The sequence below is a fragment of the Malania oleifera genome, chromosome 1 (assembly GCF_029873635.1).
Source record: "Malania oleifera isolate guangnan ecotype guangnan chromosome 1, ASM2987363v1, whole genome shotgun sequence".
Lineage (NCBI taxonomy): Eukaryota > Viridiplantae > Streptophyta > Magnoliopsida > Santalales > Ximeniaceae > Malania > Malania oleifera.
In genome coordinates this window covers 125797208-125869296 of record NC_080417.1, presented here as the reverse complement: position 1 = coordinate 125869296, position 72089 = coordinate 125797208, and the positions used below count along the sequence as shown (strand labels likewise).

General features: G+C 35.3%; 2 protein-coding genes across 3 annotated transcripts; both read right to left on the bottom strand.

Annotated features, from left to right (window-relative positions):
- Positions 1–38860: 38860 nt before the first annotated feature.
- On the bottom strand, positions 38861–39859 carry LOC131165583 (uncharacterized). The gene is made up of 3 exons (XM_058123514.1): positions 39605–39859; positions 39449–39498; positions 38861–39265 (listed from the first exon to the last, which is right to left on the bottom strand). The coding sequence occupies exons 1-3, from the start codon at positions 39801–39803 to the stop codon at positions 39188–39190; spliced, it is 327 nt and encodes a 108-aa protein (XP_057979497.1). The 5' UTR covers positions 39804–39859; the 3' UTR covers positions 38861–39187.
- A 1748-nt stretch (positions 39860–41607) lies between these two features.
- LOC131165568 (ribokinase) lies at positions 41608–69778 on the bottom strand. 2 transcript variants are annotated; one of them, XM_058123495.1, is made up of 4 exons: positions 68869–69778; positions 46241–46426; positions 42062–42257; positions 41608–41973 (listed from the first exon to the last, which is right to left on the bottom strand). In XM_058123495.1, the coding sequence occupies exons 1-4, from the start codon at positions 69529–69531 to the stop codon at positions 41870–41872; spliced, it is 1149 nt and encodes a 382-aa protein (XP_057979478.1). In that variant the 5' UTR covers positions 69532–69778; the 3' UTR covers positions 41608–41869. The 2 variants fall into 2 exon arrangements, with proteins under 2 accessions (XP_057979478.1, XP_057979485.1); XM_058123502.1 differs by lacking the exon at positions 46241–46426 and having other exon boundaries at positions 68869–69772.
- Positions 69779–72089: the final 2311 nt, after the last annotated feature.

The window sequence follows — 72089 nt, the reverse complement described above, 5'->3', positions numbered from 1 at the left end:
AGAGAGAGGGGGAGAGAGACATTTTAGAGAGAGAGAGAGAGAGAGAGAGAGAGTTTCCTGCGCCAAGTTCTGCAAAAAATATGGGTTTTCAACTATTTATAGATTTGGATTTGTCGACGAGACACGTCATCTCGTTGACGAGTCCTTGAAGAAGTTCGCTGCCAAGCCTGAACCCTTCGTCGACGAATTTCAGACTGTCAAAAACCCCCTCTCGGTATCTTCTCGTCGATGAGACGTGTCCTTGTCAACAAGGCCCTTATATGTTCTCGTCGACGAATTCCTTGTGTTCGTCGACGAGACCCTGTTTAATTCTCTGGGTTATTACAAGATGTGTGCCTTCGTCGAGGAGCCAAGACAAAACTCTCGTCGATGAGACCAGTTGGTTCGTCGACGATTGCTTGATGTCACCTTTTAAAAATTTATTTTTTCCTCCCCTTTCATCCTTCTTATTATTTTAAATAGTTTAAATTTTTTTAGGTCGTTACACTTTAGTTGTTGGCTTGTGGATTGAACAAGTAAATGAACTTTTTCTAAATAAGTAAATAAGCTTTTGTTGTGTATTGGATAAATCAACAAGAAGTCAAGAATTCATTAAAAGAATTAAGAGGTTAAGGATTCTTCAAAAGTATTAAAATAAATTTTTAAACCCAATTCACCCCACTCTTAGAACTACACCTTAGTTTTCAATTGGTATTAGAGAGGGGTTGTAGCAAATCCTAACTAGTAGCTACATAAAGATCTAGATGGCACACTTAGGCATAACTCCCTTTAGAGATGGTCATTAATCCTCAACTAGGACTCCTATATTTTGTGGTTTAAACTATACATTTTGGAAACAACGCATGAGAATCTATCTACAAACCAAGGATTGGAAAGTTTGGAAGGTTGTCACACATGGTGACTTAATTCCTACTAAAATCGTAGATGGTAAAGAAATACCCAAAGAAGAAAAATAATGGATCGATCATGACCATAAGATGCTACAAATAAATTCTACTGCTATGAATGCTTTGTATTGTGTTCTAGATATGAATGAATTTAATAGGGTTATGGCTTGCAAATTAGCCAAGGAAATTTGGGAAAAATTATAAGTTACCTATGAAGGTACTATTGATGTAAGGGACAATTGAATCGATATGCTCACTAGAGAGTATGAAGCTTTTATGATGAAAACGGATGAATCAATCACTAGTATGTACACTAGGTTCACCTATATAATAAACTCCCTAAATGCATTAGGAAAAACCTACACCACTTATGAAATGATTAGAAAAATTCTTAGAGGGCTGCCACCTATATGGAAACCAAAAGTCATTGCAATAACCGAATGAAGAAATTTAAAAAATACCTCCTTAGATGAACTTATAGGTTCTCTCCTTACATATGAAATGACAATGAATGAAATAAGTGGAAAAACTAAAGCCCAAGAATCTATAGCCTTCAAAGTTTCAAAAGAAAACTCTAGTAGTGAAGATGAAGAGGACAAACTAGCCTTCATATCTAAGAAACTAGTAAGAATACTATGAAGGAAAAATAAATTCAAAAGAAGAATCCAAAACTTGGAATCAAATGAAAAAGAAACCAATACAAAGAAGTCAATGAATAAAATTCCCACATGTCATAATTGTGAGAAGGAGGAAACATAAAGCCAGAATACGCACTACTTAAGAAAGATTCTAAAAATAAAAATAAAAAGGTAATGAAAGCCACTACTTGGGATAATGTAAGTACAAGTAGTTCCGATAATGAATCAAGTGACCAGGAGGTTGCTTGCTATATGGCTTGGGATGATGAGAAAAACTCGTCATCCAAATCAGAAAATGGTTATAGTAGTGATTCATCAAATGAATTCAATGATGAAAGCATGCCATCTTATGAAAAGTTACAAAATGATTTATTCAAAGTGCATAAGATGTTAGTCAAAGTAACTAAGCAATACACATCATTGAAAAACAAGAATGAAAGAGTAACGAAAGAGTTAGAATCCCTTAAACTTGCAAAAGGAGAAAAAGATTCAAAAAATAAGAAAATAGAAAATTAGAATGAAGTTGTGATAAAAAAGTTAGAATGTAAAAATCTTACTAAAAAAGAAAAAGATTTGAAAATCAAGAAATTAGAAAGCAAGAATGAACAGTTGATGAAAGAATTAGAAGACTTAAGATCCCAATCCTCTATTGAAAATGAGAAAGACTTATATATTTTAGAATTAGAGAATAAAATCAACAAAATATTTCAAAATCAAGAAAAAGGCAAAAGTATAAAAAATTCATAAATTTATGATCTTAAGAAAGAAATTGAGAATCAAGTCAAAATCATTTACAATTTCACTAAAGGAAAAGAAAATTTTGACAAAATGATTGGCTCACAAAGAATGTCTTTAAATAAAGAAGACATAGGATTCAAAAGAATTGAAAATAAAAGGGAAAAGAATCTTTACATAGGATACTTTACAAAAGAATCTAAAGATTATGCGAGCTCCTCCTCAAATGCCTACACACATATCACATGTTTTCTATGTCAGAAAAAGGGGCATGTTAAGTTCGAATGTCCATTAAAGAGGAAATGTGTGAAAACAAAACAAGTTTGGAGAATTAAAGGAGTATCACTTGTTAAACCATCCGGACCCAAGAAAGTATGGGTACCAAGATGAAATACTATGACTAAATCCTTTAATTTCAATTGATATCAAATCTATGGAAAATCATTCAAAGATATTGAACAAATTGAAATAGAGAATAAGGATAAAATTATTCAAGCTTATTAATGCTTATTGAAGCTAATAAAAATTGTTGGCCTCAAATCAATGAATGAATCATACAAGGCTTAAATTAGAAAGTATTAAGATATATAAAGTTTGGATGTTCATATGAAATCAAAAGAAAAGAATATCTTAAGCAAATTGAGATTATTACATGAGTATTTTAAAGAAGAGAGCTTGGCATAGAAATGGTGAAACTTTAAAAGAAAAAAAAGGTCAGCCGACTGACTATAAGCTCGGCCGACTGATTGAACAACACCTTAAAGAGAAAGGATGGGTCAGCCGATTGACCATAAGCTCAGCCGACTAACTGAAGGTAAACCTTTTAAACAAATTTAATATGAAATATATTTGAGAATAAGAGATACTTGAGCAACATAAGAACAATTTAAGCAAAAGTGTTGTACAATGCATATGATAATAATATACTCCATGCTTATATGATATGCAATATGCTACACGTGTATATCTTGAAATTAGTATTTTAAAAACTCTAAAGATAATGAAAATATTGATGATTTATTTTGAAAACCCGAGCATAAAGTTATTAAGCATGATTTAAGAAGCATAAATTTTTATATGATATTGATATATGAATATGATTTGATTAATTCTTGATCATACATGCTAATGATGGATCACATGGAAGAATTGAAAAATTTGCATCTAAATAATTTAGTATCCATGAGCAGTGCATAATGTGACATTAACATTAGTATCTATGAAGTATATTGGTATCCATGAATATATCAATTAATATTTGAGCATGACAAGCATAATTATATCCATGAGCATGTTATGACATTGACATGATATTGGTATTTGATATCCATGAGCACATACATGATATGAATCAATATTTGTAGCATGGGATGATAAACTTAAAAACATAATTGATAACAAATCTGAATGTATTAAATTCAGGGGGAGTTATATGACTTATTGCTTGTACTATGTTTTGTTTCTCCCTAATTTTTCAATTGATATCATGAATTAATGAAATTTCCAATTAGTATTATTCTTTAATGTTTTAATTGGTATCACAAATTCAAAAGTTCAATTGGTATCATGAATTAATAAAATTTTCAATTAGTATCATGACTATTTGACTATTGAAGCACATTACATATGGCATATTGAAAAATAATGAATTGAGTGTGTACATATGCCCGATATGCATGTTTGATATTCATATGCTCAAAATATGATTTTATTTGAACCTAATCATTTTTTATATCTTACTCTTTTTGATTGATATCAAAAGAGGGAGAAGTTTTGAGTAAAAATTGAGCTTGGTATTGAAAAATTTTGAAATTTTGAAAATTTGAACATGATAAATGTATCAAAAAGGGAAGAAGTATTTGACATTGGATGATCTTGAACTTAAATGATGTAATGAACATGATAGTAAAAGAGTTTTTTGAATGATGTGATGAGCATGATAGTAAAAGAGTTTTTGATATTGATCTTGAAATTACAAATATTGTTAAGATGATGCTTATTGTAAGGGGGAGTCTTTTTAAGGCTTACTCAAATTTTTACTCCTTATTTGTTATATTAAAAAAGGGGGAGATTGTTGGCCTTACAAGGCTAAATATCCTATTTCGATGCTAACAAACAAGTAGAACTTAACATATTTGGTTGAGTAATGATATTTCAGGACTCACAAGGATCAAGCATGTAAGTGCAAGGTCAAGGATCCATTGTAAGCTTATACTTCAAAGAAGGATGATCATATGAAACTTAAAGTATGAATTTCAAGATGATATTTTAAAACTTGAAGAATATGAGAGAAAACTTAAAAGTATATCAAAGCTTGAAGAAAAGCAAGAGAGGCAAGAGAAAGCAAAGGTGAGGACGTAGGCTAGGGATAAACCGAACCTCGTAAAAAATCCGGTGTCTCTCTTTTTCCCTTACTCTTTTTAATTTCCACCAAACATATAAATTGCGTGGATGTTTTTAATTCCTTAATCATATACACTACTTGGATTAGATATTAAATAAACTTAAACTTAATTTGTTTTTGGGATTGCAGAAACCGAAAGGGAGTACATTGGTTGATCAATAAGTTTTGGAAACCATAAGGGAGTACGTTAATTGATTTAACACCCAAGACTTATTAACTGAGAGTTTGTTTAAAGTCTAAATTCTTGGAAAGAGGGTTGTGTTTCATAATGCCAAATCAATTAACCACAGGGCTTGTAACGACCTACTTATCTTATCATATAATAAAACATATATAATAATATGGTTAACCCGAACCCGAGGATAGCAGGGACTCATCTGACATTCACAGCGGAAGCCTAAGCAGCAGCAAATGTAAATCACATTCTCATAACCACAAATACATAATACCAGAGTTAACTATAATCCAAAACACTGTGTTTATATACAATCTCTTAAAAATACAAAAATAACTCTAGGATCCCACATCAAAATCTCCTGATCCTAGTTCAAACTTACCCTCCTAACGAGGTAGCAACACACTATCTCAATGGCGGCCTCGATCCGCCGGTCTTTTTGGGTTTCATGAAAATAATTTAAGTTCGGAGGTGAGACATTTCTCAGTAAGGGAAAATAAACTAAATATAGTTGTGTGGTAACATGAACATTTGATGCTATAATACATATACAGTACATTTCATATCCTAGAAAACATTCATGATAACATATCTGAATAATCATAATTTTCATAATTTCTAATAATTTATACTAATCATGAAATGTCTGATATAATTGATAATACTGAAATCTACCTAAGATGTATAGCTAGTTGATGTCATGTATTACCCCCCATGATGAGTTGTGCAACCCAAAGGCAAGACTTAGCAGTGAAAGTCACATCGACTATCCAACCACTACTGAGTAAAAAATGTCTATAAGTACGATGGGCTCGCCACACCCTGGTTCGAACTTCCAGGTGATGTCAACAACTCTACACTGAAAGTCACATCGACTATCCATCTCCCACCCCCTTGTAGGGTGGTTAGCATAAGTCTGAACATAGATATCCGATCTGTATAGCAAAAGTACCGTGCTCCTGTAACTAAACTGAACTATCATCCGGGTTTTAATAACATATAATACATGATAGTATACTTGTTTAACATAAAAATATTGATAGCATTTTCTGTAATAACATACATACATATGGCCTTGCGCTAATTTCTTTCATATTTGCGGCCTTGCACCGAATATTCATAAATACGGCCTTATGCAGAAATCATAGGCAAAACACAGCCTTGCGCTGGCTATCAATCACGGCCTTGCGCCGAATATTTCATACATATCATTCTGAATAAATAATTCATTTATCATGTATTTCAAAAATCATAATGTACTGCATTATTTCATAATCTCTAAAAACATGCTTTATTCATAAAATTGCCATAACATAATATTTTTCGTATAAAATAATATTCACGCCACACAATGCTGAATAAACCATACATTCCATTCTAAAATCATACTTTTTGACATTTCATACTAATATACATACATTTCAACATAATAACAGTATTTTTCCAAATATACATTTTTACCAATCTCCTCGTATATATTATACATGCTTCCTGAAAATAAATTTACTGATAAATAATAATATAATTTGCATGGAAAATAACTGCTTTAGTTTATTCTCTTACCTGACATTGAAAAGAAACCTCCTAAAATGCGCTCGTCCTCCACCCGCCGGGTTCCCCGTTCAACACCCTGAAAACAACAACTCTCAGAACTAAACTTCAGTATTTTTCCGTGAGTAACATTTCCTATAACTACAGTAAGACCAAATTTTGCATAAAAATTTTACCTTAAACCAGGAATAAATTTCAACTCAATCCCACCAACAATCCGCTTCGGCAAATTTGGAGAGAGTTTTCTCAGGAGCGTCGTAGTGGCCTCAGATCGTCAATCCGGTGAACGTCAGAGCCAAAATCGAAGAGAGAGGAGAGAGAAATCGTAGGGAGGAGAGAGAGTGAGGATTTTCTGATTTTTCTGTGTAAAAATCCAAGGTTTGGACTATTTATACTATGGTATTTGTCGACGAGCCATGTCACCTCTTTGATGAGGTCAAGAGGCAATTCGTCGATGAACTCTCACCTTCGTCGACGAAATTCAGAGTTGCCCAAAACCCCCTCTCATTATCTTCTCGTCAACGAAGCGCACCCTCGTTGACGAGCCCAAAGTGCAACGTCGTCAACGAAGCCTGCTGCCTCCTCCTATTACCGTTTCCTATTTACCATTTTTTTTTATTTAAATACCATTATTTTTCGAGTCATTACAAGGCTGCAAACAAGAAAATATCTCGAATTCTTGCGAAGCTAAAAATTGCCAAAAGGTTAGCTTGATTGGGTATTTGTGGATTGAACACTTTGATTGTTGAATGGTTTGTTGATTGTTTAAGTTTATTTACTTGTGTTGTGTTGAATACTTTAGTTGTTGGTTTATGGATTGAACAAGTAAATAAGCTTTTTTCTAAACAAGTAAATAAGCTTTTGTTGTGTATTGGATAAATCAACAAGAAGTCAAGAATTCATTAAAAGAATTAAGAGGTTAAGGATTCTTGAGAAGTATTAAAAGAAATTTTTAAACCCAATTCACCCCCCCTCTTGGGACTACACCTTAGTTTTTAGTAATGATTTTGATAACTCAATTTGAAGTCATGATGATTTTTAAATGAAATAATTAATGATGTTAAGAACAATATTGGTGGAATTTAAGGGGATTTGTTAGATTTTGGTGAAATCCCTTAGTTGTAATCTTTTTTGGCTTTGGTCACTGTTGTCTAGGTATACTCTTCTTTCTTCTCCCTTTAGTGCTTAATAATATCACTTACTTTTTTAGAAAATAAATAAAGAAACAAAACTTTAAAAAATAATGAGGATATATAAAACCAACTAATCCTAGAGTTTTTTTCTATTATAATGATGTTTATAGATGATGTTTTGGTCCATTTGGAAGAAAATGGATATAGTACTAATTTATATTTTATGATTTATGTGATTGATTATATATACGTTCAACAACAAACTAACTCACTCTTCTTCACTAGTGCACTATGTGACCTACGTTGTAAATGTCCATACCATCTAAGTCGTCCCTCTTTTATCTTATCCTCTATAGGATCCAACCCTAACTTACTGCAAATATGTTCATTCCTTAATTTATCTTTCAATGTTATACCACTTATCCTGTCACACCCCAAACCCGCAGATGGGTCTCAGGTGTGAATATAGTAACCTAACATATCTCTGTATCAATTAAACATACATGATACAATACTAAATGAGGGTCCAACCCCGTGGGGTACACGTAAACCCTAAACACATTCACATACATATCCATACTCATCGAATACGCAGCGAAAAATATTCTTTCTATACATACATCATACCATACCAGAGTTTATACAGAACTAGAACATACGTTCCCAAAATTACAATACACACTCCGGGTGTCTACAAAACCCAATAATGACAACCCGGTTACAAAACTCGTACTTACATAGGTACTAAATACAGCTAACTGACACCCCCACTTCCGGACGCTAGGATGCTAGTTTAGGCTACCCAAAGGACCTGAAAAACATTTGTATATTTGGGGTGGGACACCTCTCAGTAAGGAAGAAAGCAAGTTATATCAATGTGGGGCATACGAGTGTTATTTCGGCGTAAAACATAACACAATACAATACAGTACAATACAGTTCCAATATTTTTCACAAATCTGTTCCAATACATACGATACCAAACATACGATCAATGTTGTTAAACTCAAGCACCCAATACCCTAAAATAACTAAAGCCTTATACCAATATCGTTGCCTATATGGTATAGCTCACACCCATTGGTGACCAGTTAGAAAGAACAAACGATATTTCACGCCCTCGGATATAGAGCTGGACACTCTCGCCCATGGTAATTAGCCAAGACATGGCGTCGGCGTATGGTAATTAGTCGTCCCTAGCCGATTTACAAAACCTGGAACAATTTTGGAACTCATGTCCCTATACTCATCAATATACGGTAATTAGCCGCCCCTAACTATTTTTACAAAACACTGGAACATTTTACATACAACAGTTCATTCCACACTTATTTGGTGTACAACAAATCATATTATTTTCAGTTCAAGAATACAGTTTAATACAAATATGGGTACAGTTACCTCAATACTACAGTTTTAATACAAAGTACAGTTTCTCCAACAAAATAAAATGAGACCTGAAACTCCCAAATTTTCCCAAAAACTATAACCCAAAAATCCCTCATTTTCACCCGATAGATTTTTCCAAATAAGTAATCAAAACATACATACGATCGTAAACTACAGGTATACCGATCTCGATTTCAAAAATAAACTAATATAAACTGAATCCCCTTACCTTTTCCCAAATACCAAAATACAAACTCTACGGCTCCAAAGCTAAGAACCGAGACACCAAAACCTAAACATCCAAGAACTATACTTCATTATAATTCTTACTACTATATATAAATCGAAATGAAATTGAAATTGGACCCTTACCTCGGTTTTGGGGTCAAAACCTAAAAATCCCTGAAACGAAGATCTGGTCCACTATTCTCAAAGAGATTCCTCCCCTGATCCACGCAGTAATGTCAGATCGTCGAATCAGGGGACGAACAGTGAACAACCGAAGAAAGAGAGAGATCCCGCTAGTTCTAGAGAGAGAGAATTTTAGCTTACTTAGCCATGAAGCAATGAAATAGGATATTTATAACCCCTTTGACCTGGCCAACCTCGTCGATGAGATGGCGCCTTCGTCTACGAATAATTCATACATTTCGTCGACGAATTGGCTCCTTCAACTACAAACCCTATTCCGATATTTTACAACACGTTCGGTATCTCTTCGTTGACGAGGCTTTGAATTTCACCGATGAAGAGTGTGAAGGCCTTCGTCGACAAGAACAATGGTTTCGTCTACAAAACCTGCAAAATTTACCTTTTTACCCTTTTGCTATTTAGTCAATCTACATATTTTGGGTCGGGTTCTTATACATCCATTTAAGCATTCTCATCTCGACAACTTTTACTTTTTGGATATTATGTTTCTTCGTCACCCAACATTTTGATCCATAACACGTAGCTGGTCTTATAACTCTCCTATAAAATCTCCCTTTCAGTTTTAAGGGTATTCTACGATCACAGAGCACACTTGAAGCACTTCTCTATTTTACCCAACCTACTTTAACTCTATGCATTACATCATCTTCAATTTCTCCTTCAGCTTGCATAATAGATCTAAGGTATCGAAATCTACAAGTGTTATTTATTTCTTTATCATTAAGTTTAACTTTGTCTCTAATATTCCTCTTATCATTACTAAAATTACATTTCATATATTTTGTCTTATTTCTACTTATCCTAAAGCCTCTAGATTCCAAAAATTCTCTCTATAATTCTAGCTCAGCCTCTACTTCGTCCCTAGTTTCATTAATTAATACAATATCATCTGCAAATAACACACACCATGGAACCTCCTTTTGAATATTCTTAGTCAATTGGTTCATCACTAAAAGCAAAAAGATAAGGACTCAAAGCAAATCCTTAATGTACACCTATGGAGATTGAAAATTTTCTATTTTCTCCATCTATAGTCATTACACTAGTCATTACTCCGTTGTACATATCCGTAATGACACCAGTATACCTACTACATACACCTTTTTTTCCTAAAGCCCATCATAGAACTTCCCTAGGTATCCTATCATATGTTTTCTCAATGTCAATAAATATCATATGCAAGTCCCTCTTCTTTTCCCTAAACTTTTCCATTAATTTTCTTAAAAGATATATAGTTTCTAAGGTAGATCTCCCAGGCATAAAACCAAATTGATTTTCTGAGACCTTCGTTTCTAACCTTAATCTTTGTTCAGCTACCATTTCCTTCGTTTCATCGTATGACTCATAAGTTTAATTCCACAATAATTATTACAATTTTGAATATCTCCTTTATTTTTGTATATAGGTATTAAAGTGTTTTTCCTCCATTTATCTAACATTTTCTTAGTTTTATAATTGTATTAAATAAATTAGTTAACCATATAATTTCATTATCACCTAAGCATTTCCAAACTTCAATTGGGATGTTATCTGGTCCAATAACTTTCCCATTTTTCATCTTTTTAAGTACAAACTTAAATTCATTAACTCTAATTTTGCGAATAAATCTCATATTTTTAGTCTTTTTCTCATTTGACAATTATAAGTTTAAGCCTTCTATTTGGTTTTCATCAAACAACTTATTAAAATAATTTCGCCATCTTTCTTTACTATCTTCGTCCTTAACCAAGACAATATCATCCTCACCTTTTATACATTTTACATTTTGCCTAGACACACAACTCGTCAATAATTTACTATGGCTTTCCTGAAATCGTCATCCCAAGACAGAAACCACCACTAAAATCCTGTAGCCAAACCACATAACCAAACCTCAAATCCTTTTCCTATATTTTGGTATTGTTTTTGTTGCACTCTAGAGTCTCCAGAACCTAACAACTTAGGCTTTGATACTAAATTGTAACAACTTGCTTTTTCATGCCATTTTTTTTTCACTTAATATATAAAAAATATATAGCAAATCTCTTTAAATTATCTGCTAAAAACATCTCAAGCCCGAAGGAAGCACTAAGGAAACTCTGTTCACAATACATTCCTAAGCAGCGATAAACATAAAACTGTAAACTATATTTACAATACCAGAAATCTAAAAGTCCCAAAATATACATTACAAAACTCCCAGTGACATCCATAAAAAATCATGGGATCTACCCAAACAACCAACATCCAGAAAACACTCACCCTTTAAAAAGGGTAGTGCAAGAACCTCTCTACTTGCAAGTTTGATTTGTTCGCCCAGTTGGATCACCTGAAAAATGTTAAATCACTAGGATGAGACAACGCTCAGTAAGAGAAAATATGCTATCGCTAGTGTATGTGGCAATTGAGTTACACATTTAATATACTAATATAATACTGGAACTATAAAACTGATGGTCTAGTATAACATACAGATTACATTTATTATAGTTGAAAATAAAATTGTATATCTGAGTTTTCTAGTTACACATAATTCTAATAGTATAATAAATCTGTTGTTGTATTGTAAATCTGTATATATATCTATAGAAGCAATTGTGATAATACCCTGGGAACTGAATGTCATGATTTAACTCCTCATGGCAGGGTTATGCGGCCCGTAGGCGGGACTTAACGCTAGTTGGCCCACCAGGTAAGTCAATCTCATGAAACTCTACCAATCGCCAATCTGGCCCACTACAATCTCTCCGGGCGCAATAACTAGTCTCTACCTCGTCAAACCGGCCTCCTCAACCCAAAATACTGGGGAGACTGCAATCTCTCCATAGACACGATTGACGGAATCCACATACTATCTGAGATATGTGGTTGCATTCTAATCTAAAAATAGCAACGATACCGTGCTCTGCTATATGAATCTGACTAAATATTTCCATAGGATCTTATACTATTTAGTACTGATACTTATATTTATCTTACAATTTTTACCGTAATTCTGAAATAACTAAAATATTCATAACATTGTAATAATTGAACTGAATATTATGTATAATCTGAATAGCTGAATAACTGAATACTGAATAACTGAATGTTATGGTTTTGTAATCTGAATATCTTGGTTTATCTGAAAGTATTGTAAAATATCTATCTAAAAAATATTTGTTTGTATGTATATATATATATATATATATATATATATATATATATATATATATATATTGTAAATCATGATATTCTGAAGAACTACATAAATTTTGTATCAAGCAAATATCTACTCAGACCACAATTAATACAACTCATACTCTAAAATTTGTAAAACTGTATAATTTATATTCTATACCTTAATAAACAAATACTATAAATTTTCTAATAATATTTCTGAATTTCCTAGCATTGCATATTTCCCTTACCTATCTGACTGGGAGGCTAGCCTCCACTCAAATCTCGCACCCTCAGTATACCAACCCCAAAAACCCGCATTTACATATACAAATTCCCCAGAAAATCAGTACATTCATATTCCCTGAGATTGCCTATTCATAATTTCTTGAACTATAATTTACCTGGTCTCCCGAACAGATACTTGCTGGGATCCTCAACCATGACTATAGGGACCAAAAACACCTTATTCCTGAAATATGACACCCCAAATTAATTCCACAATATACTAGTATATTCTTAAGAATCCAAAATCTGACCCCAAATAATACTGGTAACACTGAAAATACTCACATAATCTACTTACTCTGGTTTTGAGATGATTCCCAAACTTCTCAAATCAACATTCAGCTCCGATTGTGCTGTAAAGAATCTCCCCAGGATTACTGTGGTAGCTTCTGATCATCAAATCAGGGAGAGACAGAGCTGAAATCTTAGAGAGAAGTCAAAGAAATCATTTTAGAGAGAGAGAGAGAGAGAGAGAGAGAGAGAAGAATTATAAAATGAATTTCCCATCAAAAATTTGTTTTTAGGGTTATATATAAAATGTTGTCCACATGGCCTCGTCGACGAGCCATGTCACCTCGTCAATGAGTCCAAGTTGTAGTCTCATCGACGAACACCTACTCCTTGTCGACGAGATTCAGGCCCTGAAAATTCCCTCTTGGTAACTTCTCGTCGACAAGATGAATGTCCCCGTCAATGAATCCGAGAAGGATGCTCGTCGACGAGCGCCCTATGTTCGTCGATAAGACCCTATGAATTCCCTTTAAAATTTTCCCTGTTTCTCTCTTTTCTTTTATTATTTAATTCCAATAATTATCCGGGTTATTACATATAGCCTCTTTGCTTACTAGCCCTACTGAATTGTAATCATCTTCACGAGGAACCTACCCATATATGCATAGACATTTGAACAAAGTGCATTGTTTCTCTTTCGTGCATCCCATTTCTTTTATTGCACGTGATGAAAAGTTTCAAAAGATCTCTCAAACTCTATTACATTTAAATAATCAGTCCAATCATTATTGCATAACTTCACCACACCTTCCCTGGTTTGTACACGGTCATTCCAAAATGCATAAACTTGAAAAAGTTTAAATTTAAAGAATCTTTTTAACCAATATTCACTATCAATCAATGACAGCTCTTCTATTTTTTCCGTCCACTATGTTAAGAACAATCCCAATCTATGCCCTGACATATAGATCTTTCCTTCAAATTTGAAAGAGGTCGTTGCTTCTATTACGAAAAGGGAGAAAATATCTTCAGGACCTAATTTATTGAAAAAAGCTAAAAATGAGTAATATTTCCATGAAGCCTAATTTGCATAATACTACAAAGTTTGTCTCAAAGAAACTGGAAAAATCTTCGATATGAAACTAACTGGGACTTCCTAATTGGGGGAAAAGCTATATATATATATGTAAGGGCTCTAGTCCCATTAAACCTAGGACATGCTCTTCTCGTTGTATTTTATTTTTAACTCATCCAGATTCTCATTTGTTGTGCATCTTGGCCACTTAATTAGGTGACCTAGAACACTAATGGGGCTCGCATGGGTCTTTTTTTGACATGACAATCGATGTGATTCCTTGGCCATCTCTATGTATGTATGGAAAGGTCTAATTTTTAGGTTTGGATTATCTATAAGCTAATCTACTTGTTTTCCCGGTCAAAAAATGTATTATTAGTGGAGGGACTAATACAAGACTATTAGTGGCGGTTTAATAAATTCGCCACTAATAATAGGATATTAGTAACGATTTTCATAAATCATCACTAATATAGTTCACTTTTCCTAGTCAACAAAAGCATTATTAGTTACGGTTTCAAAAACCGTTACTAATATTAGCATATTAGTGACGGTTTGTATAAACCGTCACTAATAACATACTTTTATTGACGGTTAAGTTTTTGAAACCCGTTACTAATACTGTTAAACAAATAATTTTTATATTTTTTAAATAAAAACACTATTAGTGATAGTTTAACAAATTCGTCGCTAATAATAGGCTATTACTAACGGAACTTCTAATAAATAGTCACTAATATTGTTGACTTTTCTTCAATCAACAAAAGTATTATTGTAGACACCCTATGACACCCCGTGGAAGATAGGCTTAAAAGGATTAGATGATACTACCCATATCAATAAGGTGCACATTCTCATAAAGAACTTTATGGTTAAGCGTGCTTAACTTGGAGTAATCTCGGGATGGGTGACCTTTTGGAAAGTTTTCTCAGGAAGTGTGTGAGTGAGAACAAAACACACTGAGAAGGATACGTGTTGGTCTGTAGGGCCAGTCATTAGTCTGATAAGGCTCGCTTTCTGTTGTTTGGTCCAGGTGGAGGAGGAGAGACACAATGCTTCCTAGTAGACCCAAGTTGGGGCGCTACAAAATGGTATCAGAGTCATTACCCAGTCGGCCTAGGTTGGAGCGCTACAAAATGGTATCAGAGCCATTACCTAACCAGAAGTGTGATGAGATTCACATCGCTTGAGTTTGGAAATGTGGGTTTGTAACGAGGACGCTGCATTTTGTAAGTGGAGGAGAATGTGATACCCCATGAAAGAAAGGTTTAAAAGGATTAGATGTTACCTACCTATATCAACAATGTGTACCTTTCTTTTCAAGAGCCTTCCCATAAAAAATTTCACAGTTAAGTCTGTTTGATTTGGAGTAATCTTAGGATGGGTGACCTTTTGAGAAATTTTCTTAGAAGTGTGTAAGTGAGAACAAAATACATTGAAAATGACGTGTACGTGTTGGTTTGTGAGGCTAGTCATTAGTCCGATAAGATCCGCCCCCTGTTGTCTGGTTCAGGTGGAGGAGGAGAGCACTGGGTACTTTAAATTGAATCCTAACATTTTTAAAATTTGAATCTTTTATTTTTAGAGTCCCTATATTTTTTAAAATAAATCTAGACATTTTAGATTGAGTCTTTCAAAATTTTAATTGAGTCTCGGAATTTTTAGATCAAGTCTTTATTTTTATTTTTATTTTTGGGCTTTATGTTTGTAAGAAAATAAAAAAATTAATAAAAATGGGGGTTGAAGACTTTTGCATGGGCCATGCAAGGCCCATCCGTGCGCGCGCGCGTCAATGTGTGTGTTACGAGAGGTAGGGCGCGGCAGCTGAGGTAAATCTTAGGGTTTGCCTCTCCTCTTCTTTTTCTATAAAACCATGCACCAAGAACCGGATTTGCAGGGGGACGACCATTCAAAAAAATAAACCCTACTGTTCACCCCTCACCTCTCTCTCCATTCGAGCTCCTAGCCGTCACCTCTCACCATCTCATTCTCTCCAACCACCATCCTGCTCCTCGGCCAACCCTTGCTTCTCTGCAAGCAGCCGTAGCCACCACCCCAGTCACACCCACTCCAGTCACGGCCATAACAGCCTCCAAGCCACATCTCCTGCCATCATCACGGCCGTGAGCAACCCTTAACCTTTCTCTCCTCTCTCCGTTCTCGCCTCATCTCTATTTCCATGTCTCTCCATCCTCCATCACATCGCACCAACACCCCACCTACTGCTCCTCCATCATCTCCCTCAACACTCACGAAAACAGCATATTTCACGGCCACCCCCTGCAACTCCGGCCTAGCACCCCAACCAACGCCATCCCACCAGCTCCGTCATTACTCCAGAACGGCGTCGTTATACCGGTCCCTGCGTCGTCGTACCGGACCAGCCGTTCTTCAGGTCTCTCGTTCGGCAGCGGAACCAGATAGCCATAGCCCGAGGGAAAGCTGCTTCGTCGTTCTTCATCGTTGCAGCTTCTTTGTCGCTCATCCCCGGCGTCGTCTTTCTCACTCTCAGTCCGGCGTCAATCCCCCACTGTGAGTGCTCTTCATGCAAATACAGACACACGCACACCATGCACACACAGCCCACACACTGTACACTCAGCTCACAGCTATCCTCTCCATACTGCTCCCAAGGTGGGATTTTTTTCCTTTTTTTAGACCTTATTTTTCTTTTTTGTTATTATTATGTTCATGTGTTTATTTTATAATTTATCATTTTTTTTATGTATATATCTATGTTATCACTATTATTATATGTTTTTATTATTATGTAATATTAAGGTTCATTGTTTCATATTGTTTTATTATCATGTATACGTATTCATATCTATTATGGTTTGTAATTGTACATATTTACATAATATTATGATTTATTATTTTGTGTTGTATATATTATGGTTCATTATCATGTGATAGTATCGTTAGAGTCATGATTATTTAATGTTTATATTTAATAGGATTTTAATTATTTCGCATTATTACGGTTTAGGTATTTTTTGGGTTTGAATTATGTCATGTTCATATTTATTAGCGTTTTGATCACTTCATAGTATTTTTGTGTACCTTTAGGATTTAAATTGCTTCCATATAAATTATGTACTATATTTAGGGTTTTTGATTGGTTTCCCATTTTAGGGTTTGATTACTTCCAGATTATTGTATTTCATTCTTTTGGGGTTAGATTGACATTGTATACTAATCTTGTTTCAATTCCATCTCACTACAAGAAAACTGGTTTTTAGTAACGGAAGTATTAGTGATGAATTGAATTTCGTCACTAATACTTCAGTCACTAAGAACCAATTTCTCTGCACAAACCATTGCAGGAAGTCACTTTTCGCGCGTAAACTATCTTGAGATAATATTAGCAACGATTCACGGGGTATTAGTGACGATTTCAATGCATCACTAAAAGTCTCTTATTAGTGACGATTAATAAACTCTCACTAATAGTATTGTATAGTATAAATTGCTAGTATTAGTGACGATTTATAAACCGTCACTAATAATTTTATTTATATATATATAAATATTTAACTATATTAGTGACGGTTTGGCAAATTCGTCACTAATAATGGGGTATTAGTGACGATTTAGAGGATTTGTCACTAATAGTGTTTTTATTTAAAAAATATAAAAATAATTTAATTAAGAATATTAGTGACAGTTTGACAAATTTGTTACTAATTATAGAGTATTAGTGACGGTTCAAAGATTCGTCACTAATAGTGTTTTTATTTAAAAATATAAAAATAATTTAGTTAGGAATATTAGTGACGATTCGGAAAATTCGTCACTAATAATGGGGTATTAGTGACAGTTTATGGGATTCATCACTAATAGTTTTTTTATTTTAAAAATATAAAAATAATTTATTTAAGAATATTAGTGACGGTTCAGAAAATTCGTCATTAATAATTAGTTATTAGTGGCGGTTTATAGGATTCGTCACTAATAGTGTTTTTATTTTAAAAAATATAAAACTAATTTAGTTAAAAATATTAGTGACGGTTCAGAAAATTCGTCACTAATAATAAGGTATTAGTGACGGTTCAAGGTTTCGTCACTAATAGTGTTTTTATTTAAAAAAATATAAAAATAATTTAGTTAAGAATATTAGTGACGGTTCGGCAAATTCGTCACTAATAATTGGGTATTAGTGATGGTTTCTAAGATTCGTCACTAATAGTATTTTTATTTTAAAATATAAAAATAATTTAGTTAAGAATATTAGTAAAAGTCTGGCAAATTTGTCACCAATAATGCGGTTTTAGTGATGGTTGATAGGATTCGTCACTAATAGTGTTTTTATTTAAAAAATATAAAAATAATTTAATTAAGAATATTAGTAACGGTTTGAAAAATTTGTCACTAATAATGAGGGGTATTAGTGACGATTTAGAGGATTCGTTACTAATAGTGTTTTTATTTAAAAAATATAAAAATAATTTAATTAAGAATATTAGTGACGGTTTGGCAAATTCGTCACTAATAGTCTAACTTAAACCAGCGCGGATTTCCCAAAATCCTTTCCCTCCAATCCTCCCTCATTTCCCTCCTCTGGATCCCTCCTTTCTTTCCTTTTCACCTCCTTCACTCCACAAACATCAAAAGAGCCCCAAAGTAAAAGAGCCTTGCCCTAAGATTCAAAAACTCGACCACAATGGTGTATCTGAAGATGCTTAATGCCCTCTTCCTCTTCTATAGGTGAAAAAGCTGTCTGAAACGATCTTGTCTTATTTATTTCCATGTTGGTCCATATTGTATTAATTTAGCTTTTAGGACGTGATTTACTACCTTGTTATTAAAAATTTCCTCTATGGTTAACATTTGAGTGTTTTTTTTTTTTTTTTTACTAAAAGAGGGGCAGCACCTCCATTTATTTATTAATATACCATCACTTTTGGCGAAGGAATACTGTGGTTATACAAGTTAAAACAAACCAACCAAACTAGAACAAACAAAATTAAAAACATAACTAACAAAGGAGATAAAAACATAAAAACAACCAAAATCAAAACAAAATACACCAAACGAAACTCTAGAGTTGAACTAACGACGAACGGAAACGAGACCCCACCTATTCATCCGAAGGATACCTTTCAGATAACGTGGTAGAAGATGTTGTTCTTCGTAGATTACATTGTTTCCCATTTCTCTTTCTTCAGCAAGAAAATCAATCGCACTATTGTTTTCCCTATATTGATGCATCACCATGACATTTACTTCTTTTAACTCTGCCATGACCTCCTCCCAAAATTTTCAAAGATACCACAAAGTAGATCTTCCTTTCCGAAACCAATCAACTACAATTCGCAAGTCACTTTCAATAATCACATTAACATAATGCAAACGTTTACACAAATGAATTTCTTCCCTGATTGCTTTTAATTCCGCACTATTATTCATACCATTGCCAAAATAACTTGAAAAAAACTGCTTTTACCATGCCATGGCAATCCCGAATAATTCCTCCACCTCTTGAAGTACTTAGATTGCCCCTACAACTCCCATCACAATTAAGTTTTATTCACTCTATTGGAGGTTTAAACTACGAAATAATTTTTCCAGGCCTGTCGCAAACTCCCTGATGTTTAATTTGAAGCTCATTCAAAATTTTAATGTCTAACTTCTTCAGTTTCTGAAAAGAATTGGTGCTCTCAGCAATAAAACTAACCCAGAATCGAACACTTCTCCACATCTGATCTGCACTTTGATAAACTCCTTCCATTCTCGTTTTACATCTTCGATTCCAGAGGCGCCACGTAATCAAACATGGAATCAGCCTGATTAAAATACCTTTAATAGACGATTTTTGTGCATAGTGGAACCAATTTGTCATTTTGTTTTTCTAGGAAAGAGATCGTTGGAAAGGAATCCCCAACGCCACACTAGCCCGACGCCAAACCTTTGACGCCACCTCACCTAAAAAAAGAATACGATCAATATTTTCCTGACTTCTCTGAACGCAACAATCACAAGCTGAAGCCATCGATATTCCTTTGATCTGAATTCTATCATCTACAGCCAAGCATCTAAACTAGGCTCTCCATAAACACATTGAGATTCTTCTGGGCAATAAAGAATGTCAAAACCAGTCATTCCACAAAAAATTATCACTTCTGCTCCTCACTACCTCCCAAATCGTTTTTGTAGAAAAATTACTGTCCGGGGCAGGCTTCCAGACAAAAATATTCTGCCCACTTTTACCCGCCGACACCTGATGCAAAATTTCCTTTATTTTATCAGCACCAACCAATACCCGTACTAAATCAGAGTTCCAATTATTATTTAGCCAGCAATCCTTAATACATAGTTTCTTATTCAAAATATCCTCAGTGCTTACAGATAATGGGTCTGATGATAGCCACCCGTCGAACCAAAAAGAAGAGTTCCCACCTCTCACCAAAATTTTAACATTATGCATAACTTCTGGAATTGTGGCCATAATTGATTTCCAAAATCAAGAGTCATTTGGTCTCCCCTTCCTTATTAATAAATGATCATTTCTGCAATATTTAGTTCTGAAAAAACCTGCCCACAGATTGTTAGAAGTGAACAATTTGAAGATAAATTTCATGAGAAGAGATTTATGAACTTCCTTAAGATCTCTTAGGCCCATACCCCCTTCCGAGGTAGGTTTACAAATTTTCCCCCAAGAGCGCCAATGAATCTTCCTTTTATCTTTCACCTCTCCTCGTAAAAAATTAGAAAGAAGAGAGTTAATGCAAGAATATGTGACCTGCGAAACCTTAATAACAGACATCAAATGAATAGGCATGCTAGACAACACATGTCTTAATAAAATCAATCTTCCACCTTGCGATAGCAACTTAGATTTCCACCCTACAATTTTCTTTCTAATCTTCTCCATAAGAGACTCCAATGTCCTAAAAGACAATTTTCCAGACACTAAAGGCACACCTAAATATGTAACAGGGAATTTACCTTTCATGAAACCCATGATTCTTAATAAACCACGCTTCCGAGCGGGAGTGATATATTTTGAAAGGAATAACACTGACTTAATCTTACTGATTTTTTGACCCAACCACTTCTCATACATTTCCAAAGCGTAAATTAAATTTCTAATAGACCTCTTCCCACCATTCACAAAAATAAGAATATCATCCACATATAATAAATGCAAAACCAATGGGGTCCCAATCGGATGATTAAATTTACCAATCCGACCAGTCTCATAGTTTTTCCTAAGCAACCTTGTCAAAGCCTCCTCTATTATGATGAATAAATAAGGAGAGAGTGGATCCTCTTGCCGCAAGCCTCTCGTAGATTGAAAAAACCCTTTAATGGTTCCATTCATCAAAACAGAAAACCATGGGGACTTCACACAATTTTTTATGAGCTTGCAAAACCTCTCAGAGAAACCAAAAGCCCTAAAAACGTCCAGAAGAAAATTCCAATTCACTCTGTCATAAGTCTTAACCATATCGAGTTTTATCATCACATTGCCGCCAACTATTTTTTTGTGCAAAGATTGAACCATTTCTTGAGCCAGTGTAATATTTTCAAAAATACTTAACCCAGGAATAAAAGCGCCTTGTTCATGTGAGACCAACTTATCAACAACCTCGGTTAGTCTAAAAACAATAATCTTAGAAAAAATTTTATAAGCCACAGAGCATAAACTAATAGGCCGGAATTTATCAAAACTAGAAGAATTATCCACCTTCAGAATTAAAACAATAAATAAAGAGGAAAAAAATTTGGAAAGAGTAGTGCCTTGAAAAAAAATCCATTGCCGCATCCAAGAGATCTTTTTTTATAATGTCCCGGCAAGATTTATAAAATTCAGATCCAAATCCATCCAGTCCCAAACTGCTTTCTTTGGGAATAGAGAACACAGCTCTTTTAACGTCTTCTTCTGTCGGTTCAGCGTAGAGGAAATTATTATCAACATCTGAAATTTGCCTTTGAATTAACTCGGAGAGATCGCATGGTTCAACCGCTGAAGACTCTAAAAGAAAATTCTAGAAAAAAATAATTGCCTCATTATGAATGGCTTCCGCACCCTCCAATATCCTCCCATCGTTTAGAATTATACGGTCTATACGACTCTTATTCCTCTTTTGATTGATAACTGAATGAAAGAATTTAGAGTTTTGATCCCCTTCGGTCAACCATTTTTTTTTTTTTCGCAATTTGTCCTAGGCAAGATGCTTCTCTCTTCTCTCACACATGAATCTCCACCTTAGTAGTCAAGTAATCAGCTTCGACGTTCTCAGAAAAACCTGCTTGTAGTTGATTTTCTAGATATTCCATCCTTTCCTCAAAAAACTTTTCCCAAAGACATTTTTATTCCATGCATGTAATGCAACTTTAGTTCTCTTAAGGCGAATAGCAAGTTTCAGAAGACCCGAGGCTGAGTGATTCTTGATCCAGACACCTTTAATGTACGACAAAAACATATCATGCAAGCTCCACATATTCAAGAACCGAAATAGGGTAGGGTCATACCGAGAGAAAGACGTATTTATATACACCACCATAGGACTATGATCTGATGATTTCCGACTCAGATATTTGAATTGAGCTGAACCATATAGGTTGGAAAAATCATTATTAATAAGAACACGATCAAGCTTAGCCCAACTACGAGTCACCCCTTCATGGCCACTGCACCATGACATTCGTGAGTCTATGTTTGATAAATCAAAGAGACCACAATGATGTAGACAGTCATTAAACTCCATCATAAGTAATAGTGGTCTTGGATTTCCACCAATTCTTTCAGTATCCGTTCGAATCACATTAAAATCACCCATGACCAACCAATGAAAATCTGATTGGCACTCCTCCAGTTGTCGCCATAACTCTCTTTTTTCAACATAAGAACATTTGGCATAGACAAAACTCATCAAAATTCTTTGTCCATCCTTAAAAAACCACCCAGAAATCTTCTGAGTCATGATTGAAACCACCTCAAAGGCATTTATATCCTTCCAAAATAGCCACAATTTACTGCCCTTTCATTAGATATAAAATGGTGATAATTTAAAAAATTACCCAGCATTACCATCCGCTCCTCAGCCGCGAATGATTCTGAAATAGCAAATAACCCAACATTAAACTTTTTAATTAGCTTCTCTAACCTGCATCTAGACCTACCCAACCCCCTAATATTCTAGAAAAGAATTGTATCTGTCATAAATTTAATTTATGCTGTCGGATGAGAACCCTCTGAGATTTCCTCATCGAATTTTTTACGAAAATCCATCCCTACCCTGTATTAGACTCATACATTTTTTCTTTGCCCTTTAAAACTGATATTTCACCTTCCTCCCTCTCAGACGAATAACCTCGAGCCAATTCCTCCTGTTGCAAACCTTGGTCCCCACCTTCAGTTAGTTTAGAACTATCCACATGATCCACTTCCTCTTGAGATAGAGGTTCATCATTTGAAACTTAAGGATCATCATCACATCTGACTTCTTCACACTCCCCTTCATTCCTCTCTATTGAATCTTCATTCCCATTATTTTCTAATGGTCTCTGCGATATATCAGAGTTTTGCCTTGCATGATCCCCTTTTTTCTTGAACTACAGGAATTTCCACTATTTCAGGGTCCCTATCATTAATCTGCTTCGTCATATGCACATTACTGGGTCCTGCTTCTTGCACCACCTTCTTTGCCCCTTTATCCATGTTGGTATTGGTTTCTATTACACCATCATTAGTCTTTGGTTTCCATATCTTTTTTTCTTTATATTTTTCATCCTCCCTTCGCTTCTCTCCCACCCTGCAATCAATCAAGGTATGTCCTTACCTGCAACATTTAGAGTAGAAAAAACTCGTCTTTTCATATTTGGCCTCTTGCCAAATACATTGTTTCAAAGATAAAATAAGAGGAAATCCCTTTATCGGCTCCATTTTTGGGTCAACTTAAACGCAAATACGTGCCCCCGCTACTTTCGTACGATTGATTGTTGCATTATCAGTTCCAAGATATCAATCAAAACGAATCACTATTATTTGGAGAAAATCCATTCGATAAAGATGCATTGGTAACCTTGGTAAGAAAATCCATTGAGGAGCCAATGGGGATTCTTTTTTGGTATCAAAATCCTTCGTCTACTTGAACATCCGAAAAGAATTGCCTTCCATAGTTCTACCTTCCCTTGCCCAACCATGCAGAAAGTCACGTTCATTTTTCATGTGAATTAACACGTGATAATCATCATAACATTGATCGTTGAAATTTCCTTCAAACCCCACGTTTTCACAATCAAAAGCCGAATTTTATCAATAGATGACCGATTTCTCAAAAATTTCATTACTAATGCAAAACAAAATTCTTCCTCAACCTTGACCATCTCTGCTTCTGAGAAAATAAATCCCAATTCCCCATTGATATTAACAGGAAATCTCATAGGAATTTTGAACGTGGGCATCTCTACTTTTTTACTCACAATTTGCGCATATGACTACACCCCAGGACTAGCCTGGATGGCATTCCCCGCCGACAGTGTGGCCATCGGTGGGGAACGACACTGTATTGTAATATATTGAGATTAAAGCCAAACTTTTCTAAATGGAAAAGAGACTGACCTGCATTTTTTGGCGACTTCCTAAGCAGCGACGGCTTGCAGTTTCAGTGATCTATCCTCGACGGCGAAGACTCGCAGTTTTTGGCACAGATCGTTGTTCTGTGCCACCCCTCATGTGTCAAGGGACTCACCATGGCTGGAGGACAGCCGGTTGGTCTGATCGGCAGTGGTTGCAGTGAAAAATCGCGGCAGTTGCAAGCGTGGAGGGGAGCTTGAAAGTGGTTGCAGACACAGGGGGCTGCCGTGGGGTGCTGCCGGAGCTGGTGGCTTGTTGGAGCTGTTGTGGGGCGCACAAGATAGTTGCAATGGCGGCTGGAGTGCATGGCCGGAGTTGGTCTCGGGTCGGTGGGCTTCGAGGATGGTTGCAGCAGAGGCTCTTGGTGGGAGATGAGGGAACTGGCAGCAAGGATGAGACTGCCTCAATAACATTTGAGTTATTGAGGTTTTGATTATTATGATATATGTGCATTATTGTGGTATATGTGTATTAGTATTCTAGTAGTACTATTATAATATATGTGTATTACTATTGTTAATATTATGATATAGGTGTATTATTATTTTAGTAGTACTATTATTGTACAATACTGGTATTTACGTGTTTTTTTTATATATAGTGGTATTAAAATATTGTCTTAATTTTTATATATTATTAATACTATGAGATATATATGTGTCATTATCATAGTAGAATTATTATTACATGTAATGTATTATTATTATTATGATGTATTAGCATTATTATTATCACATTTTTTTTTTGTATTTTCAACTATTTTCTATGTTTATATTTTATTGCAATACTTATTATTTCTAGTATTTTTGTATTATTTTATTAATTATTTTTGTGTGGGGGTATCCCTATAATTGTAACAAAAGGTTTTGAGCTTTTCAAGTTTCGTATACCTCGAATCTGAGGGAGTATTTATATTAAATATATCTTGTGCATAGTTGTTGCATGTATATTATAATTTCGTAATTTTTCAAAAGGAGTAAGATAGAAGACTATTAAGTTTATTTTGGGATAATTCTCAACTAATTAGGTACCATTCATAAGAACGGGTGTGTAGAGGGTGCCCATACCTTCCCCTCACATAACCGAACTCTCGATCCCTGCTTTAGTAACGCAGACCGATTCTACCCTTAATTAGGTAGTAATCAAGTCTTCTAACTACACTAAAAGGTTAGTGGCGACTCAATTATACCATTTTTCCCAAAAATTAAACAAGCATTTTTTATTTCGCCACCGCAGAGCACCCTCGCTCCCGGGATTTCGCGACAATTATTAGTGACGGTTATGTAAACTGTTATGAATAAAGGATTATTAGTGATGGTTTATAAGAACCGTGACTAATAATGCATTTTTAGTGACGGTTGCTAAGAATCATCACTAATATTATTGACTTTTTTACAGTACGTCAACATGCATTATTAGTAACGGCTTATAGAACCCTGACTAATATAATTCTATTAGTGACGGTTATTTAGCCGTCACTAATAAGTGGCTTTTAGTTACTCTTTCAAGTCATCACTAATACCCTAAAAACGTCACTAATATTTTTTCAGGATAGTTGCCGTGCAAAAAGTGGTTTCCTGCGATGGTTTAAGCAAGAAAATTGGGTTTTAGCGACGAAAGTATTAGTAACGGTTTCGGTTTTGTCATTAAAAGTGTCTTATTAGTGATGGTTAAGAAAACCGTCATTAATACTTACACTAGTAGTGACGGTCACAAATAAGGCACTTTTAGTAACGAAATTGAAATTATTTTTTTGTAGTGTAAAGGAAATGATTAACGATGTTAAGAAAAAGTATTGGGCGTTTCTAAGAGGATTTGTTAGATTTTGGTGAAATCGTTTAGTTGTAATTTTTTTTTTTTGGCTTTGTTTAGCTATATTCTACATTTACTCTTGTTTCTTTCCCTTTAGTGCTTAATGATATCTCCTACCTTTTTTAGAAAAATGAATAAATAGATAAAAATTTAAAGAATAATGAGGATATATAGAATCAGCTAATCCCAAGCCTTAAACTAGTGCATACAACTACAAAGTTCCTAACATGACATCTTATATGGCACATTCCAAAAATTAAAACTTGCCATTTGAATGATGAAAGTATTAATAGTATTTGAAAACATATATTCCGAATCTAATATCTTTAACTTGAATGATACTATTGTAAGTATGATTTTCAATGTAACATATATTAGATTTGGCAAAACTCTCAAATATATTCCTTTATTTTTTTGCTCTTTTTTTTTCCTTTTGTACTTAGCCTTTAGACAAACTAAACTGCTAACCCTTAATGAGAAAGAAAGAAATAGGTAAAATGAAACTTTACAATTGGATTCATTATCCTAAGTTAAGGAATAGGTGCATTTGATTTTGTGGAACTACCCCAAACAATACTAGTAATTGGAAGAGATCAATACTTGGAAACAAGAGAATATTCTTATAATTCCTTCATATTTGTTTTTGGGAAAAAAATTATTTTCCTCTTTCTTGATAACTAGAATAAAAGGCACATTAGTCGAGGCATATGGGGCAAATATAAACAGGGATTTCATTATCTCCCTTAATGAGAAGGTTTTAGTAATTACAAAGGGTTCTAGCTAAGCTTGGACAAGGAGGATTACTAATGCTGTAATGGATATTAAAAACTCCAGCAATTTTTTTTTACCTTCTCCAAATAAGGAAGATAAATTGACTTGGAGTAATAATAAATCGGGATCCTTTTCAATGGTTTGTGCTTGGGAAGCCACAAAATCAAAAGGAAGCATTGTTCCTTTCTATATTTTTACTTAGATATGAGGAGATCGAAAGTTTAGCTACTTTTGACAAAAGTGTTGCATCAACTAGCAGAAAGCTCCCAAAGAGCAAGCATACACATAATTTTTGAAAGGGGAAAAATGTAATGCTTTTTTATAACTCAGCTTGCAAGTCAATATGATTTTTTAAAGGAAATAATTAACGATGTTAAAACAGTATTGGGAGGTTCTAAGCAGATTTGCTAGGTTCTGGTGAAATCCCTTAGTTTTAATCATTTTTGGCTTTGGTCTACTATTGTCTGGATGTACTCTTACCAAACTAGTGCATACGATAGCAAAGTTCTTTATCTAACATCTCATATGGTACCACGCATTCGGTAGGTTTGGTGAATTTAGTTAATTAATCAAATTTATCAAAAATTTTCGATTAAAAAATTCCAATAACTGAATCGATCGAAATTCCATATTTAACCGAATTCAAAACCGATCAAACCGAATTGAGGTCAAATCGGTTAACTAATTTTAACTGATTTAATATTTTTAATATATATAAAATGTATATAATATATATTAAATAAATAAAATTTTAGTATATATATAACATATAAAATATTTAATACATAATATATATATATATATATAATTATTTTTTATTAATTAATACTATTCGAATAACCGAATTAACTGAACCCAAAAATCGAACCGAAAATCAAAAACCTAAATTCAACAAAAATAAAAACCAAACCAAACCGAATAAATTTTTAACCAAACCGAACTGACCGAATTTATTTTATTAATTCGATTAATTCGATTTTAATCAAATTATGCTCACCTTTAGTACATTCTAATAATTATAACTTGTTATTTCAGTAATGAAAGTTCAAGTTTTATTTGAAAGTATAATTTTCAATATTTATATTTAAATTTGTGTAAATTTTGAAGAAAGTTAATACAGTGTTAATATTATATATTGTTCAAATTTATATAATCCAAATTTCATATTTCGAGATGCAAGATCTCATTTGAAAAAATATATTTATCAAATGAAGCATGAGCTATTTATTGTGTAGTCTTACCTAGTAATCCACCCAAAATAAATAAATAAATCTAGTACACATGAGCCGAAGCCTACTGGCCCAACTCCATCAAAGCCCACCAAACCCGTCAGTGAGGGTGAGAAATGGGCCCAACATTTAGTAGATCATGTGCTTGGATAAAATTTATTCAAATTAAATATGCCTTACGCTAAGCCCAACGCCAATGTTTTTTATGTGTCTAGGATAATAGAATATTGAATTTACATGATTGCCCAAACATTTTGCAAAAACTTTTTTAAACAAAATCACTTTGGATTTTTTTAAAAATAGGACAGATTCTTTTACAATAAAAAATAAAAAAAAAATAGAATTAAACTATTTATAAAAGCATAAAAACTAAAATCTAGTAGTGTTAGGTGACAAAAATAAAAATTTCAAAATTACCCTTATGTTTAATTCATGAAAAATTGAAATCTCATCCATTTCCAACTCTTAGAATACAACAGCCTTTTCATCTTCCTCCTCGGGTCGTTCATGACCTCCTAGCGCTCACACTTTTTCAACTGAATCTGGTGATTATGGTGTAGGATATCTAAAAGTCTCATCTTTAGAATATCAAGCGTCCTATCTTTGAGGAGTCAGTAAAAAATTTATATATATGTATATGTAAGAAATTTTCTGAAACTTCTATCTATCAGGGCTTCTGTTTTGCATCATCATAATGTTTGTTTTACTTTTATGTTGCAGCATCCAAAGAACTAGTTAGGAAAATTCTAGTAAGAAACACATGATGAAGAATTTGTCTGGTTAAAAATTTCACAACTAAATAATAGATCTATATTTTTTTCAATACGAATAACTCATTTCAGTTTCGAATTTTACCGATGGTTGTTTAGTTTTTCCTTTATAGGAATAAATCTCTATTTTCTTTCATGGAAAGATACGTGTGTGAATGAATGCTAAAAATTTTCAATGTATACTGAAATTTCATATCTTGTAGGCTATTAAAGTGTAACCTTGTAATTAAGGAGTGGAACCACCAAAAAGGATTCATGCGGTTAACCTCAAATTGTTGGGATGAGGCTTTTGAGTCATTTTTTTATATATTAATGGAAGATATATTTTCTCTTTGATTAGAATTATTTTACTGATAGCTATTTAAAACTTTGTTGCAGATTTATTTGCCCAAAGTGCAAAATTGTTAATTGCATTACTTATTTAGACATAAAAATTGCTACTTGAAAAATATTCAGCCCACTGTTTTCCTATTTTATAACTAACAATTGTGATTTGAAATCATGTTTTAGAGCATATGGATTCAAATTCTAAGAAATTGTTTTGTGATCTATTTTAATATTAAAGACATTATCATTTCTTTTCTTCATTGCATACCCATATGTGGTGACTTTTGGATTTGGACATTAATGTAAGGATAATTCATTGGTTCATATGTGCATGTACATGTTTTGTGTACCACATCATTTCAAACTCATTTTTCTTAAACGAGATTCTTCCTTTAATCTATTTTTTGGAATTCTTGTCTCTTAACTTGAAACCAAATTCAAACTCTTGAAACACAATTCATGCCGTCTTATTCACCATAAGCGCGCACACACACACAGATATATATATATATATATATATATATATATATATATATATATATATATATATAACTATTTTAAAAAGTAAAGGAAAATTTTTGATAGTTCTCAAAGTACAAAAATTATAATGACACTTTTGCCCTTTATGATTTATTCATGAAAATTAAAATTGCATATATGTTCCAAAATCCAAAATTGAACACGATCCTTCCATCTTCATCCATTGCTAATTGAATTTAGGAAGATCTATAGCTCATCTTCACTATGCTTATTCAATGAAGGAAGATCTATGTTCCATTTTCATGATTGTCTATTTAGTGTAGAGTGATCTATAATCCTATCCCAAATCCCTTTATATACCATTCTTTTTAAATATATCACAGACATGATGTCTCTCAATTTATCCTTGTAGCTACTTACATCGCTGCGTAGATATGACTTCAAGAGAAGCAATTGATCAAAGCAACTTATGGCAAAATATTTTTTAGGAGGACCCACATGGAGAAGGTGTCGTTAGGTTTTGATGGCTCAATTCATTTTAGCTTAGAATATCATTATGTTAAAATCATGAAAGAAAATGACCCATAAAGTGCTTGTAAGGTTGGTGGTATGGATGGTTTAGCACCATGAATTTATATCATGACACACAGGGGATGTAGTGATGGAAAAAAGGGAAGGGAGATACATAAGTAATAGCCAACAAAGTAATTTTATGACCACTATTAATAATAAAGGAAGTTTCAATGTTTTGAGGAGTCCTATTTTAAGAGATAGAGTGTTTTATTTAAAAGTTTATGTATGTTTTGATTAATTATGTTTTGAATTGTTTAAATTATGAAGATTATTAATAAGGTGAAGTTGAAGAATCCTATATGCAAGGGTATTTTTAAAAAAAAAAAAAAAGATTGTAACTACTTTCATTTCCTAATTCAGTTATCTTTATGCACATACTGTATTATCATTTGTTGTGTAAAATAGTTCACTTAGAGGAGTTTTTTGAACAATTGGCTAAATTAATTAGAATATGAAACTTTTTATTTTAGTTAATTTTTTATGAAAAATAATTTAATTTTTGTGTGATTGAGATTATGTATTATTTTTTAGATCACATAATTGGTTTTTGTATGATTATTAAAATTGATACTTGTCAGGAAAATTTGTTATCCAAATATGAATGATTGTATATATATATATATCACGTATTTAAACAGGTGTATATAAAAACTTAACTTGTTGAAATCTCAAGTATCTTTGAATATTTTGGTGTAATTTAGGAAAGCATATATTGTATATTATTGAGAGAGATTTATTTAGGAGATTATTTCCATATTTAGATCTTCCAATTGTATTATAAATATTGTAAATTAATCTATACAAAATAATTCAAGAAATACAAAAATTCCTTTCTTTTTTCATGGTATCAGAGATAGGAGTTATTAACCTAACTATCAATGGAGGTAATCGTCGGCAAAGTAGAGGTTCGATGACCTTTGAATCTCACGAGGTCCTCCAACAGAGTTTCAGTCTGCGACTCGCCCCGTATCTGCATCAAAGGGAAAACCTCTCGAGTTAGGGTTTCATATCTTCATTTTTCGTCACCATCACCGTCTACCACCCATCACTCGCTCGTGGAGTCTTGTGAGCCTGTGACAACTCTCGCCTCACGGTGTCGCCATACCCTCGCCTGTTCGCCAGTTAGCTGTTCGCACATCGTTCGCTCAATCGCTCACTCGAGTCGCTCGCCGTTACATTCTTCACGAACCACGAAACTAAATCATGTGGAGGTTACTAATGAAGAACACATTCACGTAGTTTCCGATGAGATCGAACAGAGGAGGAAGGAGCTGAAACTCTACGTGAACAATCAGAATCACGGTTGCCACAGGAATGGACGGTGGATGTCCGTCCCCTTCACTCATCCTGCAACCCTCAACACCATCACTATGGACTCCGATTTGAAGAACCGGGTCAAGTCCGACTGCGATTACTTCCTCGGTGCCAGATTTTCTTGGGTGAACGAAGAGAGATACGATTGCAGGTCCTTTGTTTTGAAGATTCGAAGGCAAGATAAGCACCGGGTCTTGCGACCTTATTTGCAACACATTGACTGTGATTTGAGCTAGCCAACTGTGGATTGCCTTTACACATAAGATAAAAAGGTTATCAAATTCCAAAGGTTATCAAATTCCAAAAATATTTCTTCGGGTTCTTTAGCCCATAGAGGTAATTTTTTACGAGCCTTAATATAACCTCTAAATTCAAAACTCCTTAGATTATTGATTCTAGTGCTTCTGACCACATGACCGATGCCTATTATCTTTTCTCATCATATTCACTCGGTGCTAGAAATTTGAAAGTTAAAATTGCAGATGGATCACTCTCGTCTGTCGCACGAAAAAGGAATATTCGACTCTCTGACTCCATCACACTAGAGTTCGTTCTTTATATTCCTAATTTATCCTGCAACTTAGTATCCATTAGCCAATTGACTAAGAATTCCAATTGTTGTGCTAAATTTTTTCCCTCTCATTGTGTTTTTCAGGACCTATCATCGGGGAAGACGATTGATAGTGCCAAGGAGTGTGAGGGTCTCTACTACTTTGAGGATGCAAATGTGAGTGAACAAGGTAAAACTACTATTTGTGATTCTGCATCTACTTCTAGGGATAGTGAAATTTTGTTATGACATTCTAGGATGGGTCATCCAAATTTTCAATATCTAAGATGTAACGCCCCAACCTAGGTTTGTCAGGGAGCACTGCATCTCTTCTCCTCCACTTGGACCAGACAACAGAGGGATGGGCCATATCGAACTAATGACTGACCCCACAGCCCAACAAGTGTTCTTTTCAGTGTTTTTTGTCCTCACTCACACACTTCCTGAGAAAACTTATCAGAATGTCATACATCCTAAGATTACTCCAAGTCAAGCACGTTTAATCGTGAAATTCTTATAGGAAAGCTCCCGAAAATAAAGGTGCACCTTGTTGATATAAGTAGTAACATCTAATCCTTTTAATCCTTTCTTCCATGGGGTATCACATTCTCCCCTACTTACAGAACACAACATTCTCGTTGCGAACCCACATTTCCAAACCTAGGCGATGTGAATCTCATCACACTTTCGGTTAGGTAATTGCTCTGATACCATTTTGTAACACCCCAACCTAGGTCTGTCAGGGAGCACTGCGTCTCTCCTCCACCACCTGGACCAGACAATATAGGGGCGGCCCATATTGAACTAATGACTAGCCCCACAGACCAACACGTGTCCTTTTCAGTGTGTTTTGTCCTCACTCACACACGTCTTGAGAAAATTTCCTAAAAGGTTACCCATCCCAAGATTATTCCAAGTCAAGCATGTTTAACCATAGAGTTCTTATGAGAAAGCTTTCGAAAAGAAAGATGCACCTTGTTGATATGAGTAGTAACATCTAATCATTTTTAGTCTTTCTTCCATAGGGTATCACATAAGACGTTTATTTCCTTCCATTTTTTCAAATAAAAAGTCTTCTGAATTTCAATGTGAGATTTGTAAACTTGCAAAACACTAGCGTAATTTTTTTCCAAAAGCCACATTCAAACCATCCAGACCCTTTACTATGATTCACAGTGATTTATGGGGGCCATCATGTTCTCTTAATCGCACTCACATGAGATGGTTTGTTACTTTTATTGAAGATCATACTCGTATTTGTTGGGTTTACTTGTTGAAAGATAAAACTGAAGTCCATTCTATTTTCGGCAATTCCCACTCCATGATTCAAACACAATTCCAAAATCACATTCAAATTTTACTTACTGATAATGGTATGGAATATTTCAATGATATCTTGGGAAATTATCATCGAGAAAATGGAATTGTTTATCAAAGTTCTTGTTTGGATATGCCTCACAAAATAGGGTTGCTGAACGTAAGAAAGGCATATTCTTGAAACAGCTCGAGCATTGATGTTCACTACAAATATGAAAAAATATTTTTGGGGCGATGCCATTTTAACAACTACACATCTCATTATTTGAATGCCTAGTCGAGTTCTTTCATTTGTCACTACTCTCTAAAAACACTAGAAATGGTTTCCCAACACTCGACTTCACTCCAATCACTCTCTGAAAATCTTTGGAAGTACTACATATGTTCATGTTCATGCTCACAATCGAGATAAATTGGAACCTCGTGTCATTAAGTGCGTTTTTATTGGTTACTCTCCTACTCAGAAAGGTTACAAATGTTATGATCCTGTCACAAAAAAGTTTTTTGTTAGCCTTGATGTCACGTTCTTTGAAACCACTCCTTACTTCCCAAAGCACTCTCTTCAGGGGAGAAATGGAATGAAGATCAATTCTTTGATTTCCCTATTGATGAACATGTGTCGCATACTGAGTCTACCATTACATCATTTCCTAAGTCTACCATTGCATTATTTTCTGACCTATCATGTACAAAAGATGACTTAACCTAAAGGGGAGATGCAGAAAAACAAAACAACATAGAAATACTTGTTTACTCAAGAAAGCCAAACACAAAGAACAGGGGGAATCTTATACCTAAGGTGCCAATAGAGTTGGAACCGGTGATAGCTCTGAGCAACCATGAGTCCACGCCCAATCCCAATCAGGTAAAAGATGGTCATGAGCTCTCTTATGATAAGCGTGTACCTGATGACATCAATTTACCCATTGCAGTCAGAAAACAAACCAGATCATGTACTCAATATCCCTGGTCAAATTACATGTCTTATAAAAGCCTATCTACAGAATATCGTGTTTTTACTTCTAACCTTGACAGGATCAAAATTTGAAAGAATATCCAGGAAGCCTTGGAGATTCCTAAATGGAGGGAAATTGTCATGGAGGAAATGTGGGCTCTAGAATAGAATGGAACTTAGGACGTTATGAATTTGCTGAGAGGGAAGAAGCCAGTTGGTTGTAAACGGGTCTTCATAGTGAAGTATAGAGCTGATGGGACATTTGAACAATATAAAGTCAGAATCATTGCAAAAGGGTTTACACAAACCTATGTCATTGACTACATAGTGACATTTACACCAGTGACAAAATTGAATACAGTTTGGGTCCTCCTGTCCTTAGCAACTAACTTAAATTGGCCACTACAATAACTCGATATTAAGAATGCATTTATAAATGGCGAGTCAGGAGAAGAAGTCTATATAACGATACCACCAGGTTTCAGTAAGAAAGGTGAAGAAAACAGAGTATGTAAACTCAAGAAGTCCTTGTATAGACTTAAGCAATCTCCTAGAGCATGGTTCAACAGATTTGCGAAAGTGATAAAGAATCAAGGATATCGACAAGGGCAATCAGATCACACTATGTTCTTTCAACAACATAAAAGTGGTAAGAAAACAATTCTGATAGTGTATGTTGATGATATAATCCTAATTGGAGATGATGTAGTGGAGATGGAAAGATTAAAGATAGTCATAGCCGCTGAGTTTGAAGTTAAAGACCTAGGACAAATGCGTTACTTCTTGGGAATGGAAGTTGCTAGATTAAAAAAGGGTATCAATGTCTCTTAGCGAAAGTATATCTTTGATCTCCTAACTAAAATAGATATGTTTGGATACAAACCTAGTGAAACCCCGATTGAAGCAGTAAAAAAGGTCGAAAACTGCAGAATACCAGTTGAAAAGAAGAGGTATCAGAGATTGGTTGTTAAACTAATTTACCTATCACATACAAGTCACAACATTGCATTTGCAGTAAGTGTGGTAAGTCAACACATGCATTCACCGAAAAAGACTCATCGAGATGCTGTGTATAAGATCCTCAGCTTGAATGTTTCAATTTTGAAATTTCAATTCAATTATAAAAGCAAATCAAACAAATTTTTCACATCATCTTCTACTTATGAATAACCATGATCTTAAATACCATCTAATATTAATTATAAATTTATCTATATAAATAATAAAAATTTTCAATGAAATTATACTTAAATCTCACCATGATTTTGTGTTGAACAATGCACATAATATTATTCGCAAATTACCTAAATAATATAACTCAATATTACATAAAAATATTACTTATATAAATTATTATTTTATGATAATTTTCATTTAAGTTAAACTAGGAACATGCATGGCACATGTTCTATTGCTAGTAGAGAAAAAAAAAAAAGAACTAACATTGCATTTGGAGAGGTCTTAATTTTGAATTTATATTGAATTTAGATCGATTTTAATATAAAATTATATTAAAATTGTCTAAATTCATTCCATTCTTAATCTAAAATTCAAAATTCATGCTCCTAAATATAAGGTAAATAAAAACCCATATTTAACATTCCAATTCAAAAAAAATAAATATCTTATCTATTTTTTTTTAACCCTATTGAGAGGTCCACTAATTTTAAGGTACAAAAATATTACTTTATGATTTACATAGGACCTCCGCAACAAATTACACCCCCAACCCTTCTCCTATTTCAATTCGAAAATTTCTTCCCCACTAAAACTTCAAAAAAATTAAGAGAAATTGAACCCTAATCGCTACAAAGAAGAGTCAAGGATACTGGGTTTAAGACCTAAAATTCTTATGGAGCAATGATAATATGTCCAAACTAGCATAAAGATGATTTTTTTTAGGAGAAATATTTTGGGAAAAAAGTACTTTAATAATTTATATTTTTTAATTAATATTTTTTCAAAATATTTACAAGAAATTTATATGAAAATGGTCATAACAAATCCGTTTAATATGTATAGAAACAGATATAAAATCAAGGAGACAAAAGACATTAATCCCCCAAAGGTTTGACAAACAAATCAATGATACCCTCTCTAAGGTTTTAAAGGTTTCGGCTTATTAAAAAGATACAAATTTTTCTTGTATTTTGTATAAAGATAAATTTTTAAGAAAATATTACAAATTTTAAAAACAAAATATTTTTATCTTTTTACCGACTTATACATTATTTTTAGAAAAAATAATTATAAATTACTAGAAAGTTGAAACACGTTGATTAGAGCAAGCCTACTTTAAAAAGTGTCCTTTCACACCTTTTTACAAGGACGCATGATTAGAAGAAGGCACCCTCTACCGACAATTAACTATTTCTAAAGGACAAAAAAATAATTATATTCATAGATTTTGCAGTGACATGTCAAGATTATAGCCGTTAAGAGTCTCTTTAAGTACTTCATTTATTTAATTGGTAATTATCAATTTAGGTTTTTGTGTTCCACACCATTTATTTTTCTTAATATTATAAAACTGGTTTTGATTAAAAGAGTTTAGCTATTGTGACAAGCAATGTGTTGGTACTGTTGTAAAAAAATATGAAAACAAAAATTTTTAATTCAAAATTAACAATTAGTTTGATAATTTTCACAATTATAATAAATTAACTTGTTCGTTCATTTAACGGTAATGAAAACATAAAACAGAAATAAGATCAAAAAATCCCTCAAGTGTTAGTCATCAAGCTAAAGGGTTCAGCTCAAGTTGATCCAAAAATTCAATCACTTCATGATTTTTCTTTCGTGAAAACCTCATTAGCTTTGTTTTGTCAATGGGAAACTCATAAACTTTGCTTCCCCATATTTGACAGTGGTCAGGGTAGGGTTCTATTCACTTGTCCATGTAAAAAACAAATGCCCTTGTCATGAGCCACTCCTTATTCCTCTATCATATTGCCTGTGAGACTCCTTGCCATTTGTCCAACTTCAAAGTCTCACAATCTCATCTTCTTTTCATATATTAGAGGTGATCCAAACTTTGGTACCAGCTGGAATGGTTCCTCTTCCTACAAAAGTGTTGAATAAATATTAATTTACTTATTTGTAAGTGCTCGATAGAAGAATTGGAAGTTGAATCTGAACTTTAAATTTCTTATTTCTAAGTGCTCTATAGAAGAATTGGAAGTCGAATCTAAACTTTGTTGCGGTGGTTCATTGCCTAGCCAAGTCCAGACTTCGATTTTACAAGGGACATGAGAATCACGGGATAGTTGTGCGGGGTGTCTCGTACCTTTAAAAAGATAAATAAATAAATTAAAGAATTGGAAGCCCAAAGGATTGAAGATGAAAAGCAAAAATTTTGACGAAAATATTAATAATTGCGCAAAAAAGTTAGACCATGGTTTGATTCGTCTTCAGCAAAAAGAAAAAAGGTGGATTTGTGGGTGACATTTTGCCGTACAATTGCCTTGGGAGAAGTCTGAAAGGAATACTTCTAAGTTTCTAATTATTGGCAGGACACCTATGAAGAAGGTAAAAATGTTGCTTTCAAGAAGACCTTTTCAAAAAGTACTTCGGGACGCATTGCCAAACACGGAATTGAAAAGGAGGGCACATGCTGTGCACGTGAATTGACACTTGATACAATATCTGCATGGGGGGTTTTGTCAAGATTCATGAATAGAGTCATAACTTCATGCCTGTCTGCATTTAGTCCTTTTATCTCAAGCAAACCAATCATCCCTTTCTTTTCTTTTCTTTTCTTTTCTTTTCCTTTCTTTCCTTTTCTTTTCCTTTCCCAGGAGGGAAAAAATGCACCTCCTCACACCAAGCCCTACTTTTCAAGAGTCAAAATTGACAAGTTGGCACAGCACTCTGCCCTAATAATTATCAATATGACTAGCATCTACAAGACTACAACTATGATTATCAATTCATATCTTGGCATCAAGATCCCGACCCAAGCATCAATACAGGATAAAAAATTTCAGGTTTCTTCTCACATATCAACAATATCAAAATCACCATTGTTCAAGACCTTCTATATATAGATACTGCATGACGAAAGCAAGCAAACAAGGTCCAAATTGTGTCAGCTTGTAAGTCTCAGTTTGGCTGCTTTTATACAATATATGTTGGTTGAGCCCAAAATAGCATAGGTATCATTTTCATTTGCTCCCATGTCCAATTCACACAATGACATACACTATATATACATTATGGTAATCAAAACAGTAATAATATAATAACGGTGGCGATGAAACCCAGATAATGGCAACATGGCATATTTTTTGTTGACGAAAGTAGCTTTCCCACTTAACAAGCTTTGTTTATATATATATATATATATATATATATATATAGAGAGAGAGAGAGAGAGAGAGAGAGTCATGGACATATTTGAAATTTGGTTTTGCAAATCCTGTCCTGAGATTAGTTACCGATGGGATTGGGTCCTGAATGCACTTCATGTAACTCTTTCCTCTGCACTTTATCACCTTCAACAGATAACTGGAATGAACCACAAAAAAAAAAAAAAAAAACAAAAACAAAACAAAACAAAACAAAAAAAAAATCAAATCAGAAGGTGCAGAATTCCCCAAAAATAAAAAGTAAAACGAAACCAAAAATATAGGAGCAGAAATCACAAAAGGAACATCCCAAAAATGGAAAGGTGATGCGGTTCTTAATTACCTCGTCTAGAAAACCAATTGTTAATTCTCTCACTTTATCAATTCCAAGATCTAAAAATAAACATAAATTTATCAGTAAGAATATTTTATGTGCACACACACAGAAAGGCAAACACAGTCGTACACAAACAATCATGCACAGAGAGAGAAATTTAACCTTGAAGTTCTCTGATGGCCAAACTTGATTGGGCGAAGAGATCTGTGAGCAAAAGAATGAGGAGGAAAGAACATGAAAAACCTTTGAGTTTTCTCATGGGCAAACTTGAACGGCGAGAGAGATCAAAGGGAGAAAGGATAAGGAGAAAAGCAAGAGGAAGAGTCATGATTTTGTTTTGGGAAGAGGGAGAGGAATACATAGAGAGAGAGAGAGAGAGAGAGAGAGTCTCACTGAACGGAAGCAGGACAACATCCAAGTGATGCTGGTTTTGGGAGTGACTACATGAAAAAATAGTCTCTCAGTGGGTGAGAAGAGACAAGTCTAGTTAATAAGACAGTGGAGTTACGTTTTCAAGATGCGTTTTACACCGAAGCATCCATAGTCTTTGAGATGAAGTGATGGATAAAGATTTGACTCCATATGAGAGATGCTGCTGTAAGCCAGGCTTGCGCTATTAAATGCATATGCAATTATCTCACAACTTGCAGCATCAGCAACTTATCAAATAGGCAAAAATCCCAACAGTGACGCAAAATCTAGAGAAATTTCAACACTGTTCTGTTATTGTATTCAATGTCACTTTCAAGAAGCAAAATGAACTAAGAGAGAGAGAGAGAGAGAATTTCTCCAGTTATTTTTAGTTTTCATATGGATTTTACAACATAGATACAAACGAAACTAGCTGAGAAGGTGCTGCTGCTGCTGGAGGCAGTGGCTGTGGCAGTACAGTGACAAGAATCTGGAGGAGGCATTGACTAATAATGCAGTACCAAACGAAGGGAGAGTTGAGGGGAACATGGTTGTGTTTGCAGTAGGGTGCCCATAAGGGCCATACGTGTGATTGTCTTGCTTTAGTAGTGATGAAATCAAGAAAATAAAGAATTTGCTAATTTAAAAACCGCAATTTTAAAAACCAATTACTTAATATTAAACGTTTTTTCTTAGTTTTTCAATGTTTTCCAGTTTTTCTTTCTTAATTTTCTTCTGACTCACTTAAGGATGTTATTGCTAACATTTTAAACTTATTGATAAAAAGGGAGGAACAAGACACCCCCTTTCACATTTCTTTTTCTTTCAGGTTCATCACCTCCCAAAAGGTGTAAAACTGTACATCTAGGATGCAGTTCAAAATGTTGCCACCAGTCATCAAGGATTCATCATCAAATCATTGCAATAGAATCACAAAATTATTCAATCAAACTTACAAATAATGCATTAGCCTTCATAAGGGTCATTAACCCAAATATATGACAAGCATTCAAATGATTCTCAAATTAGAATGACCATGAAGAATCATTATAATTCCCTTATTAACAGTGAAATTCATTAAAACATGCACTGCATTTTCCTTCCTCAAATTCATTTCACTTTATTTCCATTTGAGCTCTCAATTCAATACAAAATTGCAAGACCAACAAATTTAGTGAGTAATACAGCATAAAATACTTAGGTGAAACTCAATTTTAAAATGGCAATAACAATAGATATTTTTTGGCAAAATCAAATACCTGAGTTAACTGTTCATCAGAAACCAGAAGAAAGTAGTTGTTCTTCTGCAGGAACTAAAAAGAATTGGAGGAAAAGCATGAAAAACCAACCAATAAAAGGGCAACCCGGTGCACAAAGCTCCCGCATATGCAGGGTCCGCGGAAGGGGTGGACCACAATGGGTCTATAGTACGCAGCCTTACCTTGCATTTTTGCAAGAGGCTGTTTCCATGCCTTGAACCCGTGACCTCCAAGTCACATGGCAACAACCTAGCAGCAAAAAAACATAGGGCCAACTTAGCAAGAGAAATACAGGCACTAATAGTACAAAGAATGTGAGAATCACATACCTTCCTCGAAGCTAATGTTCCCATAAAACTTCTCCTGCAAACCTGAAATTCAAAACTGTAACCGCACTGCAACCCATAAAGTTTCAGACCATGCCTTTCACTACTGCTGTGGCTAGTTTTGACTACATTATTTAACACCCATGGAAGCACATTCTCAAACACAAAATTGCTCAAGCTCTTTTGGTGAACTTTATAACTTCAGAATATTCTCCACAGGGAAAGAGAGAGAATGCCAATGATGAGATTATTCCAGAAAATCTCAAAATTTAGTAGTCATGATGTACATCAACAAATTGTAAATTCAATAATACCCAAAATATTGGGACGGGTGGCGGGGGGGGGGGGGGGAGTGAAGCTACTTTAATTTATATTCATGCTTCCATTTATTTGCTTACAAAGATCATACAGAATCTGTGGTAGCCTAAAAACTATAAAGACCCTCGAACAGACTGAAGAAGATTCAAAACTGAATTCCTATCAGGCATGCTTGGAATGGCTCCTTTCACTTGCACGCAAAGAGAAGCAGCTGCAGCTGTTAGTAAGTGGCAAAAACGATTAGGAACTACTCGTCTCATCAGTGCACAAAGGGAAGATTCAGAAATGGACACAACTGCACATACCAGCAAATCTTAAACATTCCTTCTTGGACTTGCCCTCCACAAGAGCCACAGCAAACGCAGCTGTAAAAGTATCACCAGCCCCAGTTGTATCAAGGACTTTTGCAGCTGATATGATGGCTTGTTTAATTGGTTCTTCCCCTTCAACAAATAGAGCCGACCCTTTCGCTCCTAGCTTCACTAGTACTTGCTTAACACCCTGAAAGCAGACATACAGCAATATTTTATGATAATATTCAAACATGTAAAATATGGCACCAGTCTTGATGGGCTTTTCATCAAATCTACATCATTACCTATTTATATCCTAGGTTAGGCTCGTGCACACACAAACACATATGTATAACTACGTGCGTGTGCGTGTGCGTGTGCGCGTGCATTTAATGTCACAAAAGAGTAACAATGTTCCTTAATGCCATAATCTGCTACCCTGTAGATGATAATAAATGGCACAAATAATTGTTTAACTCATTTCATATTCCATGGAAGAAGGAAAAAATGGACGACTCAAACAGTTTCATTTTCATGGCATGTCTAAGGCCCCAAAGGGCAGATTTGAATGTCCTTTGAAGACTGAATGATCCTGTATAATGCTCCACGTATTGAAAGTATATCCATTGTCCAAAGGACATTTACCAGAAATTATGGCATACACCAATTTCAAAATCCATAAAACAATTGGCTTTTTTTAACTATCAATTTTAGTTACCATCTTTTCCCCTTGTCCCCCTTCCCTTTCATGATCATGGATTTGAAATGAAAAAGAAAAATATATATATATACAAACATAATCAATCAGTTCAATTTTCAGCAAGCCTCCATAACCTTAGAGGAAGTGATTTATTAGTTCAGTACCTTTTTTTTGTTGCAAGGTATTATAAGTTCAGAACTTGACATAAGGTAAGACAAAACTTTGAGTGATCCAATTGTTCAGGTGGCCAGCAGAATGTATAGCACATTTGGTGCACCCTTGTGCTGGTTACTCTTTAGACAAAAGTCATGTTAGGTTCAGGGAATGAGATGGGCTGGAAAGAGAGTGGAATAAAAAACTGAACAAAGAGCAAGCGACAGACTTGATTGTACTCCATTCCATCCTATGAACTAAACATGCAAAAAATGGTCAAGGAAATGAAACTATAGGTCCTTCACCACCCCCCCCCCCCCCACCCCCGGCCCCCCTGTTTCTATCCCTTAGGTGGGGAATAGTATTAAATATGGACGGGGTGTTAGAAGAGATTGGATCATACCCCCTGCAGTGGCCCCCAGGAGGACATATATTCTTGCAGTTATATGCACCTAATACTCTACCCATACCATCATCAGGCATGCATGAGCATCTGTATGTACGTGCATCTATCGTATAATAATTCATAATAAATAGTCCGTTCTGAGAGTATTTCAATATATGTTCAATGGTTATAATATTAATACATCAGTAAGGAGCGCTACCTTGCCACTTGATCAGCACGATACCCTGTACTAGGATTGTGTTGGCAGATGAATTTCATTTAGGTTGACTCACTTAGAAATATCAGTATTTGATTGATGCAAGTTTGCACAGTTTATTAGTGTCAGTAAAATTTTCTTTTTGATTAGCCAATGTAAGATTGCATCTGTTATTACTAACTTTTTCCAGAATATGTATTTGGAGGACCACTGTAGACTGTTGTTGGAGGGATTAGATTGGAACCCTATAACTGTTGATCAAATGCATTGATTAGACAGACATTTTGATGAGGAGGAAATAAGGATGATGGTTTTTGGAATGGAGAGGGATAAGGTTCGGAGCCTGGATGGTTCTAGGTAGGGGTGTTCATGCTATTTTAGTGACCAATGAAGTAGTGGAGGATATTCGTGGGAATAAGAAGAGGGGTTCGTCTTTAAACTATATTTAGAGAAAGCCTACGATAGAGTCAGTTGGAGCTTCTTGGATAAGGTCTTTGTGAGAAAGGGTTTTGGTGTGTGTTGGCATCGTTGGATTAGGGGTTGTTCATTCAATGTGCGGTTCTCAGTGATTGTGAATGGTGAAAGAAAATCCTAGTTTAGTGCTTTGAGAGGCATTAGACAAGAAGGCCCTTTATCCCAATTTTTATTTTGTCCTTGTAGCAGATGTTTTGAGCAATTGTGGATAGGACGGTGGAGAAGGCGTTAAAAAGGATTAAATGTGGGGAGACAAGGAGTGGTGGTTTTCCATCTCCAATTTGCCAACGATACCATTTTCTTCCTAGATGATCATAGTCCTTCTTTTAGGAGAATCTTAGGTACTCTCCATATTTTCAATAGGGTGTCAGAGCTTAAAATCAACATGGGGAAGAATGGTTTAGCAGCTTTGAACACGTTGAGTGTGTTAGGAAGTGGGGTATGGTATATTGGATTGACTTTTGACTTACCCAGGCTCCCTTTTGGGGGCGGGGTGGAAAGGAGATGAGAACCCACATGGGACCCCACTATTTGAAGCATTTCATAATTTTTTCTCTTGGAGGTTAGATGGTTAGAAGGGAGTCCTTTTCTCTCTCGGGGGTAGAACGTAGAATAACTCTTATTCAAGCCTGTCTTTCTAGCATCCCATTATACTTCCTGTTTGTTTTTAAGATTCCAATGGGGATTGCCAGCAAGCTTGAGAGGATTATGACAGACTTGTTGCGGTTTGATTTCGGGGGGGGGGGGGGTGATGAGGGGGAGTTATAGGGACCATTTGATGAGGCGGGATGAGGATTGTAGGTCTAAAAAGGAGGGGGGGGGGGGGCGTGGGGCAAGTTGGTGTCTAAAAACACTGCTCTTTTAGCCAAATGGTTATTGAGCTTCCCTCTAGAAGAATCATCCCTTCGGCATAAAGTAATAAGAAGTAAGTTTGCGTTGGATGAAAATGGGAGGGACACCAAAGTTAATTTAAGATTTTCCTTGGGGAGTTCGTGGAGGTCAATTTCTCACTTTATCCTTCATTCACCCCTCACACCAAACTTGAGATGGGGAGGGGTTTTGAATACAGTTTTTGGAAAGACCGGTGGTTGGGAAATGCTTCTTTTTCCACTTCTTTCCCTTGTCTTTCATTTGAATTCTGAGCAAAATAGAGCCATATCTTTCTTGTTGGCGATCTAAGCAGCCCGTTGGTATCTTGGAATCTCCACTTTAGGAGATATCATAAAAATAGGGAGACGGTGGAGTTCTCATCCTTGTTATCTTTATTGAATGGGAATAACTTTTCTTCAGGCAGGGATGTTCATTCTTGGTCTTTGGATCAGTCGGGAGTGTATTCTTGCAAATCTTTTTTTGAATTCTTGATCAGTTCCAACTCTTCATTTCTGCTTTATCCTACTATTTGGAAGGCCAAGGATCCCAAAAATTAAGGCTTTTCACTAGGCTGGTTGCACTTAATAAGATGAATACTAATAACTAGATGCAAATTAGGAGATTCTTGAAGGCTCTCTCTCTCTCAATGTATGTTTGCTCTGTTTGAAGAACTCCGAGACAACTTCACTTCTTCTCTTGCATTGTGAATTTGCTTGGAGGATTTGGAATAAGCTTTTTGGTATTATGGGAGAGAGCTGGGCATGTCCTTCATTGGTGGAAGTCTTGCTAGCCATTTCTTTCGCAGGCTTTGGTAGAAGGATAGGGCAGCATTATAGAAGTGTGTTACTTTTGCTGTTTTATGGGGAATATGGATGGAGTGTGATGCTTGGATTTTTTCTAGGAAAAAAAAATAGATTGGGAGACAGTTTGGGGAAAAATTCAGTACTTGGTCTCATGTGGTGTTTCAATTATAGAGTTTTAGAGGGGCAAGTTCTCACAAGTTACAAAGAGACTGGAGGAGCATGCTGATTTGTTGATCTCTTCCCTATTTGTTGTTTTTAATTGTTTATTTCTGGTTTGTCCCAGCTTTTCTTTGGAGATGTCTCATTCTCCCTCTTGTAAATTCTCTCCATTAATGAAATTTTCTTTTATAAAAAAAAAAAAGAAAGAAAATCTTTTGATTGGAATTGAATGAAACCAACTGAAATGGAAACCATTCTACAAAACATCTTTTGAACTAATTGCATGTCGCAAAAACAGAAACTTACAGAAATTCCTGGTCAAATTATTATTCCCAGTATTAGGATTGGCTGAACAATACAAAGAGAATATTGATTGGAGGAAGGTCTGACTAGCAATTTTAGAAAAGAATAAATTGATTTTGAAACTAACCATTTTATAGCATTTCACCACCGCTTGACTAATTTGTTCAAAATTTTCAGTTTCAATTCCAGTTAACCGACCAAGTTCAGATTCATTTGGACTCAGTATATCTATGTACTTCAGCAGTTCTAGTGGGATTGGTGAATCCACTCCCCCAGCATCCAAAATCACAGGAACACCGGCATTACCAGCAGCCTAAAGACATGCACCAGATAATGCAAGAAATCATTAGAAATTTAGAAGCAAAGAGATCATTTAAGAAGTAAATTTTAATAGCATAAATATGTAAATTTTATATAATATGGAATCAATTATATACAAGAAAGGCAAGCTAAGTCATTAGGATCAATAATAAAATTCAAAGCATTTATAAAGCACCCACAGGTTTTTGAAAAAAAAAAAAAATGAAAGACAAGAAAAAGAAAATGGTCATAAGGACATTTATTTGAAAAAAAAAAACCTACATGGTAAAATAAATCAAACTACTGGCCAATTTCTATCAGCAGCATCAGCATATCACAGCATGGAAGGTTCATGAGAATCTAATTTTTGGCAACAACTTAAAGCTCAAAAGAAAAAAAACTGATATCTGTGTTCATCATATTTCAAATATGATTCTCAATAATTATAGCCATCAGATATTAATATACTCATCAACCATCATACAATAATACAACCATGAATAAAGGAACAGTTACACCCAAAATCATAGTATGATTGAAACAAATGGCACTTAATGAACTTGCTAATAAATCAGACATTACAAAATAAATACGCAGACAAACTCCCAGGATATAAAACATAAAAATAGAGCTTATGAACAACATATTATTGTATCAAATACAATTTATCACTTTTAACCAAATACTGTTCTTAAGGCCTCCCCCCAATAATCAGATGCAAGTTCTTAACTTCAGTCATGTTTTCAACTTCAGAACTTACATGTACAACAACCACCATTCTTCTTTTAACTTTCGCATGTTTGATTATTGAAAAGGAAAATTCTGTGTTCAATTGAGCAAAATACTCATCTTACACCAAGCTTGTCCCTAAAATATTATACCTTCTCTTCCATATGCAACAACAGTAAAAACAAAGCCTTAGGTCCCACCATGCGAGGTAGCTATATGAATCCTTTTCCACCATAAACATATAAATTATAACATACAAACACAAGTTGAATAAGTACAAATATAGTTGAAGGGCTCTTAGATATCCAGCTTCTGAATTTGTACAGCCGATAAATCTCTCACATCAAAGCAATTTGTACAAATGGATGTTAAACTTATGAGTTCAATTTCCACCTCTAATTCTTGTCTATCATCTTCTCAAGAATAATATTTCAGGTGAACAGAGATTTGATGTTGCCATCTCATCCTGTTCAATACTACTGACTGTCAAAGTATTGTGTGAATGGCCGAATAGTTTGGTCTTGAGTTCTATATATTATATATAGACTTTACAAGAATGCTATACATGGAAAGTAAATAAGTTCTAGCATGATTCTAGTCATATACATGTAAACTATAATCAGTCAAGCCCAATACATGTAAACCAAATATATGCTAACTGTACAAAATAATGAATTGAGAAATAAGGAAATAATTGTGGGCTGAAGTAAGAAAGAAATCTTTTGCTGTTTGCGGTTCCGTTGACAGCCCCCCTCAAATTGATGTGGGTTGATCAACAAGCGTCAATTTGCTACTTAGGAAGCAATGTCAATGACGAGTGAGAGCCTTGGTGAAGATATCCGCAATTTGTAATTTAGTGGAAATATGTGGAAGAGTGATAACACAAGCTTCAAATGCTTCACGGATAGAGTGACAATCGACTTCAATATGCTTCATGCGCTCATGATAGACAAGATTGGCCGTGATCTGGATAGCACTCGTATTATCTGCACGTAGAGGTGTAGGATCAGTCTCAGAAAAATCCAGCTCAACAAGCAAACCTCTAAGCCAAATAATTTCAGGACAAGCAAGAAACATTGCACGGTATTTAGATTCCTTCAATGACTAAAAAACTCTATCTTGCTTCTTACTCTTCAAAGAGATCAATGCATCACCTAAGAACACATGCCAACTAGTGATGGAGCGACGTGTATCTGCATAACCAGCCCAATCAGCAACGCTATAAGCAGCAAGGCAAGTAGAATTGCCTACGGGGAAGAATAAACCACAGGCAAAAGTGCCCTGAACATAGCGTATGATCCTACGGACAGCAGCCAAATGAAGATGACGAGGAATTTGAAGAAACTAGCTGACTTGTCGTACAGCAAAAGAAATGTTTGCTCTAGTAATGGTGAGATAGACAAGACTACCCAACAACTTCTGGTATAAACTAGGATCAACAAGTAAGTCACCCTCCTCTTTGCGAAAGCTTGACATTTAATTCCATGGGAGTATCAACAAAAGTACCCTTCTAAAGGCTAGCTGTAGCCACCAAGTCACTAGCATACTTATGTTGATTGAGTGAAATACCAGAGGGATAACGATTCACCTCAAGACCAAGAAAATATGTGAGAGACCCAAGATCTTTCATATGAAAGGGCTTTGAAAGATGAGTCTTGAGCTGAGCAAGTAAAGCAGAATCGGAACCAGTAATCACAATATCATCAACATAAACCAAAAGAACAACAATACCCATGTCTGATTTCCAAAGGGATAACGATTCACCTCAAGACCAAGAAAATATGTGAGAGACCCAAGATCTTTCATATGAAAGGGCTTTGAAACTTTCATTTGAAAGATGAGTCTTGAGCTGAGCAAGTAAAGCAGAATCGGAACCAGTAATCACAATATCATCAACATAAACCAAAAGAACAACAATACCCATGTCTAATTTCCAAAGAAACAATGAAGTGTCATACTTGTTCTGCTTGAATGAAAATTGTAATAAAGTGGTGCAGAATTTATCAAACCAAGCCCTCGGAGCTTGTTTAAGACCATAAAGAGAGCGACGAAGCTTACACACATGTGACGTCGGAGAGGGAAACAATCCCAAGGGTGGCCTCATATAAATACACTCTTTAAGATCCCCGTGAAGAAAAGCATTCTTGACATCCATTTGATGTAGTGGCTAATCACTAGAAGCGGCAATAGCCAAAATCGTACGAACAGTAATTATCTTAGCCACAGGAGCAAAGGTCTTTTCATAATTGACATCATATTCCTGATTAATCCCAAGTACAACAAGGCGAGCTTTGTAACAATCCAGACTTCCATCAAATCGGACCTTGACCGAGTAAATCCATTTACAACCCAAAGGAACAATGGTGGGAGGACAAGGTTCAATGTCCCAAGTGTGATTGGCCTCTAGAGCGGCAATTTCTTCCTGCATAGCTTGCCGCCAACAATCATGCTTGACTGCGTGTGAGTAGGATGTGGGAATATCTAAATTGGACAATGCAGCAGTAAGAGCTGAAACAGAATTTCCAAAACTAGAAGAGGGAAACCCATACCTATCCGAGGGTACAAACACTCGAGAAGAGCGACGTACCAGAGGCTCTGGAGGTGCTGCAACTGACTGCATCTGGAGCATGGTAGGATCAAATATCGGATAAGCTATCGGAAGAGACTGTGGGCGGGAGCGTCGCGTATGCACAATACCTGGTTTAAAACGAGGACTTGATGAGGATCCGAACACTGCTCCTCAAAGGAGGGGAGAATCATAGTAAAAAAGGAGGGTACAGAGGACACAGGAAAGAAATGTTGATTTTCAAAGAAAATAACATTCCTAGAAATGCGTGTACGATGTAATGTACGATCATAGCAAACAAATCCCTTTTGACACACATTATATCCCAAGAACGCAAATCGAACAGATTGAGAAGATAATTTATGTCACTCATGAGGAGGTAAATAAACAAAACAAACACAACCAAAGGTGCAAAGGTTATCGTAACTAGGTTGCTTAGCAAATAAGCAGAAATAGAGAGACTCCATGAGTAGGACTTGAGAAGGTAAATGATTAATCAAGTAGCAGTTTTCAGAGCCTCATCCTAGAACAAGGATGGAATAGAGGATTCCAGCAAGAGAGTATGTACCACATCTAGGAGATGACGATTTTTGTGTTTGGCTTCTCCATACTGTTGGGGAGCAACGGGACAAGAACATTGATAAATAATACCTTTAGAAGCCAAAAATGCCTGAAGCTCAGTAGACACATATTCACCACCAAAATTTGTGCATAATGTTTTAATAGAAGCAGAAAATTGTTTGTCAACATAAGCTAAAGACACAATGAAAGTACAAAAAACCTCAAATTTAGAGCGAAGAAAGTAGACCCAAGTAAATCTACTATGATCATCAATGAAAGTCACATAGTATTTAAATTTTTCATGTGAACTAACCGAGAAAGGTCCCCAAACATCACTATGAATAAGATCAAAGCACTGAGAAGCTTTACAAGCATGCAAAGGGAAGGAAAGAGTTTTGCTTTTACCAAGTTTGCAAGAGGCACACTTAAGAGATGAAGAAGAGCATTCTTTATTACCAAGTAAACTAGCGTTCAATACATGAGATAAGATCTGAGCATTGGGATGGTCTAAACGACGATGCCACACCATACTAAGATATGAAACATTATTACAAGCAAAAGACTTAATAGAAGAAACTGGAGAATTGAAAGAAAAAACGATTGAAAAATATTTTTCTTCATTATATTGTTCTTCTGTACAATCCAATATATAATACAATTACCTATTCTAAACAAGGAAACAATTTCCTATTGAATAATATCAAATCCCCCATAATTACCCACTTTCCTAATTTGTATTTTATTTACAAAGATATTCAGGATTGATATTTTAACACTCCCCCTCAAGTTGGATCATTAATATTAATCATCTCCAACTTGCTAATAAGATCATCAAAGCTCTGTCGTCCCAACCCTTTAGTGAGGATATCTGCAGTTTGTTCCTTGGTTGGCACATAAGTCATACATATAATTCCTTCTTCATTTTTTTCTTTGATGAAGTGTCTGTTTACCTCCACATGTTTAGTCCTGTCATGTTGGACTGGATTAAGAGAGATGCTAATAGTTGCCTTATTGTCACTGTAGAGTTTGATAGGAAGGTTCACCGGTACCCGTAATTCCTCCAATAGTTTTCGTAACCACAATCCTTCACAAATCCCTTGAGCGACTGCCCTGAATTCAGCTTCAGCACTACTACGAGCCACCACATTCTGTTTTTTGCTTCTCCAAGTTACGAGATTTCCCCAGACGAATGTATAATATCCTATGGTGGACCTTCTATCTTCCACTGATCCTGCCCAATCTGCATCTGTAAAGATCTCTATTTCCTTACTTTCACATTTCTTAAAGAAGAGTCCTCTTCCCGGGGATCCCTTGAGATATCTAAGGATCTTGTATACAGCATCTAAGTGAACTTCCTTTGGTGAATGCATGTGTTGACTTACTACACTAACTGCAAATGCAATGTCTGGTCTAGTATGTGATAGGTAGATCAGCTTGCCAACCAATCTCTGATACCTCTCCTTTTCTACTGGTTTTCCACAATCTTCAACCCTCTTTACTATTTCTATCGGGGTTTCGCTGGGTTTGCACCCTAGCATGCCAGTTTCAACTAGGAGGTCGGTAACATACTTTCATTGAGAAACACAAATTCCCTTTTTCATTCTTGCCACTTCCATGCCCAAAAAATACCACATCTGTCTCAAGTCTTTAACTTCAAATTCAGTAGCTAGAACCTTCTTCAATTTCTCCATTTCAACAGTATCATAACCAGTAAGAATTATATCATCGACATACACTATTAGGATTGTTCTCTTACCTCCTTCAGACTGTTGGAGAAATAGTGTATGGTCTGATTGCCCTTGTCGATACCCTTGATTCTTTAGTACCTTTGCGAATCTGTCGAACCACGCTCTAGGAGATTGTTTGAGGCCATATAATGATTTCTTTAATTTACACACTCTGTTTTCTTCACCTGTTCTACTGAATCCTGGTGGTATAGTCATGTAAACTTCCTCTTCCAATTCTCCATTTAAGAAAGCATTTTTAATATCAAGTTGTTGTAGTGGCCAATCTAAATTGGCTGCCAAGGACAAGAGAACCCGAACTGTATTTAAGTTTGCCACTGGTGCAAATGTCTCAGTATAGTCAATGTCGTAGATCTATGTAAAGCCTTTTGCAACAAGTCTGGCTTTATATCTTTCAACTGTTCCATCAGATTTACATTTCACTGTAAAGACCCATTTACAATCACTGGCTTCTTCCCTTCAGTAGATCTGTCAACTGCCAAGTTCCATTTTTTTCTAGGGCTCACATTTCTTCCATGACTGCCTCTCTCCATTCTGGTATTTCTAGAGCTTCCTGAATGTTTTTTGGCATTTTCATCCTGTCAAGATTAGAGACAAACGCACGATATCCTGTAAACAAACTTTTATACGACAATATATTTCGACCAAGGGTATTGAGTACATGACCTGGTTTGTTTTCTGATTGCAATAGGTAAATTGATATCATCAGGTGCAGAATTATCCAAGGAAGACTCAATTACCAGATCAGGATAAGGCGAGGGCTCATGATTATGCGGAGCCATCATCGGTTCCAAAGCTCTTGGTGCCTCAAGTATGAGATTCTCCCTTTCCTTTGTTTTCCACTTTCTTGAGTAAACCAGTATGTCTGCATTGTTTTGCTCTCCTGCATCTCCCCCTAAGGGTAAGTGTTCAGTTGTGTTTGGCAAGTCGGGAAGTAATGTAATGGAGGACTTAATGGAAGACTCAATAGATGGGTCAGGGAATGGAGTAACTGGAGTAACCGCAGATTCAGTAGTAAAAGGATCAAAGAACCGATCTTCACTCCATTTCTCCCCCTGAAGAGAGGGCTTTGGGAAGTAAGGAGTGGTTTCAAAGAAAGTGACATCAAGACTAACGAACAGTTGTTTTGAGACCGGATCATAGCATTTGTAGCCTTCTTGGGTAGGTGAATAACCAAGGAAGACACATTTAATGGCACGAGGATCCAATTTATCACGATGGTGTGCATGGACATGAACAAAGGCAGTACAACCAAAAATTTTCAGTGGGAGACTGGAAGGGAGTCGAGAGGTAGGAAAGTGTTCCTGAAATTTCTGAAGAAGGGTGACAAATGAGAGTGCTCGACTTGGCATTCGATTAATGAGATGTGTGGCTGTTAAGATGGCATCGCCCCAAAAATAATGTTTCATGTGGATAGTGAACATTAATGCCCAAGCTACTTCAAGTATATGTCTATTTTTTCGTTCAGCAACCCCATTTTGTTGACGGGTATCCACACAAGAACTTTGATGAACAATCCCATTATCTTGAAGATAAGTTCCCAGGATGGTATTAAAATATTCCATACCATTATTAATACGTAGCATCTGAATATGAGTCTGGAACTGTGTATGAATCATGGTATGAAAATTGATGAAAATGGAGCGGACTTCAGTTTTGTCTTTCAGTAAGTAGACCCAACAAAGACAAGTATGGTCATCGATAAAGGTCACAAACCATTTTGCATTGGTGCGATTTAGGGAACATGAGAGACCCCATACATCACTGTGAAACATAGCAAATGGGCGAGATGGTTTGTATATGGATGATGGAAAAGAAGTATGACGATGTTTAGTAAGCTCACATACTTCACATTGAAACTCAGAAGCCATTTTATTTGAACAAAGAGAAGGAAACAAACGTTTTAAATAGTGGAAATTGGGATGACCCATCCGTGAATGCCATAACAAAAGTTCACTATTTCTAGAAGTAGATGCAGAATCACAAATTGCAGTATTACATAGTTCACTCAAACTTGCCTCCTCAAAGTAGTAGAGTCCCTCATACGCTTTAGCAGTGCCAATCGTCTTTCCCGATGATAGGTCCTGAAAAACACAATGAGAGGAAACAAATTTAGTGGAACAATTGGAATCTTTTGTTAACTGACTGATAGATAACAGATTGCACGATAACTTAGGGACATGTAAGACTGATTGTAAAGTTAAGGAATCAGATATACGAATACTTCCTTTTCCAGCAACTGGTGAGAGAGAGCCATCTGCAATTTTTACCCTCAAATTCCCGGCGTATGGTGAGTAGGATGAAAAATATTGATAAGACCCAGTCATATGATCGGATGCACCCGAATCAATTATCCAAGGACATCTGTAACAAGATGTGGTTTTTAAAGCTGACAAATGATTACCTCGGTGAGCCAGGGAACCAAAGGAAGACTGACCCGATGTTTGCATTGATGAAATCATCTTATATAACTGATCCAATTGTTCGGGACTGAATGCACTGCTGGACGGGGTATTGTTGTTCTCTCCTTGTGATCTTTCAGTTGATCCGTCAGTGTTGGCCCGGTACCCACAATTCTTTTGGTATTGTCTCGGTTTCCAATCTGCTGGTTTCCCATGAATCTTCCTACAGGTATTTTTTGAATGACCTGTTTTTCGGCAATGTTCGCACCATATTTTTCCTTTTTGCGGTCGTTGACTAGGTCCCCCTGGGCCTTTTAATATAAAAGCTGAGGCATCCGGCCCAGCGTGTAGCCCATCTAATTTTTGGGCGGATACAGGTATGGCCGGGTCCAGCCCAGCGGATCCATTTTGAGGCCGCAACATCACCCGCCTCCTGTTCTCTTCCCTCCTGACCTCTACAAAGACTTCTCGGGTTGAAGGGAGAGGTCGCCGACCAAGTATCTATCCCCTCACGTCATCGAGCTCTCGATTCAGGCCGGCAAGAAACTCGAAGACCCTCTCTTTTTTAGCCTCCTTCGCTATTGAGTGCTGTCTCCGGAGCACTCCCACTCCTCATCGATGCTCAGATCGAGCTCCTGCCAGAGATGACTCATCTCCATGAAATACTCGATAACACCTCTCTCAACTTGCCTCATCTGCCACAATCGGGTCTTGATGTCGAAGATTTGTGAATAGCTTTCGACATCGGAGTACGTCTCACGTACGGCTTCCCAGACTTCCTTCGCCGTCGGCAAGAACAAGTAAATTTTTCCGATTGATGGTTGCATCGAGTTGACGAGCCAAACCGTGACCATGGAGTTTTCGGAACCTCCATCTTTGCAGGGCTACAGCGTCGGAAGGGTCTGGCTTCCTCCGCTCACCAGTAAGAAATCCAAGCTTCCCTTTTCCTTCAATCACCAGTTTCATGGACTGAGCTCATTCACGGAAATTTTTTCCGTTTAGTTTTTCCAATGAGAGTGGAAAGACTGTGTTATCCAGTCCATTCGTACCCCCACCGGACATAACCTCTGAGTCACCCGTGATGTTTGCAGAGGAGGTAGAGCCTCTGCTGTTAGCCATCGTTTAGCTGGGTTTAAGAAACCCTAGCTCTGATACCATGAAAGAAGAAACAATTGAAAAATATTTTTCTTCATTATATTGTTCTTCTGTACAATCCAATATATAATACAATTACCTATTCTAAACAAGGAAACAATTTCCTATTGAATAATATCAAATCCCCCATAATTACCCACTTTCCTAATTTGTATTTTATTTACAGAGATATTCGGGATTGATATTTTAACAAGAATGTGTTGGAGCAAGCAAAAGTAGCAGAAACAAGTGCCCCACTTTAGGTCCCTTCGCGATCAGCTCCCCCGTTACCTGATCCTACACAACACAACCATTATCAGAAAAATTAACAGCACAATGGTTATCAACTATTTGACCAACAAAAATAAGGTTCGTGGAAAGCTGAGGAGCAAGAAACATATCAATGAACTTAAAAGAGGCATCTCAGACAGCAGCAGCAGCTATTGGCAAAGAACTGTCATTGACCATCTGAATAGCAGATTGACCAGTGTAGGGCCGAACATGACACAGGGTAGTGGGATTATTCGTCATGTGATTAGAGGCACCTGAGTCCACATACCAAAGTTTAGTAGAATTGTAGCCTTGGAGCCCCATTGTTGATAATGCCAAAATTAGCATTTGTTGCACCATTTCGGGTTTGCAGTAATTCACTTTAGGAGGTGCAAGAACAAAGGAGTCACTTGAAGAAGAGCCAAGGACCGCAAAAGTCACTATGGGGGGTACAATAACATAAGTCTGTAACACCTGGACCTGACGATTCCGCGGGCGAATACGACAGTCTTTGATAATGTGACCCTTCTCGCAATAAGAACATAATTTCTTTGAACAATTAGCAGCAATATGCTCAAATTCTTTGCGGCAAAAACACTACAAGATGCTAGAATGCGCAAGCGGTCCTCGTCGTTGAGCAGCATAAGCCACAGGGAAAGACCCTAAACTACCATGAGATTGTGCCAAAGTAACTTGAGTACTAAGTCATTGTTCTTCACGAAGTAACTCACCAAAACAAGCATCAAGAGAAGGAACAAGAAAGCGATTCAGTAAAGAAAAGCGAACAGATTCAAACTCGGGGCGAAGTTTCATAAGAAACTAATCACGACGACTAGTCTCGTGAAGACATTGAATAATGGGAAGAGAGACAACAGAAACATCCGTAGTAACCAGATCATAATATTCGTTCCAAAGAGGCAAAAACCTCGAATAATAGTCTTGGATGGAACAATTGTCATGTTGAAGCAAGGCAATCGCATGCTCTAACTGAAAACGACGGGCGTCGTTATCTTGATGATATAAAGTTTTTAAATAAGTCCACATGGATTGAGCGGTGCGATAAGGTCGCAAGTTGGGAACAATATGTAGCTCAACCAAGCCAAGAAGCAAAGACATAATCCGAGCATCAAGCACAGCTCATGAAGGACAAGCCGCTGAATCCTTGGCACCAAGCACAGCCCATGAAGGACAAGCCGCTGACTCCTTAGATTTATCAGGATTAGGTGCACAATCTGTGCCATCAATATGTCCCCAAAGATCTTTTCCCTTCAGGAAAAGTTCAAATTGAAAAGCCCACGTAAAATAATTGTTGCCCATAAACTTGGCACACACAGGTGCGGAGTCCATGCTAAATAAAGGAGAAAATCGAGAAGCCCAAAAAAAACAGACTGTGCCGAAAGAAAAAGACTACCAGAAAATCGAGAAGCCCAAAAATAAATCAACACAGGTACAAAGAAAACCAAGAACAACCTGCCTGCACTAAAAAATAAATCTTGAACCAAAAAACCTGATGTGCAAAGAATCACAAGGTTAGAGAAGCACCAGATTCAGCAACAGAGAGAACCAAGACCAACCTTCCTGCACTAACAATTAAATCTTGAACCAAGAAACCTGCTGTGCCGAGAATCACAAGGACAGAAACCTGTTGTGCCGAGACAGAGAAGCACCTAAAACAACAACAGAAAGCTGTTGCCTGCACTAAAATAACTTGCAAACTAGAAAACCTCCAAAACCGAGAAGACAAAAAAAATTCGAAGGGGAAACCTGTTGTGCCGAGAATCACAAGGACAGAAACCTGCTGTGCCGAGACAGAGAAGCACAGGAAACAGCAACAGAAAGTTGTTGCCTGCACTAAAATAAATGGCAAACCAGAAAACCTGCTGTGCCGACAGCCACTCAGCCACAGAAATACCAAAAGAACAGAGAAAAAAATTCCAGAAGAGAAAAAAAAAAAACACAACAGCCACAGAAATGAGAGGCACCTCCAAAACCGAGAAGACAAGAAAATTCAAAAGGGGGGTGGGGAAAATTTAGCAGTCGGCTGGCTCTGATACCATGTCAAAGTATTGTGTGAATGGCCGAATGGTTTGGCCTTGAGTTCTGCATATTATATATAGATTTTACAAGAATGCTATACATGGAAAGTAAAAAAATGTTCTAGCATGATTCTAGCCCTATACGTGTAAACTATAATCTGTCAAGCCCTATACATGTAAACTAAATATATGCTAACTGTACAAAATAATGAATTGAAAAATAAGGAAATAATTGTGGGCTGAAGTAAGGAAAGAAATCTTTTGCTATTTGCTGTTCAGTTGACACTGATGTTTCCTTTTGTACCAGTTACTCCTAAGTTTTCTCCCATATTTGGATCAAAAAGATTAAAGGAGAATCAACATGAAGAGGAATCACATCTAGTCCTACATCAAGTGGTATCAAAGCAATTCTGAGCCGGCTTGGTTGTTTATTAGTGCCTACATCAAGTGGTATCAAAGCAATTCTGAGCCGACAGGGTTTGCAAGTGTTTGACAAGGTTGCCTGTGAACTTTAATTAATATTCATAGGGTTTGTGTTTTGATTTAAGTCGCCTTCCACAACAATCCCTGCCGCCAACTACCACTGCCCCTTTCTCCAGTCTCCCCACTAAACCCTCCATTCACAGCTGCAAGAATTTAAATCCAGAAAAAAAGAAAAAAAAAATCCCCATACAGCTGTAAATCCTACAAGCACCCTCACTTAAAATCTTTGAACAGAACCTTGAATCGAAGCCAACACCAACCATTTCATAAAACAAGTTGAAGCCCTCATGTTCTGCTTGTCACAGCACCCCTTCAAAGTCATCACAGCAAATCAAAACTTCATTATTTTCACCATTATTGTTGAGTTTTGTTGTTGCAATTCACTTTTGGCTTCCCTATTCCCTTTGCCAATAAACTGTCATTGCTTGAAGGCCACATGTTGATGATGGTCATTCATTCCTCATTCATTAGCTTAGTCGCTGTCATTGTCTCATCATGCTAATTCCACAGATCACCATTGTCATCATCCATCCCTACTCTCGCACTGCCGCTGCAATCAAGTCTGATAAAACAGAACCATGCCTAACCCCCATTTGGTTTGGTTCAACGAAGAAGATTTAAGTAACTGGACTGGGTCGGACCACCCAAACTGGAGCATGCAAACCCAACCAACAGAGCCTTTGAAGCTTGAACAGGACTGATGAGTCCAAACCAGCCAGGATTTTTTTTTTTTTTTTAAATCAGAAAAAGAAAGAAAGTGGTGATGAATTTGATCTTTTCCTTAGACAGATTTGATGTAGGATGAACAAAATTGACTCCATGCTTCACACTCTTGTTCTTGTTTCCATTATTAATCCTGAATTCCTGATCGCGATGTACCAAAAGAGGGTGAACTAGAAGAGAGGCATTCCTTTTGAGCCTAGAAGAGATGAGGCAGTCCAAGAAAGGGTGCAGGAAGTTAGTATTGAAATGAAAGAGATATGGAAAAATTATGGATACATCAAAATTGGAGCCCAGGCCCCAACGTATCGAGTCCATCATTCCTGATAAATTTGTTAGTTGCGGATTATCTGTTATACACTCATATTGTGCCTTGAAGCCTACAAATTACATCAGTCCCCATCAAGATCCAGCCAAGATGTTGTTTCTTCATCCTTTGGATTTATAAAATTTATCATCAAATACTTCCCAACTTGGGGAGAATGATGCTCAAGCAAGCAAGCAAGTGGAATTAAAATTTTTTATTTATTTTTATTTTTTCTTTACTTAGAAAATTTTATTCAAGAAATTAGTATTTACCTTGTTTAAGTTTCCCAAATTAGAAAGAGTTGAATTGCAACAGTTTTGCATGGAGATTTGGTCCTGCATCAGGAAGCATCCAGATGTCACAACCCCACTTTCTAGCGTAACAGCGTTACCAAGGGCTCAAATTATCACCGTTTTCTGCATTTTTCGGGAATCCTCTTATGATTGGAATGGTTCTTTGTATTTGAACTAAATTAAATTATTACCTAAGCCAATTCCCAGCAACAAGAAAAGCAAGATACACGTTAATCTACACACATCAATCACCATACTGCTTTCCTATATAATATAATTTTAAGCTACAAACTCTTCTCCATGTAAGCACTCCCCAGCATACCAGAGGACCTTGTTCCAGAATCATCCAAATATCCTAGAAACCTCAATTCTATCTTTACCATTGCTGAACCCACAATTTTCTTGCATCCACACTGAACCACTGCTACTCAGTCTACCTGAAGTCATTCCCTCGCTTCATCTCAGCATCCAACAGGACCAGCAGGTCCAGCACCCGGAATCTCATTTTTGTCATTTGTTGATTGCTATCATTTTGCCAAAAGAATAACATTATAGTATTTTACTCTAGATTTTTCAGACTATCTTGTCTCCTCTAATTTTACTGTCTACAACACTATAAATTCAACATTTTACTAACTACTGCATTACACTTTTCATCCAACACACACTAGATATCACCTCCTCAGCAGCACCACCTTATGAACTACATTAATGACTGATCTAATCTACAACCCCAAGGAAACAGAATCCACATGTACTCTGTATTTCAAATTCTTTCAATGCCTTATGGAAGGTAAGATTAGTTTTACATCGAAATGGAAAAATCCCATGATAAGACCAACACTGCAAGAAACATACTTGACTCAATGGCATGGCATTCTGATGTGATGGCAGTAATTTGACAATTAGGAAGGGCACTGTACATAGCACTAGAAAACAAAAAATCCTAACCATAATCTAATAAAAACTGCATAACTAAAACATTAGAAAGATGCTCAACCATGTAAGGTTTTGGCAACTGCTAGTGCTGAATTTAAAAGTAGTCTAGATGCCTAGTACTGCCCAGACCATGCCTAGCACTGTCCAAATGTCATCTAGATGAGACTTTGACAACAATGGATTAGGGGAAAACATTCCAGGTTAAAACAACATGTTGTTTTTATCAGTATTCTAGGTCAGCACACCATGTAAAATATGACTAGCAATTGTCCTAACAGTCCCAAAAAGGACATTGTTGTCCCAAGATGCCTCAGTTCTAAGCTGCACCAACTACTAACCATCTTGGGAAAACTTTGAAACATGTAAATTCCCCATAAAACACCAAGGTATCATCCAACTACTTTCAACACCTCATGGTCATGCAATGTCTCATTAAAGCTTACAGATGATGAAACAAAAACAGGAAAAATCAAAAATTACAAACTTAAATGGAGATGAGTAATAATTCTCACCTCTTCATTCTGAAGTCAGTCACAAATATTTTTCCCTTGGCTATAAGTTAAAGCCATTCACAAGATATGTTCTAAATATAATGAACTACATTAAAGCATTCCTTATAAATAATTCTTTTTCAGACCTGCAAGTGTTGCTACAGTTTTTTTCTTTTTTCTTTTTTCCCAAATTATTAAGGGCTGACGTCTAAATAGCCCATGTTTTGCACCAAAAAGATGTTCATTATCAAAAATATAAACTTTCATTATCCATCACCCAAAAAGAAATTGACAGCAAAATAAGCAATGTATTATGGTAACTAAGATATTGTGAAAAATTCATAGCAAGAGATAAATGTGGCAAGCATGCAAGATAAAAGCAAAGTAGTGCATTCACCCCTTCTATTCATTATAAAACATAGGATCAAAATAAACCATTCTTTTTTCTCCTCGAACATAGTTTTTTTCTTTTTTTGTCATCATTTTAAAAAAAATCCATGTTGATTCTATTTCTAAATAAGATACTCTTCAACCACCTCTCCATGAATCCAGAGGCAAGATCTAATTATCATTGAGAACAAGGAGCTAATGAGGTCAAATTCAATGTTCATGACAACGACATTTCCTAGTTTAAATTGTTTCAAAAATTAAAATGCCATTTGGTATCACTATGAAAAAATATGAAAACAAAAACCAAAAACAAAAATTAAAAATCAAAAACTAGCAACCTTTTAGTCAATATTTCTATAACTAAAATAAATAATAAGCTTGATTAAACAAATGCCCATTTGTCCTTGAATCAAATAACAATTAAAATAATATTATTAAAATAATAAAAATACAAAAATAAAATTTAAAAATATTTTACTAAATATAAAATTCACTATAATTATTTTACTCAATTATTATATTTCAAAACACATATTAATACAACAAGAAAAATATTTTAAAAAATAAAAATATTTTTAATGACTTCAATTGTTTTTTGAAGTTTTTAGCCATTTTGTTGATAGTTTTATTTTAATTATGTTTTATATTCACATTGTCATTTCATTTTAATTTTAATTAAAAATTTATGTACACAATAAATTATTTAACCCACAAAAGTTAATTTTGGATATTAAATCAAAACAATTTAAAACTATACAATTTGGTTTTCAGTTTTTTTCAAAACAACTACAAACTAACAATAGAAATAGAAAAAGTAGCAATATAAGCAAATCCTTGCCATAACCTATTTCTTCAATATACAAAAAAATAAAATAAAAACAAACAAAAAAAAACAAAAAATAAAAATGATGTCAAATAGACCCTAAGGTTATGCTTTGTTTGCAAAATGTCTCTCTATATTCTACATGGTTTTAAATCGCGGTTGCGGGTAGCGTAACGTAACAAAAACAGGTGTAACGGGAAGCAGGAGTAGCATATGTTACATAATGGGAAGCGGGTGTAACGGCCGTGAATGTTTTTGAAGCACGCAAAACCTCATGCATATTAGCGTACTTGCATGTTTTAAGCTTTTAGCCCTTCTTAGAAAGAGTTTTAGTGTATTTTAGATCCTTTAGTTCGAGTAACTAAATTATTTGGTAAGGGCAACAAGTTTACATATGTTTTAAACCACCATTGATAGAAAAATTACATGTGTATTTATACTTCTCATTGTTCTTATCTATGATAAATTCTTATGTGTGCTAAATTAATTAATAGAATAAAATACATTATACACTCCATTAATCATTAGACATACAAGATATACGAATAATACGAATATAAAATAGCTAGAAAAGAAAGAAGATTGAAGTTGAAAAATATAGAACATAAATATCACATTATTATCAAAATAAATCTTTTTCCTAACAAATTAGTATTTTCAAATGGTTAATTAATGCATGATGGGGATCGATATGCCTTACTTATCTCTTTTTCAGATGTTGTGACATGTGGACAACCTCCTGATGTCCACATTTCCTTTGCCGACATGATAACATGTGGACAACCTCCCGATGTCCACATCAGTTCAAAATTATTTGTAGGTTTTGCATGGATTATTTGAAGACTCTTTGATTTGAAGACTTCTCTTGATAAAAGACTTTATTATTATATTTTGCTTGGACGTTCCATTTCAAGACAATTAGGTGCTTGAAGATCCTATTTGAAGATCCAAGAGAAGTGTCGAAGCAAGAAGAACCATGCGGGCCCCACACAGTCTTGTGGACCCCACACCAAATTGGGCCTCCCTTTGACTTTTGTTTTATATTTAATTTGTAATCTTACAAGACAACTTGTGTTTAGTAAGTTGTGTGTTAGAAAGTTGTGTCAGTATTTATTGTGTCTTAGTAAGTTGTGTGTGTTTGTAAGTTGTGTTAGTAATTAATGTGTCTAGTAAGTTGGTGTCTTTATTATTTGTCTCCAATGCTTGTGTGGGAATTGTTAGTTGTTTAATGTCTTTGTCCCCCCATGCTAGCTAAGCTTATTAATGCTTTCTCCCCCCTCCCCCCCCCACGCTAGTTATATACCCCTTTCATTGTAAGAACTATGTAGAGAGAAAAGTATTGATATTGAAAAGAAATTCCTTTGTTGAAGCTTGTTAAACTTTGTCCAATCCTTGTGATTGTGTAGTGAGAGGCTACGTCGCTCTCCTTGGAGATTAAGTGGTGAGAAACCACTATTCTATTCAGCGACTCCATCCCTATCCCACCTTCATGACTTCCCTCCATCACCCACACGGCCATCACCAAGTTATACCCCAAGGCCACCAATCCATCATTTCATTTGCTGCATACATATCCATACTTCAAAGTGTGCACGAAGAACTTCAAACGAGTTCTAACTATCCTCCAACACATCCATACGGCCACACCAAAATACCCCCCACACGGCCACTTCCCCTCCATTACATTGCTGCGTTCGTCTCAGTGTTTCAAAGTTTGTTCTAAGGAATTTTTGGCATAGTCTAAGACTTGTGTTGAACAATGTCAAGCATCCATGGATTCTCGTGGTAACTTCAGTTTCTATTTGAACCCCTGTTATATCTTACAACCCCTGCTATTACTAAACCTTAGTTTCAAATTCTGCACTTTCATATTTGATAAACCCTTTGCCTGAAATTCTGCATTCCAAAACTTGAATAGCATATATGAATCCTTAAGACTTGCAATATTACTGCTTGCTAGTCTAAATCAATTGTGGAATACTGTTGTTCTAAACACAAAACTTATTTTTTGAAATATTGAAATAACATCTTTGTTACACATAACTTGATTCCTTTGTGAAAGAACTCTTGGGACTTATTTCAGAACAACACCATACACACTTTCAAAATCGCAAAACATGTGAAATGTCCTCTGGTTTATTGTGTTTATGTTCAGATGATTAAATTCTTAAGTTAAAGTGTATTGAGTGTATGTGCTTGTGAGGCTTGAACTGTAGGACTAGGCCACCCTTTCCCGTCCTACATCAATGCATCTATTGTGAGTATTTAAATAAATAGAAAATTTTGTATCATTGTCATCCTCATTATAATCTTTTCCCCCTCTCGCCACATGGTCTATTGAGAATGATTTATGAAAGAGAGAGAAAAAGTGAGAATAAAAAGTAAAAAATATATAACGGTCGTAGCGGCTACATAACGGTCGTAGCGGCCTTTACGTAACGATCGCGGTCCGTAACGGCCCTGATTTTTCTTCCCACTGATTTCACGGTGTGTAACAGTGTTAGTAACCTAAAAAATCGTTATGTAATAGCGTTACGTAACAGTTACGGCCGTTATTTAAAACCATGATATTCTATAAGAATGGAATGGTCATATAGCAAAAGAAAAGGTGATATCATATAGCAAATCACTATGCAAAAAATTTTATTAGTCGAAAATACATAATGTCCATTCCTATCCCATTCCATGTTGGATGAAATAACACAAAACTTAGCATGAGTGACTTTCTTGAAAATTATTATTATCCCTATAAAATTTCCATTCCATTCAGAGAACCAAACCTTCCCAGCAATTCAGCCCATTTGATGTGATAGTAAAAAGTCCACCTAATTAATAACTTCTCTTTCTTTAATCTTCCAGTGCATTATGATCCAATAACCAAACTAAAAAACAATACTATACAATAACTAAATAGTCTACTTTCCTTGAAAGATAATAGAGCAGGGTTTCCTAACAGTTATTGTAAAGACCCGAAAAAATTAAAATGATTAAAATAATTAGAAAAAAATAATAAAAAATAAAATAACAAATAAATAAATAAAAAGAATGGCGTGGAAAAAAGAAGAAAAAAAAAAGAAATTAAATTAAATTAAGATAAATTAAATAATTAGTTATTAAATTAAATATTTTGACATTGGAAAAAAAAAAAAAACCTAATTGAAATAAGGGAATATATATATATATATATACATATATAGTAGGTTATTATATATATAAATATATAATAAGTTTAATTATATATATATATATATATATGTAAAGTTAACTGAAAAGAAGAAAGTAAAAGAAGAAAGAAGAAAGAAGAAGCAGGAGAAGAACAGAGGCGGCACCCCCCCCTTGAAACTTTTCTGCGTGCAGCGCGTAGTGTCACGGTCCGCCTTTTTCACACCGTTGTGAAGGGCCGTGCGGCGCTAGCTAAAGCACTCTTGCTTAACTAGCCAGCCTTTTGTTTACCAACATTCATCCACGAAGCACTTTCATTAACATTCAATCAGATAGCAGCGGAAATAATAATCAATTCATGAAAGCCGTGGCAACCAAGTAGTAAATATTGAAGCAAACGTAATTCATTAACAAATCCTCCGTTGACATGTTGTACTTAGCGAGGGAGGCAAGTAGGCTAAGCACGTTGACAATTGCTAGTGAGTTTTACAATGATTGATGAACACTCACCCTCCCCTAAAGAGCTTTCTGGGCCATTCTCACTCTGGCACTAGGAAACATCAATGTGACCGAGGAGTCATACTGCCTTATTTGGCTTACAATGAAGTAAATACTGGAAAATAACCCTACACTAGTATTTACATGATGGAAACCCATCCCAAACACACGAGATAAGCGGTCACAGGCAAGCATAATGCCCTGAACAAGCTTAGCTCGTGACACGTAGCCATGTCTGTCTCCGTCTCTTTCTCTCTCAATTTCTCGATGAGTTTGTAACGGATCGGGAAACGGAAGGTACCGTTGGAATCCTGGTTCCGCTGCCAACATTTCTACTGGAGCAGATTTTTCATGGGAACGATTTAGGTACTGCTCCTGGGGAAAGGTAATTTTTCTCCATTTTCTCAATTTCGCTATTAATATGCAGTTAAATCGACGATCGGGTACCACCACGTGGTCCTAGTCATCGTCATCATCATTTTGACGTAGGTAATTTTTCAATTGGGATTTTCTAAACCCTACTCCAAAGCGAGAGTGGGATTTGGAAAATTTGGCAATTTGATTATATTTGCGGGTATTACTATTTATTTAGGAATTATGACCCTAGGAAATATTTAAATAATAATTTATTCAAAAATAATTTATTGAAACTAAGAATTTAATTTCAGGGTCCGGGTGAGCGCCGCAGGCATCTTTTCGGGGTCCTTGTTGGCGTAATTCAAGAAAAAAGGTAAAGGAAAAAATATATATTAAATCAGAATTTTTATGAATTTAATGAAAAAATAAATTATGTTATATATACGTGTATATGTTTTGGTATGGGTAAAATGCCTACTATTTAAATTATATTTTTTCGAGTTTAGGGCTGTTTATTAGATATGTATATGTCAAAATGAACTGATGAAAGTGGAAAAATATTTTCAAAGTATTTATGTAAGAAATGAAAGGTATTTTTAATATATAAACATTAAATGTTGGTTGACTTATTTTACAGGCAGTGTATGAATTTTATTACTAAAGTATGTGGTATGAGTAAATAGAATGTTGTGTGTAAATATATGTTAAATGTATGAGATGCAGGTTAAGTAAGTAATGCATTGTAAATAAAACATGACATGAACTAGGTTGCTTGTGTGTGTTAATGCAACCATGTAAACAACTAAAAGATGCTGGATAAAGCAGCTGAAAGATGTTAGGTAAATGTACGACAGCTGAAAGTCGGGTTAGCAGATTCTAGCGCATTTCTATGTGGACTAACTGTAGCAAATTCTAGCGTATTTCTATGTGAACTAACAAATGACGGCTAAAGAGCAGCTGTAGTACAAAGGAATGAAATGAAAATGTTATGAAATGAAATGACAAGGAATGACAATGCAATGAAATAAAATATGAAATGTGAATGATACAAATGGGAAAGAGTCACTTAAAGTGAAACACAAGAAAATGTTAAGTTATGAACATGAAAGAATGTGTATGATTAAATAATGATAGAAAGAATGATGTATTATGATATTAGAAGTATGTATGTACATAGAACATGTTATGATTGGGTGAGGCGTACCTTTCGCCTGAGAGCTTGCTGAGTAAGGCGAGTGCACTAGTAGCTACAGATGTGGCAATAGCCGCATAACGTACTAGAGCAGAGGGAACCTACTTGTATGGCCGGATAGATTTCCTTATCCTTAGGGCCTTCGCTGATAAACTTTTGTATGAACTGTGTGAGTACGAGATCAATTTATTAAGAGTTTACTGAATAAGGTGAGTGCCCTGGTATGCTTTAGTTGTGAACTTTGGGTTGCCAAATGTATCAGAGTAGAGGGGTGCTACTTGTATAGGCGGGTAATCACCCCTATCCTTGGGTAATCTCGTGGGTAAAATATCTTACATGCGTTTGAATAGGATCAGAAAATGATTTCGAAAATTATGTTAAGAATTTGCAAATGTTGAATATTATGTTGATTATAAACTCATGTTGATCACACACTGCTTTAATATATTGTTTCTTCCCTTACTGAAATGTGTCTCATCTGAATATGAATTTATTTTTTTTCAGGATTTCCTCGAGATCGAGCTTTGAGAGCTCGAGAATTTTATAGCATTATTGAGAAATAGAAAAAGAAGATGGTATGTTTCTATGTTAATTTTGGGGAATGTAAATATTTATGTTTTATGCATTTATGTTCCAAGGCTATTGAGTAAGGAATGATTGTGAAAATACTGAATTGTTTTGGAAGTTATGTAAATTTATGGAAATGCAGGTGATGGGTGATTTAATATGGATTATAGTTAGAATTAGTAAACTCTGGTATTACGGTATTGTGGTGTATGTTATATAAAGATTATGGTTATGTTTTCCACTGCGTATGTTATGGATCATGATTATCAGGGTTTTCATCAGGTATAACGCGCCAGACCCGGGTTTAAGGGTTCGGGGCGTTACAGTTATCCACCATATAATTCCTTTTTTTTAAAGAATCGTAAATAAGAACCCAAAAAAAAATCCCCACAAGTTAACAATCCACTATTTCATCTCTCTAATGTTTTATAGAAATAGAAAACTATAACCAAAAAATCAGAAAAGGACTCAAAAAAGTTAAAATTGCTATTATGAGATAATGTGACACTATTCCATGAGAAAACTCCAATTAATAGAAAACACCCAAAATTTAAGAACATTCTTCCAACGCAATGTGACAGTAATCCACCACAAGCCAATACCCAGATCCCTTTATATGATTTTTGCCCAATAGTTTCTACTACAATGCACAAAACATTCTTGCAACACAATATGAGAGTAATCCATCACGATCCAATACCCAGATCCCTTAATATGATTCTTTGCCCAATAGTTTCTACTACGATAGATAAAACATAGCAGCACAGAGAGAGAAAAGAAAAGGCTTGACCTTTGCAAATTGAATGTTGACAGAGTCTGGGATTTCCCTCTGAAGTAAAACAATGCCAGCATTCGTCACAACCTCCAAGTCCTTATCAGAGAGAGTTTCAGGCCAACAAGACATGTTGGCCCCTCCGACGATGATAATGGAGTTCTGCCCATCAGATTGGAGCATCACCACAGCGTGCCCAGTAGGGGCGGCAGACAGAGTGTTGAGATGGTCAAGGCAAACCCCACCGCCCTGAAGGGCTTCGCTGATCAACTTCCCATGAGCGTCCTCCCCAACCTGCCCCACAAAGTATGTCGGGTACGAGAGCTTCCCGCCGCAGACAGCCTGGTTGGCACCCTTGCCGCCGGCGAGTGTCTGCCCGGACTTGGCCGAAACAGTCTCGCCCTCTCTCGGGAGCCTCTCAATCTCCACATAGATATCGGCGTTGGCAGATCCCACCACCACCAGCGGCGGCGGATTGGTGCTCTTGGGTTTTGCGGTTGGGGGTTGGGAAGGGGTTTTGGAGGCGTTTACGACGAAAGAAGGAAGTGGGTATCTCCTTGATGACGATTTGCTGTTGAATTGAATTGGGTTTGCATTGAGGTTTATGCAGGGTTTTTTGGAGGAGCTATTTTCGGTTGTGGGAAGCCAGTGTTTGGATGGTGACAGTGTCAATCCTTTCATCTCTCCCTACCGATGATTGATGCCGACTCTTGAATGAGACTCTCGTCAACTGTGTTTCTCCTTCTCGATCAAATTGAAATCATTCTCGTCTGAGAAATAAAATAAAAATTGGCTTTTGCAATAACCTGGAAAGCGCGATCGTCTTTGATGATGACTAGGAAAGTAGAATTGTCATACAGGACCGTGCGGGTTCTGGGGAATGGAGCGTGAAGCACACGCCGCTGCACAGCTTGTGGCTGATCAATATGAATCATTGAATTAGATAAAATTTAGATTTTGTATTTTAAAGATTGTGTATAATTACAGACATACTCAAAATAAATGCAATAGAATATATGCATTATGTTTGGCTCGATCAAAAGATCTAAAATTTTCAAAAAAAGATAATGCATAATATATGTTTGATTCCATTCAATTACAAATAAATAAGTCTAGTCTAATGCACATAAACTAATGTCTTGATAAATATATTTTATAAATTTTTAAAAAAGCTTACTTGTAATTCAATTATAAAGTATGCTTTATTGTGAATTTAAATTTCGTTCTATTCTAACGTACCAAAATGGATATTAGTTGTTCAAGATTCTATCTGTGAGCTTAATAATTAGATTCATTATATCCTTGTGAATCATACATGTCCAAACATCCTATTAGGAATTTGTAATTAAGTCAACATAACTTTGTTCAATAAATGACTAAAATAGAGTTATCTCCTCTCTTTTTTTATATCTTTTAAGATTAGCATTTGAAATCTCCAATATAAAAGTCTCAAACTCTAAGGCCCGGATGTTAGAAAATATAAGGAAAAAGAAAGAAAAATGTAAGGATCCGTTTAGCTAAGAAAAAATAATTTTATTTTTTCAAATAACTATACAAGAAATTAGCTAATTTTTTATTTTTACAATATTTGTATGAAATAAATAGACAATAATAAAAAAATTTCAATATTATTTGCTTGTGGAAATTTTTTTTCAAATAATTACAAAAATATCACCTTATTTTCTAGTGTTATAAATCTATTAAAAAAATCAAAAAATATATTTTCTATTATTTTCTAAATTTCTATCTAAATATGGAAGCATGAAATTCGAATCTTAAACTTTAATTTGTGTAATTTTGTATAGAATTTCTTTTGAATTCACATAATGCAAATACAAATCGAAAAATTCATGATTCCAAGTGTTACCTAATATAAATTTTTAAAAATTAAAAAACAATTATCTTTCCTGTTATTATTTTGAAATTTAAAAATTATTATTATTTTTTGCACATTTAAACAACTCTTTATATTCTACTTTTCCAATACAAATCTTGAAAATTTAAAGAATAAGCCAAATTTGTTATAATTCTTGCAAAACAAAAAATGTTTTACAGGTCATAAGGTGTCATTTGAAATTCAAAAAAAATTAGAAAATGAAAGAAAATATTAAAGAATATTAGGCGAAACGATAAGGTTGTAGTCATGTGAGGTGTGAAAATAGTCTCTTGTAAAAATGTAAGGTAAGGCTACGTATTAGAGACTCGTTACCCACCCCTTCCTCAGACTTTACATACATAAGAGTTTTGTGCACCGAGCTGCCATTTTTTTTTTACCAAAGAAAATGAGAAAAAATAAAGAATATACCAAATTAGTGAACAAAATCTTGATTTTACAGATCATTCATATTTCAACTTTCCCGTTTTAATAATATTAAAATAAACTTTTATTTTTAATTGTATATAATATGAAAGTTGGTGTACAAAATCTTGATTTTACATATTATTCATATTTCAACTCTCTTATTTTTAATAATATTAAAATAAGCTTTTATTTTTAATAGTATATAATATGGAAGGAAGATATTGTAACAACTCAGTGAATTTACTACATAATTACTCACATTAAATACCCTGATACCAATAACTAATGATATAACGAAGTCAACCCGAACCCGTGGATAACGGGGACACACCTGTCATACACAGCAGACGCCTAAGTAGTGGTTAAAATAAAATTCATCCATAATAACAGTAAAAGAGCTACTCACAATCCACAATAATTCTGTAAATAAATAAATATATATACAATCCCCAAAACATTAAAAGATAAAAACTAGGATCGCATATCAAAAACCAACTAACCTTAGTTCAAAACTCACCCTCCTAGCAGGGTAGTATAAACTGACGCTAACGACGCGGAGCTTGGTCCGCCTATCTGTCTGGGTTTCCTGAAATATTTTTAAGCTTAGGTGAGATACCTCTCAGTAAGGAAAATAAACTAAATACAGTTATGTGGCAATATGAATATATTCGTATTATAATAAATAAACAATACATGATACATGCTCAGTAAAAATCTGTAATATAATAACTGAGTAATGGATATATAATCATAGGCATAATAAATCATACTAACTTTCTGTTATTATAAAATTGTATGCTATAATTGATAATACTAAGGAATACCCAGGATGGATAACTAGCTGATGTTATATATTATCCTCCATAACGGGTTGTGCAGCCCGAAGGTGGGACCTGACAATGGCTGGTTAACCATTGCCAAGTCAAAAGTGTCTGTA

Coding starts and splice junctions, on each gene's coding strand:
- LOC131165583 (XM_058123514.1), bottom strand. CDS start 39,803: ATGTATTCCTCTCCCTCTTCCCAAAACAAAATCATGACTCTTCCTCTT. Junction 39,499..39,604: donor GGCCATCAGAGAACTTCAAG/GTTAAATTTCTC, acceptor GTTTATTTTTAG/ATCTTGGAATTGATAAAGTG. Junction 39,266..39,448: donor CAATTGGTTTTCTAGACGAG/GTAATTAAGAAC, acceptor GGTTCATTCCAG/TTATCTGTTGAAGGTGATAA.
- LOC131165568 (XM_058123495.1), bottom strand. CDS start 69,531: ATGAAAGGATTGACACTGTCACCATCCAAACACTGGCTTCCCACAACC. Junction 46,427..68,868: donor TCAACATTCAATTTGCAAAG/GTCAAGCCTTTT, acceptor GCATGTCTTTAG/GCTGCTGGTAATGCCGGTGT. Junction 41,974..42,061: donor GGAATGTTTAAGATTTGCTG/GTATGTGCAGTT, acceptor ACTTACTAACAG/CTGCAGCTGCTTCTCTTTGC.